This window comes from Dicentrarchus labrax, unplaced genomic scaffold (genome assembly GCF_905237075.1).
Source record: "Dicentrarchus labrax unplaced genomic scaffold, dlabrax2021, whole genome shotgun sequence".
Classification (NCBI taxonomy): domain Eukaryota; kingdom Metazoa; phylum Chordata; class Actinopteri; family Moronidae; genus Dicentrarchus; species Dicentrarchus labrax.
In genome coordinates this window covers 7,521,493-7,593,581 of record NW_026136719.1, presented here as the reverse complement: position 1 = coordinate 7,593,581, position 72,089 = coordinate 7,521,493, and the positions used below count along the sequence as shown (strand labels likewise).

At 38.8% G+C, this 72,089-nt stretch overlaps 1 protein-coding gene across 1 annotated transcript; it reads right to left on the bottom strand.

Annotated features, from left to right (window-relative positions):
• Positions 1-25,387: 25,387 nt before the first annotated feature.
• LOC127351404 (leucine-rich repeat-containing protein 4C-like) lies at positions 25,388-63,988 on the bottom strand. The gene is made up of 2 exons (XM_051378917.1): positions 62,632-63,988; positions 25,388-30,267 (listed from the first exon to the last, which is right to left on the bottom strand). Exon 2 carries the CDS (start codon positions 30,238-30,240, stop codon positions 28,345-28,347), a length of 1,896 nt encoding a protein of 631 aa, XP_051234877.1. The 5' UTR covers positions 30,241-30,267; positions 62,632-63,988; the 3' UTR covers positions 25,388-28,344.
• Between the last annotated feature and the right edge of the window lie 8,101 nt (positions 63,989-72,089).

Genomic DNA, 72,089 nt, shown 5'->3' with positions numbered 1-72,089 from the left:
AAAAAAAAAAAATTTAAACTATAGCCTGGTTTTTTGAGGCCAATATTGATATAGATAATTGGGAGTTTAGAAAAATCTGATAAAGATATATTGGCCATATAGGTATAATCTTAATTAGCTCTGCAATAAGATAATATTAAAATAATATTCTCCATATATGTTGAACATGCTTGCCTGTACACTAATTGTATGTTCAAGTGACTATTACACTAGCACTTCATTGGAATTAATTAATTGAGTGCACCAGTGGAAAATTGTTTAATTTCCGTAAAATGAGTTGATTTTCTTTCTTCCCAGGAAACCTCTTGAAAATAATAAGGGGAATTATGTTTATTTTCTCAAGTTTTTTTGTGGTTAAGTATTAAATGCAGGCATTCAATGTGTGGTCATTGTCAGATGAGTCTTAGTCAGATAGTTCCCAATTTAAATCATAATTATGCCAATTTTACAATAGTTTGTTCAACCAAAATTTATCCTGGAGTGGCTGCTTTTGTTCAGACCAAATTTAAAGGTTCTATATATGACATTCACTGCCACTAGATGTCACATTAGAGCACTAGCACCTCAGACCAATGGGTGCTACAGCCTACCAGACTCCATTGACTAACAGTAATTTTATGTTGCAGATCATCGTAAAGCACACGTCATTCAAACTGGACAGAAACAAAATAAAACTCACCAAAACCGTCTTTGTTAGTCTTTCCACTGTTCCAAGGGCTGCACAATATGTTAAAAATGATCACATTGCTATTATTTTGACAGATATTACGATTGCAATATTGCAATTATAATTCACATTTAGCAGGAATTATCACTTTTGCATCACTATTTTCATTTTCAAGTGACATTTGTTTAGTATTTCGATCAATTTTGCAGCCCTAGTTCCAACAGTTACCGACTCTGGTTTGGTCTAAACAAATCCTTAACTCACTAACACAGCCTATTTGCACATGCACGAACGCGCACACGGCCAGAATGGCAAGCACAGAGAAGCATAGAAAAGCTTGGATTACAAAACACACAAAGGGAGTCCTCTGTTACGATACCATTACTCCACTTTATCTTTAGCAAATAGCTATTTGCTGCTATATTACTGTTCAACATTTAATATATATAACCTTTAACATTTGAAAACCTTGGCTTCTTTGTTAAATAAAAAGGGTTTTGTAGGAAAAAAGTTCATATTCCCTAAAGAAAGGTACTGAAAAAATTGTGGTATACTGTACCCAAATGTCACTTGCAATAGTATCATCCAACAGTTTGAAATGATACCCAGTCCTGCTCATTATGATATTAACTGTCATCTGTCAAGTACAAGCTGGCATTGTCATACAGCTTGTCCTCCTCATTTCTGCAGCTCTACTGGCTCTGCAGCTATGAGTCAGCAGCTCAAACGGGCCACTAGGCTGTCGTATGGTGATGTGGTTTGCTAGTGCTCTTAATTCAGATTGAGGAGAGCAGCTGTGTGTTAGGTACTGTGGTTGACTCATACTTTTCGGGGGTGTAATTGGACATAGATGGTTTAAGTTTTGATTGGTTCCAAAAAATCAGACCTGAACCAGCATGACCTGTTGTGGATTCTGTTTAAACCTGACTCAAGCTTGAGCCAATTTACCATTTGATTTGCTTGAAACTGAACTTGTACCTCCACATATTTGAGTCAGTTCTTGATGTAGAGTCTTCGCACATTTCACTGTAATACCTCAACAATACCTCAAACAGATTTTTTTGCACTGTAACAAAAGCAATGACTATCTTGTCACTGCTGATAATATTGTTGATGGTGTGTCATACCTCAGATCTGTGAGGACAGCCAATTCTCCTGGTGCTAATTTCATCTTCACTTTGTCTGTGTCTGTTTTGCAGTGTTGATATGCATAACCAAGTAGCTGCGAAGCACCTAAATGTCACAGAACGCATTGGCAGAGCTGGAGGTAGAAGACAGATGTGCACATCGCATTGTTCCACGCTCTCTGGTTTGGTAAGAAAACACAATCAGTATAAAATGTGATGCTGAGAAAAGACAGAGAGCTTGACCTGGCATAAACCTGCCGGGTCAGGTCTGGCTGCAATCAGGGTGAGAATCAAATGCTCTGTAAGGGTAAAAAGGCTGGTGAAGTAGAAATGCTGATAAATCTTGGACAAGTGAATCAATAAAAAACTGCACAAAAGGCTTTGAGAACAGCTCTTAGTCCCTAACTGTTACAGAGAAGCAGCTCACTGGCTCAGAGGACAAGGCTATGGCTGTGGTGGAAAGCTACTGGATGTGAGCTCAACATGTCTTCCTTGCATAATAAATGCTTCAAATAAAGTTTCCCTGCACATAGTACAGAGAAACAGCGAAGATTTTTTAATGAAAAAAAAATCAGTCTTTCCTTTTAAGAAAAGATTTCTGAATGTGTTTCTGATATTAAACATGTTGGTGTTCATAACCACCACTTCATGTTCACTTCTTTTGAAACATTTCATGCCTTGAATTTGTGATTAAAGCCGACCTTTGAGACGCTTTGATGGTAACTTCAGTGGGTGGCCACCACTTTAGTGTTTTCGTACATTTCTTAAAAATACATTAAAGTGACATGCTGACAATTATTGTTTTCTCCTAATTCCCTTATGTTTGTACCTCTCCTATTAAGTAAAAAGCCTAGTGTTTATAGTGTCAATTTATTTGTTAGTCTGTTGGTTTTCTTTACCTCCAGACTGTCCTTGACATATTTCAAAAGGGCATTATCTACATGTAAAACCCTACCAGCAGTCTGCATGCTGTGTGTGCTTTGGTAATTGGTCATTGCAAAGCTTTGGGTTTAACATTATATCCAAGGAAATGTGCATGGAAGAGAGCTGAGGTTGCCTGCAGTCAAATCCTACTGTGTTAAGTCTTGCAGTTTGGCAGCTCCAGTGGTTGTGGCATGTAACTGTTCAGTAGTTTCTGCCTCCAATTTCTAGAAAATCCTCTGCTGTCACTGAAGTGATAATGGTGATCTTTTTGTCTTTACAGTATAATGCTACTGTGGCCACAGACAGCCTCTACAGTGCATGGTGTATGTATTTTCACATTCTGGCTGATACATATATTATTTTTAATACATAAAATGCAAAAAGCTTTTACCATTTATGGTTGTTGCCACACATTTGATTTTAGATTGATTTCTGTTAAAGCTCCTATAACCAATGCTTTCTTATATTAACATGGGATCAAATTACTATGTGTAATGTGAAGTGGGTCACTTGTACTGACAAACCCACAGATAATTATCTCCAGCAGCAGCAGGCAGCTGTTTTCAGTGTAAAAGGCTCTGACAAACTCTACCAGCTCAACACCAAACAGCACACAGAAAGAGCTAGCTACTACTTTCCCTCATTTGGTGCAGAGCAATACAGAGCTAAAAGGAGACAGAATATTGTATATAAATTCATCCGATGGCCAGGAACATGATGCTGAATGAATGCTGATGTTGCTCTGTATCCGATGGATTTGTAAATAAATCTGTTTGTTAACAAGTTTGCCAAATAAACTTTGATGATTTTAAGTTCATGCAGGTTTGGAGAGTAATTACTTACTACACTTGCACATTGAAAACACAAAAACATTTTTTAAAGTTGCTTGAATCTCCCAGGTTTTGCAAGAAGACAGAACAATGTATAATCAGTGTAGGAAAAAAAGAGTGAGTGAGTATTCAGAAAAGAAGTCAGCACATACACATACAGTTCAATAGTCCTAAGGAGGTTATAGAATGAATGAGGAAACAGAGGGCAACCTATCTCTGAGATATGAAACATAAACCAATTAACAGCTGTGTCTGCAATTTCCACAAAATCTCTAATACAATTAAGAATTGGCGATAACAATGCCAAAGGCAGCACTCCTGGTGGACTATAACACATATTCACCAGACTCCTCTGCTGAAAGGTCATTTGTGACTAAATAAAAATGAAAAATTAACTCTCTGGAGTGTGTAGAAGTACAGTATTCATCAGCATTAGGAGCTATGAGGCCAGTCAAGTTGAATATTGAAAGTTTTAAGATGTCTTTTGTGATCAAGGAGTAGTACCTGGCAGTGAATGAGACTGACAGTGATACTTATATGAATGTACTGTACAGTCATTCATTCAAATACTTTGTTTGTTCTTGTAATTTCAGGACTTAAGTAGCAGGGGTTGTCATGGCAGTTTTTCTTCCTGCTTTTGAAGAGACTTCATATTCATAAATCTAAGCTGCTCTGTATAAGACTATAGCTTGTGAAATCTGCTTTTAAGTTGTTTTTCTATTTAAACAGCAGCACTGCTAGATATTTTGATAATGGCAGTTTTATGAAAATAATTCATTGTATTACGAAACAATGCTACATGTCTGACACTGAAATAACTGTTGTTTCTTAAGTCCGAGGTTGAAATTGGGTTAACTTCGGCATGCCCACTAAAACAGAATTGAAATGTCATATTGCCATTTGCTAAATGTGCGTATGCAAATGATACTGCCAGTTTGAGTCAGTTAACAATTGTGTACACTTTGCATAACTGGTTGCTGGCTATATGGCCCTTTCTGTTTCAGAGAAACATCTGCAACTAAGAACATAAACCATGCTGGGGTGAAAATGTTTCCCTCTGGTTCCATGATGCCACACCTACAGTCTGTACAGAATATCATCTAATCATCTGCCCAAATTAAGTGTCAGTATATAAAGGCTTCATTTCAATTAGAAGCACATTAAGCAACACAAGCTCATAGAGATGAAACCTGAACAGTGCATGACTACACAAAAATGAATCATGATGACAGCAAATAAGTCAGACTGAAATGACTAACAACACTGCAGACACATTCATCATGACATGTCACGTCGTACACTATATTGCATCTTTATTACCTCTTCCTTTTTGAAATGCATATGTAAAATGTGTGTGCATATGCAATGAGTGAGGGAGAGAGAGACAGAGAGAGAGCAGTGTACAGAAAATAGGGTATCCCCAGGGACAGTGCTTACTCCCGGAGGAGCGACCTGTCTTAAATAAATCATTCCATTTCCATGCCCAACTTCGCTATCTTCCTTTAATCCAGTGTGGGAGAGAGTGGAGAAAGATAGGGGAGTAAGCTGTTTGCCTTCCTCCTCTGCCTGTGTGTCGCTTTAAGCCTTTGGTAACTTGAGTTCCCAAACTTTTTTTTTTTTTTTTGTTGACCCACTTAAATGTAACTGTAAACCCACAAACTGGGTTGTACAGTAGGGGGTAAAAATCAGAATGAATCTTCTGTCAGTAAACAAGGTTATTTTAATTGGTGCATTGGTTCCAACTGCATAAACTGAGCAGGTTGACCACGCATACTTTAGTAATGAGATCTATTTTCAATGCACTTTGAAGGCTGAATTTCCACCATGGTCCATTTCATGAATTCTAAATGACTTTGGTTAAGAAAAAAAGGAAAAGATCAAATGTCAAGCATTAAGATGACAGTAAGTGTTGCCCTGAAAATGTGTTTGTCAGTAATCTCCTGCTTGATTAAAGACTGTAATATTGTTCTTCATCCAAAAACAACTCACTTTTTCCTTACTTCAGCTAAAAACTAAACACCCACCTAGCTGTGTGTATTTGGAGTATATATGAAGTCCTGTAGGAACACCAAAGGAGATTTGGAGGTCATTGGTAGGCCCGCGAACAGTGAGGCTGTTCTTAAGCTACCCTTGGCACATCCCGTGGGTCTGCCTGAAAAGTGCACATACTGCATAACAGATCAGTTGACCCTGTCAGCTGTGCCTCACAATGATTGACACTGCACTCTTCGAAAGCTGCAGACTTTTACTAGTGCTGACAAGACAAGGTTTTCCCCTCACACAAGTTTCTCTACCTCACCGAGCTTGGAGACCCTTCACTCTTTCATGTTGTGATCAAGTGCAGGAGATATTTGTGAACCCTGATGGATAAGCCCTTCATTTCTTGGTGAGCACTGGGCTGGAAAACTGAAGCACTTGCTGTAAACAAAGCACATATGAACCATGGAATAAACAACCATTTTGATTTGTATGTAATAGGAATTTGACTCAACAGAGAGATAGACCACCTACATTTACAAAAAAAAAAACCTGTGACTTTGGCCACTTCATAATGGCTCAATTTGACGCAAGCGTTAAAACAATAGATAATATTAGGCTCCTTTTTTTTTTACGGTGTAGATGACAAACAGTCTAAAGCACACTGTTCAACAGAGACAAATGGTTATGGTACAGACTACAGGCTCCAGGCCAACTGGCGATCAAATGGACTGAAAAGCCAATTGGCAATTGTTTTGTTTCCCATATTGAGGAACCAAAGTGTTGTAGAAAAGAGAAGAGGAGATCTGATTAGAAATCTCTGGTAATAACAATACGACGATTGTCCAACTCTAGTACAAACACAAGCAAGTTGGACTGAGTTATTGTGTTTGGGGGCTGAGTACCTACAAGTCCAGAGAATAGTTTCCTTCTGTGACTCTCCGGAGTCCTTTATAATCTTTCTGCAACATGCCTTTGGGTCCCAGCTGGAAAACACTGCTCACGGGTAAATATCTAATAATGAAAATGTCCAAGGATTCTCAGTAAAGAGAGATGAAATAGAACATGATACATGAACAGCTTTGTACCACAACATGCATCTGCTTTGCCAAAATCAAATCTGTTTTTCCCCAAGAATTTTAATGCCATGCAAATTGTCAAAATGTGTTTGCACCCTAACATGACAAAAAGCATTATTTCCAGTTTCCCTTGCTGTCCTCTGAGTGCAACATTATGAGGCAGCCTTGTGAGTGAGTGACTCCCCGAGTTTCACACTTACCCGTTAAATCACATCTTCTGGCTTGGAGCTTACTTCGCTCATCTCTTGGAAGTCAGCCATTTTCAACATTATATCCTTATCTTAGTTAGTGGAGCCCACCAGGAAAAGCTCAGACTGGCTGTTTTAGGCCATGGAGACTTCTGCAGTCGGATGTAAACTCCTCATTCACAGAGCTAGAACATCTTCTAGCTGAAAAAAGTTTATTTTATCTAATTTTATTTTATTTTGCTATGTTATACAAAATTATTTTTTTTCCAATTTGAGCCTCATGTCCTTTCAGCCCTTTGTTCCCTCAGCTCGGTTCAGTAATAAGCTGTTCCAATATGGTGTCAGTATGAGTCCCTGATGTACATGAAAGGCACAAAAATACTGAATTTGACTGACAAAATGACTATGAGGAGAGAGTCTAAATGCAGTGAAGCTGCAGCCTTATATCATTTATAAATGACAATGCCATAATTGTATTACTTTGATAGAGTAAAGCAGAAGGCAGCAACATTTGCTTTATCCCTCAAGGAATGTCAAATGTAAGATTGTCTATGTGTTGTCATCCCAAATATTAAAATAATTTTCCTCTAGCCACTGTGTATGGTGCTGCAATCGCAGTGTGCTGATAGGATAGACACTATTATCTCAAAGACTCAAGCTCTAAAAAGTTAAGGTTTCTTTTAAGTAACATTCTGGACAAGAGTTTATATTGTTGTCTGTGGAGTTTTTTTATTTATCAAGATTTTCAACTGCACTAAATAAGTTCTTACTAAGTTCTCTAAGCAAACCTTGAAGGTGGGGTCAGTAATTTTGGAGAAAGATAGTTGATTGTTGAGTTTCATTCTCAGTTAGTAAAATACATATGCATTGTCAATCCAAAAGCGTCAGTACTTGACATTCCCGTGAGCATGAAGGCTACCTATTGTATTGTGTGGCTCATTCAGAGACACTGTGTTTGTTTCCTATTTACCGTAATCCAAAGTGTTTGTATTTGATGACTTGGCAATTGTGAGGAAAAAAATCGAAATTGTAAGTCCAATATGTCTACAGACTGCACCAACCTCTGCCTTCGTAGAAGCTTTAGCGTATGTAAGAAGAAGGGCAATGTGAAAGAGTGCAGTCTGTGGAAATATTAGATTTAAGAATTGGTTTCACCTCAAGCTAATATTTTACTATTCTGGGGAGAAAGTAGACTTGTGTAAGATTATGAAAATACCCTTGAATACGCAAACCTCTGCTGGATAGCAGGAAAAAAAACCAGTTCTGCTTCCCCCCTTGTGCTGTTCAACGGAATCACGGAGTAACACATGGAGTGCAGAGGTCACAGATGGGAGTAACTGTTGTTTGCAGAACAAAGGCTGAAGCTGCTGTTCCTAGATTTCAAAGCCATAACACTAGCCAAAAAGAAAATATGATTTTGAAACCTTTAGTTTATTCTCCAACGTAAATCGTGCTGCAAATCTATTTTAAACAGATGTTTTTGTTTTAATGGTGAAGCATTAATAGAGGAACACAGGGAAATTGGCACACAAATAACAGTGTTTGTACTGTTGCGATTCAGTCGGCAACAATGCCAGCATTACTGTAATTAGTCGGCAGCAGCACAGCAGGTATGTCTGACTCTTCAAACCACAGCTGTCCCTTCCGCCTGTCTGCAAATGTGTCTTACATCACAAAGCTGCAGTGTCTAAGTGGCACAGCAAAAAGTGTTAAGAAACATCTACTTGTGGGGTATTTGGAACTGTTAACACCAGTTAATTGTATTGAGATCAAGGTTTCTTTTAGCAAGGACACTAGAGGAAACAAGTGCAGTGAGAATACCAACTTATTCACATTAAAGCACACACAAAAAGCATCAAAAACAATCACAGACGTTTTTAAATAAGTCCAAAGTTCAGTATTTACGCACGGCAAAATATGCATACCCAAAGAGTTGATTTCAACATGGACTATTTTTGGAGTTAAAATGTGACACGAAACAGTGTTAGCTTTTCTCAACAATTGCCTGTAGTGTTAGTCATTAACTCTCTAACCGCAACGTTTAGTAACTGTGCAAGTATAACCTCCATATTACACAGTAAGGTGTAAATATAGTTTTTCTGTGTTACTGAAAATGACGTAAGCTAAAATGAAGAGATCTTGTTTGGTTGAATCACATTTATTTTAAACTTCTTATTAATACGTACAACAATATTAAACAATGCTCTTTCACTCTCATTTGAGTATTGCTCATCAAAGTGTCTAAAGTAAGTGAGCTGGTCAATTCAAATCACAACATGTTCATTATTTATGGACAGTATGTGTGATAATTGGGGGAACCTGCAACATGGATGCAGAAGTTGTTGCCTGATCACTTAAAAATTCTATCTCAAAATTTTTATGGTGCGCTTAACCAACAAAACATGTGAACATACTCAGTTATTTTATCTGTGCTCTGACCTTTATAAACCAGTGACATTTTAATGCTCCCGAAGCAGTTGTGCTCTCAGTTCCTTGACTCGTGGGCTTTCCTTTGCATTTCCAACATCAATGTTGTACATCATGGTTTGAATGAAAGTGTAGAAACTGGAAAGAGCTTCATAAGAGAGGCTGAAGACGTAGCGAGCTTTGAACAGTACATCAAAAGCAGCCTCACACAATGAAGAACCTTTGGATTTTCTTCTTTTTCTCAACAATGCAGAGGAGGAAGGGCTGTCTTACATCAACTTTCTCCAGGAATGTAGTGAGGCTAGCTCCTTCTTGTAGTTTGAATGACACACACAGATTCATATTAGATACTTAGCATAACATAAGCGTTAAGATTTATTCTTGTCCTATATCAGCCTGCAACTCACATTCCTTATAACTGCAGCACACAAAATGTTATGAGGTTGGTAGTACAAAGATCGGATGGTACATACCTTAAACGAACCTTAGAACGTGGTTGACTGCCTGTGCTGAGCTAATCTTGTTAAAGTTGTTTTTTATGGCCTCTTGATGTAGGGGGCAGAAGTGCAACACCAATAGGAGATATCACTACCGCAGACTCGGAGACAAATAATGTTTTTAATTATTGCTTACAGCTGCTATTTAACTAAAAACAATAGCATTGTGATGACTATCTGAAATCAGTACAATTTTGCTAAAACTGTTTTAAATAGTTGTTATTCAATTTACTGGTAATCCTGATGCTGCAGTGAACATCTGAATGTCAATAGACATTTTAGGATCACTAATTAACTTTTAGTTAACTGTTGCATATTGGACTCACTAAAATGGGCAACCAAGTGAGTTTTGGATACAAAAAAACTGTCCATATTTACCATCGTCATTCTCAGCCTTAGAAATAAATAACAAGTATTATCTTTGTAGCCAAAGTCTGATATGGCCTAATCCTCAGTGCCATAGACCTCCACTGTTAACTGAAAACATAAATGAGCCACACAACCACACTGGATGAGATATTTTTTATTATTATGAACATGGGCACTGTAGTTTGTTTCGCTAATACTACATATCCCATCCTTGTGCTCTAAATGCTCAGTAGTGCACCAAATGAGTGTTAATCTGATGCTAAAAATAGCAAATGCAAATGTAGTATTTACTCCTATATGGGGACTATTTGCTAAAAGCTACGATGCCCAACATTTACATATTTAGAGAGAATGCGTTGGGGCTGTGCTCCACACAGAGCGCAGAAAGTGGGAAAATACTGGGAGATGGAATTACACACACACGCACAGCCTCTTTAGTTCCTTTGTTGACAATAAGAAAACTCTAAAATATCCCCAGCATTATTCTTTAAATTTGAGAAGAGACGCATCTTCACAGCGAGACCATTAGGAATGAAAATTATGTGTAATTCTCTTTTTGTTGCTTGTGGGCCAGCCTATCACAATGGTAAACTGCATGAAGTTGTTCAAAGTAGAATGTGCAGCATGTAAGTAGAGGATTACTCCATTGTCCAGAACAGACATGATGAACAACTTCACATTGGTTTCCTTGTCCTCAAGAAACATGCTTCATTACAATAGTAGAGTCAAACGCATATCTAATATTTTGTATTTGGTATGATGCCACATTTCTTGCCACTTTTATACCATACTGCTCAGATTAGATGGTTATTTTCTTGTATAATAATGCCCAATTTGGATATTTATGACAGCTCCTATAGAACTGCATATCCTAAAATGTTATGTAGCTACGTCAAGGTAAAATGACTGAACCCAGTGTTGAATTTGTACCCAGTTTGTGCACAACCTTGTGGGCCACTTGAAAGCAGAAAAAACACACAAAAAAAGGACAAAACATCTCCAAAAGCGCTTTTGAGACTTCTTCAAAGGAATGCGACCAACCTGTGCATGGTCATCTGCCCACCCTGCTTCAAAATAGTTTCTCCTTATATGCTGAATCACAGAAAAAAAGTCCTTGGAGATACTCTAGTTCTATCTTTCACAGTGATAACTCTTCTCCCCGGCTTTACCTTGAAGATTTGAACATGACTGGGACTTTCCGTTTAGAGCAACATGTGTGCGCTTCTACTCACACAAACCTCAATTTAGTTTTCACCTTCAGTTTGAGTCTAGCCACTCGGGAGGACACCGTTCACCTCTAATCACCAAGTGATTTATACCAACAAGTATTATTTTTTATCCTCTTTTCAAGGTTACCATTAACCATACAATATGCCAACTGCTCCCTTTTGCATCTTTAATGAACAATCTGCTTCTAAATTCTCCCCATTTTTTACTTATCTTTGTGCAAACACGAGGTGTTTTTTCCAAGCAAACATCTTGTTAATCATTCCAACAAACTTTTCTCATCCAGACTCAGTGTTCACATCCTCCTACTTAAATGTCAACATCCACAGCCTGCGTTTCTGCTCAGGAAATGCAGAACAGAGCAAAGGTGCAAAACTATAAAAATCTATGTGCATATTTCTATGGATTTTTTTCATTTTCATTTTTCTTGAATTTTGTTATTGATTTATAGGCATATATATATATAGCATCCGATACTGTGCTTATAAAACTATAAAAATAGTTAATAATTTGACAATGAAATTTGACACCTTCATTCTTATTCTTATTGTCTTGTTTCCCAAATAAATTGAAGAGATCAGTGAAGATCTCCCCCGCATGCTCTAAAGTATTGTATATTTTCAGTGGAGAGAAGTCACTCACATTATGATGCACTGCAGTTTGCTCTCGGTTTTGGCAGAAGCAGTGGGGGTATCAGGCAGTTATGAAGTGATTGATTGTATTATATTGGTTGTGTAAAATTACACCACTATAATATCCCTGAAGAGGGTGGACCTCAGCTACTGTAGGAGGAACATACAGTATATCCATTGCAGGATCTCTCCTCCCTCTTGCTTATAGAGGGGATGGTTAAACTCAGAGAGGAAGGAATGAAGGGTATTGCAGAGGTCTAGGACTTTATTACATGTTGGATCTTCTTGCATATAGATGATTGACAACTGCAATTACTAAACAGGAGTGCAGGTCACCTATTCAGCAAGGCATCCATTAACATCTTAAGTCTCTTGGGTTTCCTCTGATGGCCTTCACCACACCATCCCACTTATAGTGCAACACTAGGTTAGTAAAGCAAGGCAAGGCAACTTTATTTGTATAGCACATACGCAGAGTAACAGTAACAGAAACAACAAAAACAGACAGAAGTCAAGAAAAAGAAAATGGAACAAAACATCATAGAGTTAAATATGTTGTTCCAATCTAGACTTAAATTTAAAATAAGCAATCACAAACAAGTTCCTTTTTGGATATTATTGTGGCATTTTTGCCTTAATTCAATATCAAGGACACAGTATATAAACAGAATGGACACGGGGGGAGAGAGATCCAGGGATATGACCTTCAACAAAGGTCCCAGGCTAAAACCGAACAGATGATGTCGCAGTTACATGTGTAAAGGCTGCAAGGACGGCTCCAGACATTCATAACTTTGATTTTAAATTCATAAATGTTAAGGCATATTTTGTCTGTTTGTTCAGATCTGTGCAGCATAGCTAAAAGCAGCTACCGCATGTCAGCGCAGTTCTGTAAGTAATCAGCAGCCCAGTATCATGACCGCTGAAACTCAGCAACTGTGCAGTAGGTAGACAGGCCCTTCCAATTTTGCTATAATATACAGTAAATAGTGACAAATGACTACTGTTGTCATATAAAAGGAGATTAAAACTTTGCACAATAATATCTGACCTTTCTGAAATTCAAGGCTGCGGAGTTAACATTAATATTCCACAACCTTTAGAAAGAAGAATCTATTGTCTCTTTATTATGAAACTCTTCATTGTGGAAGCTTTTATCTTTTGTTATACTTTAAGTCTGCATGGCGGAATACTAATGACCAACTCAAGCAGTGTCTGCACAAGTGTTTTACTTGTTAGTCGCTTGCAGGTGTTACCACTTGAGTAGTCCAGCCTCTTTCAAAACAGGAGCATCTATGATGTACAAAGCTTAATACTTAAATGTTCTTGTGTGTTGCCAGAGTTTGCTTATGTTCTGCATAAAACCAAAATCAAGTTGCTGTTGTTGTTTTTAAGCTTTTAACACTAAAGCTATGTTGATCATTGTTACTTCCCTCTTCAGGTGTTAATTGTGTTCTCACTTCAGGCATACATTGTTGGTTGTAACACTTTCGAGTGAAAATGAGGAGAATTTAAGCCTGAGAGACTGGAGGTGGTGAAGAGTGATGAAGACCTTTATGGCCACTCATGACAGTGTTACAGATGTTGCACCTGTTACAGAGCAGGCTGCACATACAGCACCAAGTCAAGTGAAGCGCTTGTTAACTGGTTCAGACTGGCTGTATTATTTTCTCTGGAAACTGCAACATGACATTTAATTAATCCTATAGAGAAATCTTTCTTACCCTGCTCTTCAAGCCTGTAACTTTCATGTTCCCATATGCATGAGAGAAAAAGAAACTATTATGTTAATATTAAGTGCTGGTCACATACAGTAAAGAAGTAAACTGTAAGGATCGTGACTGAAAACATCATTACTTTTTGTTAGATGTTATTACACAACACTAAACAAATAGCATAAAATATGAAAGATGCATGATGACCAACCACTTAACAGTTCTTTCAGCCAACAATTGAAAATGGAAAACATAATAATTATTGTCTACAGTTTATCATCTCATTGCTTAGCATATCAGCAATAAACACAGCATGTCAGGTTGTTTTAGTTACACTAACTGTGTACCCCCTGATGTGTACACCATGCTATGACACTCAACAACTGGTGAAAGATAATTATCTCACCAACAATTCCTCCCAACCCCACGATTTTCACCATATTTTTAGGAAAATGAAGAAAATAGACAAAGCATTTTAGAAAAAGGTTTAGTGAGCCCCAGGACATAACCAGACTGTCTGCTTCATCCCTGTGCTGATAGCGATATGGATATAAAAGCTCTGTCAAGACCAGCAAAATCTAACCTTTCCAACCATTGAGGAATTATGTATATATGAGTAAATTCTTACCGTGTGCCTGCAGAAACCTGTATGTTACTCATACTGGCTTCTCACAGGCCAAATTTCTCCTCTGTGCACTTCCCACAGATGATGAAAATTGGTTTTCACAAAGATCAGCAGCAGTTGGGGGTAACTCAAAAATCATACAGTTTCAGAAAATGATTGACTTTTTTTTTTATACACATTTTTATGCTCCACTACATGCTAGAGGAAGATTTCATAAATTCTGCTTGTACATTGAGATTATCCATTGCTTTCCATATACACATAATTCTCTCAGTATGCCACTCCAGTAGGAATAGCAATAGCAAATGCTTTTAATTACAGTATTTACAGTATTACAGTTTTCTTGCATGTTCTTGTTTCCACCGTTTAATCCTAATAATCTGAAATCAACTGATCCTAAAATACTGACCTGATCCTGGCCTGATGTGCATGATCCCATCTGCAATCACAGCAACATGGATCACATGGGCTGAGTTTACAGCTTTGTTTGATTGCTTAACATTGTCGCAAAATAATTAACTGATGTACTACCAAACTTACACACTAACACGCACAGAGCAAAGGTCCCAGAAATTACAATGCTTGTGCATGTTTAGACCAGTGGAGATGAACAAAGAACACCTTTGAATTATGCTTTCTCCTCCTCCCTGACCCTGCACACTTATTTATCATGACTCAACAAGAAGTGCCAAAACAGAACTGACAGGCTGTGAGGTATATTTCTCTCACACAGGAGATAATCTCTGCCGGCCACTCATCTGGTTTCTTTCCCTCAGTACTGTGTCATGGTCAAATCTTGGTATTCATGTCTCTTCATTTCATTACACTTGCATCAATTTGATATGGCTGCCAGTTGCATTGGTAACATATGTTTTTTCCCCTCTGACCAAATGGTTATGTGATTACAGTTAGCGTGTGTGTGTGAGCCACACAAAGCATCAGGTATTTAATGTAGATGGTATTTTATCTGAACAGGAGAACTGGTCATGGAATTTGGCTACTGTACGGTACAATAACTAGAATTAGCATAATTTACAGAAATATGTACAATTACTGTCTGTGGTCTTATTCAAATATGTGCTTACTTACTCTATGCCAAATTTAATTAAATTACAAAAGATTTACAAAAAAGTTAGTTTAGTTAAGGAGTTATGAGCCAAAATGCAATGGGCTTTTTTAATGACTATGTACTGGTGATATTCCCCCCCAAAAAACTCTTGTCTCATGGCCAAATTAAAAGAGTTACTGCATAAAAACAGACAAACAAATGGAACTTAAAACATTTTACCGCCCGATGGCAGTAAAAAGAAGCACACCAAACCTGTCAAACTAAAACACTGATGTGGACCCTTAAGAAGAAGGTACAGATGATGATTTTTTCCTGACACACCCAAAACATAGGGCCAATTAAGCATTGCAGTACATTTTTTTCTCAAGGTAATAAAGCTCTGCTCTGCATGGGCACTTGGCAAGAAACAAAATCACTAAGAAAGAAAGGGAGATGTAATTTGTATGTATACAAATGTCAAAATGTCAAGGCATGTAATCCTTTCAAGAGGTGACGAGGTCTTTGGTTAGAGCTTGGCGCGACTCCAGACTTCAACACAAGAAAAGTGCTTACTCCAAGTTCTGGAGGTGAACGCTGACTTCTGATCTCACTTTCCTCTTCTCTCACTCTTCAGTGCACTCACTCTCCTTCTCTCTCACTCGCTTTGAATGGATTATTTTGGTATCAGTACATATGGATTTACAGTAGTGGTGCACAGTATATCCTGAGTGGCATGTTCCATTTTATTTAATGCCAGCATACTTTAAAGCAGGTTATCCAAGGATGTATGGGGACTGGGATGGTGCATGTAAAAAATGTTATTAAACCATTCAGTTAAAAGTCATACCACTACAAATCCTCAACCCATATCCCTAATAATGCATTCCCTTCTTGATAAGAGCATCATTTACATGAAAATGTCAAAACATCTTAAAAGCATGGGGTTGTACGAGAAAGACACAACATCAGGGTAGGAGTATCTAAGAGAGTGCTTGTGCAGTATACAGCAGTGGTTTATAAACAGGGTTCTGGACACTCCCAGGAGTCCCTGAGGTGGTTCCAGGAGGTCCCCAGAAAAGGAATATTTTAATTTCACTATTATTTCATTGGCTAGAAATTACCCAGTGAGAGAATGTTTAAGAATGACAGTTCTGTTCGTAGGTTTCACACCCTTCACTGATCCCTGACTGTAATGATTAAATCCAGTCAGGGATTCCTGAGACTACATCTGTTCAAATACAAGTCTGCGGCCTGATGTGTATCAATTTAGGGGTCCTTGACAACAAAAAGGTTGACAGCCACTATACATTATGTATTTGTGTGGTGTTTACTCTGAAAACATAAATAATTAGTAATTATTTGCTCTAAATTATAATGGAACTATTTAAATAATGTTAAAAATACATTTAAAGGTCCAATGTGTAACATTTAGGAGGATTTACTGGCGGAAATTGAATATAATATTCATAGGTTTTCATTAGTGTATAATGACCTGAAAATAAGAATTGATGCATTTTCATTAGCTTAGAATGAGCCATTTTTATCTGCAGAGGGAGCAGGTCCTCTTCTACAGAGTCTGCCACGTTGAAATGCTATGTTTCTAACGGTAGGCGAAGCAGAGGTATTGCAGCTACCTCGCGCTTGGAAGGCGAGAGGTGTTCAGTTAGTTGCCCATGCTCATACTGCAAGCTTTATAGAAAAAATAAGTTTGTATCTCATGACCCCAAATATTTGTGAATGAGGTCAAAATTTTCATTTCCCATGTAATCTTAACATGCTGTGATTTTTATGTTATTAGTTGTTGGCAGTTTAGTTTCTTTTTCATAGATTTAAAAAAGCATTTTCCTTGTGTTTGTAAAGAGTTTCAAAATACACCCCAATGATATCCTTTGGGTTTTTACCCCCACTTGGGCTTCCTTGGTAGAATATTCTTGATTGATATTCCATGTATTCCTCCACTACTTTTTTAAAATTCTGTCCAACGTCTGTCCTCCCACCACTCGTCTGTCTTTTTCCACTTACACCAGCTGTTGCTAAGCAACAGCTCACGGCTGCATTAGAATATTAATATTTACATAAAAACAATATTCAGTAGTCGGTGAATAGACTATTAGATATAAGTTGCAATGGAGTAATTCAGTTGCATTTTAATGTATAGTGCAGACGAGGACATTTTCACCAGTTCAGTAACTGTAATGTTACCTAAACCTAAACCGTAATCTGTTACACTGCATTTACTGTGAAGTATAGTCTGATTACAGTTACATATTCTAGTAATATGTTACTTTGTTACTCTGAACACCGGTCATAAAAAAGTGATTACTATGTAAGATTACAGCACTAAGCTTTCAAATTCAACCATCTTGAATATGATTCTTAGCTTCTAAAATAATAAAAAAAACTAAATAAAATGGACAAAACTGAGGTCAGGTCCAGTTAATATCCCCAAGCATTCATATATGGTTCAGATTCAGTTGTCGCTATAGGCCCTTTAAGGCAGTAGACTTCAGGGTTGTGTTTAAGTTTAATGTCAGTAAAGATTAAGTTAAGGATTAAAGTCCCCCTACAGTCAAAAATATGTTTTTCTACTTGTTCTTTCAACTGTATGTTAGAACACCACTGTGCACAACGATGTTTGTGTAGAGTTTGACACTCAAAGGATGTTTTCACATTCATTTACTGAAAGTTGGACGTTTTTCTGTGCTTATTAATAATCAGATTTTTGAAGTGCTCTGCCAACAAGCATGATTCGTGACATCACAAATAGTCAACCCTGGTCCAGTATGCAACTTATACAAGTGTGACGTAGAAACTTGAAGCCAGCCACCAGTGCACATACACTGAGAATGGACTTTACAGTGAAGTAGGAGACATCTTGCGTCCAACAGGAAATCTTTAGAAATGAACAACATTTGCATAACCATAGATTCAGGAATTTGTAATGAGCTAGAAGGAGCAGATGTCTTTTCAAGGATTTGAATTCTGAAATTATACTTATATTTGTATATATGTAAATACATGTCTAGAGGGGATCTTTAAAATGTAAAGCCAGATTGACCTGCTATAAAGGTGATTTCTTTCAGCATCCCTTTTTATCACTGCAGTGTTTGACATCAAATAAGGCTTGACATGTATATTGTCTTGTCTTTACTTCTGTAATCCTCTGTTCTCCATCCCACCTGCTGTGGTAGCTGTAGATTGTGCAGCATGCACATCACAGCACCATATTACCCCTACACTAGCTGCCTGTCAGGTTTTGAATTGATTTGGGGGATTTTATAGATTCCTTTTAAGTCTCGACATGGCCAGGCCATTTCTCAAATGTTTTAATTACCTTAAAAGACAGACTGTGTTCTGAGATTCTCAGGCAGGGCCCTCCTGGCACGAGTCCATATACAGTATAGGTGATTGGGCTTCAGCCATCATGGCACGACTCAGGAATGTCCTGCCAGAGGGGCTGCGAAAACAAGCTCTCACATTTGAACAGATATGCATTAGAGAATGTATTTTAATCTTTTCCTTTCCTTCCATTCCCTTTGAGTTTTTTTAGTTTTAGTTATTTCTGCATTTAATTTGAATGTTATTACTTTATATATGGAAATTTGGTTCCTCTTATATGATTTTGTGTTGTTTCCTGTGAATCTTTAATATTCTAATGCAATGCATTACTTCTAATAGTTGGCCCATAGCATGCATAATATTAATAATATCAATATCGAATAGTAACTTCAACAAGTAGACTCCTGCTTTAAACACTGAAGCTACTGCAGACCTTGTCTGTGGTAAGGGAGGACTGTGAGTCAGTGTTTCCATTATTCTGTTGGTAACCCAGCAAGTGACCTATTGGTATACAGTTTACTGAACCAATAATCTGGCATTTCCCAAGTATGTGAGAGCAGGAGTGCTGATCGATAATTCATTTTGGTTTTGCCATCATAACGACATAAACAATCCGGAGGATCTGGTGGTCGTTCCTGCTAGATTAGCGCCCTTACATTAGAGGCACCAGAGTGAAACAGCAGCCTGTCAATTGAACAGCTGAACAGTCAGGTAGTAGGCTGCCAGCTCATCAAAGCATGGAAAAGGGCAGAGAATATTGCTGCCGCAGCCGTCTCTGCCAACGCAGGTAACCACATGTTTTGCATAAGACACTTGTGGTGCATCTGAGCTCACAGCGGCAGCCATTGCAGCAGCGGTCACACCGACTGTGTAAGACTGATAAAACCACAACCATACAGTCCCAAGTGTTTGCCCAAATAGACGCCTAAGGCTGCAAATAACAATTATGGTTATCATTGATGGATGTGTCAATTAATTCCTTAATAATCCTTAGTAAATAATTGTCATGATTAGTAAATTAAATGTCAGACATGGACATTAATTCCCATCCCAATTCATCAGAGCCCAAAGCAATGTCCTGCAATTGCATGTTTTGTCCAAAACTTGAGAACAGTTTACACTGATAAAACAGAGAAAAGCTATTATTTTTTTTGGCTGATATGGTAACAATTAATCAGCAATATACCTACATACACCTACAAACTGTTAAATCAGCTCATAGTGCTCTCTTCCTCTGCAGCTTTTCAACCTAGATGCACAGTGCACTTTTATGACTGTGCCAGTACTGCTTGAAACTATGCCAGAGCTGCAACACCAGCACAGTGAGACTTACTTCAGTCTTAAATACATAGGTACTTGATGCATTTAATCTGCTACTTCACAGTCTGACTTGTCTGCACAAAATATGAAGTCCTGTTACAGTTTGTCATCCACCAAATGTGTCAATCTTGTCTTGCAAAGTCATTTATAATTTGTCAGCACCAATCAGCCAGGTCACATTCTTTCTGCTCCCTTGCACTTTGTGAAATAAGGCAATTTTTATTTCAATACAAGCCTGGAAAATAATTACCATAGTGTGCTCTATAGGCCATTTAAAATGATGCATTGTTTGCTTTGTTGGTTTGCATATAAAGACAACTAGCTGAGGAACAGCTTAGTGTCAAATCTTGAAATTATTTGTAGAATCAATTAAAACACTGTTAAATTAGAAAGAATGTATGTGGAGAAAATAGTAGCACAATATCTCTAGAATAAAATATTGGAATAGAATATAATAATAATAGTTTAATTTCCCTCGCTTTGGAATTCACTTTGTGCTTATCACTTGAAAAGTCCTAAATAAATAAAATGATTATTTTTTCATCAGATGATGCTCGGCTTGTCAGATTTTGCCTGCTAGTGGTTTTTGTAGTTACAACCACACACAGACTACTACAGATTAAGGAAAGCAGATGTCTTCTTCCACCCCAAAGGGCAACATTGGCTGACATCAGCATGTCGTCTTTAAGCTCTCTCTCTCAAGGAGAGCTAATTTCTGGAGCTGCAACACATATTTTAGATTTTCAACCCACATGAGTCTAACAGGCATGTTGAGCGTGTATCACTTTCAGGCAGCAACCACATGCCTCTGCAGCTGCTGCCAGTTTGCTCAAATCTACTGTTGGATCATTTGTCGCAACACTGGTTGTCTTGCAGTAGGTGGAACTGAGCAACGTGCAGCCATTTCTTTTGCTTCATATTGTTATTGCAGTGTCATAGTCATGCCACTGTTTATCTGCCATTATAGACCACATATGTTCCAATACCGAGGAGTTATTTGTACTCTATCACTCAGCAGTCTGTGATTACAGAAAACAATCCAGCTCCTATTCAGTTGTAACCGAGCAAAACTATTAAATGCTGCATAAAAACTCTACAACTCAAAATCTCTGCTGTCACATAAGCCTTTGAAGTTGGAATGCTGTTACCCTCTAATCTGTTTTTGCTCACAGTTTTTCAGCTGTTTGCTTCTCTCGGATATTGTAATAAATTATCCATTAACTAGCATATTAATCAAACCAAATAAAAAAGCATCTGGTACCTTACACACACAAACTACAGAACACACACACATGCACGTGCAGAGTGAGCATTGAGGCCACATGAATGTTTTCCTCTTCTCCATAAAATCATAAGACACTTGGCTCCTTCTCTTATCCAGTCTGTGCAGACAAATGTCTGTAGCTACTTGGCATAAAAGCTGCCAAAACTGTGAGAGATGCCAAACTATACTAAGAGGCAACATCAACGCCTGGAAACACAGTTTTAGGCCTTGGCCTACATCTGTTTCACATTGACTCTCAGAATGGTGAAAACTTCACTTTTACAGAATACAAGAGTAGATATTTTGTAAATAATCCAGTAATAATATCCAGAGAAAATAATAATAAGATTCCACTTCTTTTTGTCAGGAAAGTTGATGAACTTCTTATTGCATTTTATTTTATATCTTTTTTACTGGACCATATATTAATCCCAGTGAGAGGGCAGTATATAGCATTTTGTCACATACAACTGGATACACATGCCACAGTAAAAAAGAAAACTAAAAAACAGAGCATTTTAAAGAATGCTTTTAAAAATAACTCACTGGGAGAGCCTCATGCCCCCTGATTCCATAATGTTTCTTTCAAGCAATATTTGTTGAACATTTCTACTTTATTGGATAATTTATTTTGAAAAGAGAGAAGGGACGCAACAAGCAACCTAGCTAACAAGCCAGATTACAACCAAGATGAGGCAGTTAGATGTTTATGCCTTAGGCAACAGAGCGACCAGCACAGTCCAGAAGTTACCCTTTTAGAAGTTTTTTTTTCTACCCCAAACCTTCCGGTCTGTGCATGCTACTGGTTGGCAAACTCACCTTCTCCCTCTCTGTTCACCTTTCATATGTGTAGCAGGTGTTATTAGATGCTTGATTATAGACAACAGCAGTCAAGAGGGAAACCATCTGTTTCACAGCTTGCTGGTGGTCCGTTTAACCTGGCTGTCTTCTCTTAGAACTAGACTCCCTGAACAGAGCTTTTCTTAAAGGGGACATTTGCACTAAACTCAACAGGCCTGCAAATCAGGTATCTGATTTGGGTATCATGTCTGTTTTAAACACAGCCTAGTCTGCTTATGCGTGTGCAGTGTTGGTTACTGTATTTACCTATGCTGTCTTTAAGGTGCCAGGGGAGCCTGATTGCAGTGCCCAGCCAGATCTGGAACACCTGTACTCCACAGGATATAAAAGTCTCAGCTTCCAACACAGATCTCTCTCCCCTGGCAGTACCTGCAACCCATTTTGCTTTGCTTAGCTCTCTGTTTTATTTTTTACTTCACAACAGATCACACTATACTACACACACATCCACATTTGCACTACTGATGTTGCTGACCTCACATCCAAATTTACAAGTACTAGTAAAATATTACTACTAACACTTTACTACAATAAGTAACTTAACTCGGTTTACATTTGCATATCCATGTTTCCATGTCTATCAACTAAAGAGTAAGTAGCGGCAAATCTGATAGTATGAATAAATATTTATATTTACTTATTTTGGCTAGTGTACAGTAATCTTCCATTCTCCCATTCTTCTTCATGGAACTTTTAGCGCAAAGTTCAAACAACATAATTGTGTTTGCTTAAGGGGCTTTAACACTGACAACATGACAAGGTAACGTACGTGCAAGTTTGATAAACATTCAAACTGGACCTTTGTATTTTATATTCTTTACCTGAACTATGCAGGGACAAACCCAAATTAATGCAGCAGTTGTTTTGTCGTACTACCTGGTCTGTTTGACAGTGGCCTAACGACACATTCCCTTAAGCAACATGCTCCAGAGAAAATAATTGATTTGAAACCAGAACGTATTAGTTTTCTTCCAGAAGTAAGAAAATCTCTTTCAAGCTCACTATCACTTGTAAAAATATGTTGTATAGTGTGGTTTACTCCCTTTGTCTCAACAAGGAGAGTCATTTTTCAAACTAAATACTATTATAGTTTATTCAGTGTCTGCTGTCTTTCCCACAAGCCAAAGTTTATCAGGTTAAACATCATCAGCTCAACAGAACAGACCAGTCAAGTGGTGAATCTAGTAGAATGAACAAGGAGGACTGAAGGTGTGGATGTTTATTGGACAACAGAGATTAACAGTTGGAAATATGGCATTATAAGATTCTAAGATTATTCAGTGTGAAGGTTTCAAATATCAATAAGAAGTGCGGAGATACTATTTTATCATATTTATAACACATTTCAGTTTTTTAGAAAGACAGATTTGAAGATCCAGTGTGTAACATTTAGGAGGATCTATTTTAAGAAATGGAATATAATATTTATAGGTATGGTTTTATGTGTGTATAATCACCTGAATATAGGAATCATTGTGTTACCTTAAAATGAGCTGTTTTCATCTGGCTGCCGGCCGCCTTCCATGGAGTCCGCCAACCAAACGCTAGCTCTCACGAGTTTCGTGGTCACTGTAGTTTCTCCTACACACTTCACAGTCCATTTTAATTCCCAGGTTGTCAAATACGGCCGCAATCTGTGTTCAGTTAGTTATCTGCAATCTGCAACTTCACGGCTAGATACCACTAAATCCTACACACTGGTCCTTTAGGAAACCCTTAATTAGAGATTGTATTGAAAGGTTAGTGGATACGTGACAGCTCTTGGTGTGATGACTTTGTGTACACCCCTGTACAGTATATTGGTATTTAATGAACTTTAAGTGGACTTGCTGTCTTATATTTCAGATTTTCTTGTTTACCTGTTTCTGGTAGCAATACGTTCACACAAATGCAGGCTCTTGTGTTGTTTTGTTGTATCTGATTGAAAAAGTCTACGGCAGGCTCTGTGGTGCTGAAACTGTTGTTGTGCATTTATCTGCCACAGGAACCTCCAACATCCAAGACTTGACTATCGACCGTTGAACAGCAGTCTTTTTTAGTCCTTGAAGCAAATGACAATACTTTTTGATTTCCAGGATTTGTATTTTGTGAATGCAGTGTAGTTCTGCAGCAGATTGTCAAGTTTTAGATGACCAGTGCTTCACACAAGCATATGAATGCACCACACACAGCCTCACAGGCACATATGGGCAGCCTGGCTTCTTTATTTTTTCCTTTCTTTCATGCTTGTCGGATTATACTCACAATCACTGGGACTTGCCTTCTTTGGATACTGAGCTGAATCCTAGTAGGATGTACTAACACTGTCCCACAGAAATTAAATAAATGTGTGATTCACTGCTTGCGAAAATACTTCCATCTCCCACATATACTTTACATACTATAAACTGCCTGGGAATTAATGAGATTACTGCTCAGTTTCTGAATGTGATCCGGCATCATTTCATTGAGGCTGAGTGTGTCAGCTCCTGAATAAATTGATCATTTAGCGAATGAATTAATGATCCCTTTGTTGGAATAGACATTCTAGCATTTAAGACTGACCATACATACCAATAAGTGTCTGAATGAAGCCTGCACCAATTGCTTCACAACATTTTGCTGGGCAGCCATAAAGATCTTTGTGAATGAAATGGAGCAATCCCAAAGGCAATTGTGACTCTGAGCCATTTTGTGCTATTAGGGCAGTGGAGATGGTATAATGAAAAGCAGTCTCTTCACTGAATTGTTGTAATATTTTACACGAATCACGATTGTTTTGCAGTGGAGATTCAGTTTAATTGATTCAATATTAAATACATTTTGAAATGCCAGTGAGGGTAGTGTAGGCTATTAGACTTATTTTTTTGACTGTGACAATGTTCTCCAAGGTTCTGCAAGGTTCTTTGTTCATCATATTGAGTCAGCGAAGAGAGCAGGAATAGGCTATTGTGCTATTGGTTAGGAAATTCTCAAATTTGTCTGCATGAATCAAATGATTCTGTCAGACAGATGGAGTGATTCAGATTAGATAAAAGAACCCAACTTTCCATGTATAATACAGAAAGATCACTTCCTTTTCGCCTTAGAGAGATCCACTTCCCTCCTCTGACCTCATAAAATAAGCTACAGTGCATTTATTCACTGCATTTCTTCTCAGTTCAGCATTCTGGGAGCTGCTTAGTAATCCTTTTTGTTTGAATATTTCTATACAAGTGTTCATGTGCAAATGGGACAAAGACGGCAAAATGGTGACAACGTGTCTGTGAATAATACATTCTATGAAATCTAATGGAAAAAAAGAATTGCAATTTTTATTTGTATTCATGTACAGTATGAACTACAATCTCAGGTATCAATAATTGAACATCATCCTCAGAGAAATTAGTTGGACTCCTTACAAGCACGTTCTCTTGTTTTTTTTTTCTTGTTTTTGTTTTGCTTTTTTGTCTTTTTTTAACAATTGAAGCACATGTAAAATTATGATCTGAATATTTTTTTTTTTTGCATTATGTTTTTGAAAATATTTTTTTGTAGAAATTTAACCATTTGATGATCATTCTCTCCAAAAATGAGAGAGAATATTCCCACATACAGTAACCCTCCCCCTACATAGACAGTTGGCAGAATAACACACAAGAATTTGATCACCTTGGCTTAGGATTTTGCACAAAAATCAAGCTCACTCTGCTGGTATTTCAAGTCCAATATTCTGCAGCTCAGTCTTAATTTCATTCTGGCATTCAAATATCTCTCCACATAACAGCATCCTGCTCATGTAAATACCAATACAGAGATATTCCATTCATTCTGAATAACTCACAACCCTCATCCCCAAATATATATATAAAAAATCTCAACCTTTTTTTTTTCACTGTAGCCAGCATCAACATTGAATCATTAAGCCACCAAAAGCATTGAAAAGGAATTGAGCATTGAAAAAGAAAACAGTGGAAAGGGAAAGAATGGTTTACTCATTAACGCTACCATTAACTGTACTATTCTCGTCATTCATAACACTCAATGAAAGGCTGACAAGAATAGGTTCCTGGTTCGATTCATCCTGCTCCATTTATAGTTTCATCTGTCTCTACTTCACCAGACCTTACCAGATGAATAATACATTTATATTTTGCTTCCACCATCTTTGTTCATCGTTCCACCAATATTGTACAAGATGAAAAAAATAAATTTAGGAGACTGATCAAAGGTGTATGACTTTGTGCGTGACAGTACTTTATTATGCTCATACTATAAGCTGTGGTAGCCGTCTTCAAAGAGATGAAAATCTATAAGGCGAGTAGAACTGCTGGACAGTTAAATCGTACATTTTTCACATAAAGCGGTGATTTGAATAACTGAAGCGATGTGATGCTCTGCAAATGTAACGTCATGTGCTGGTCAAATCCCATCCAAACCATTAGTATTAGTAATATACATTCCATTATGCCAGTTTTGTCGATAATCAGTCGCATTTTTTGAATCGCCACTGGGAAATTAAAATATGCTTGTTGCACAGAGACCAAAGTGAAAGGCATATCTACCTCTTCTTACTTTCTGCACAAGGTCACTGTTTCCATGGCGACAGTCTGATGGCTAGTTTTGCCTCCTTATTCCTTATCTTTTTTTCACTCCTCTCCCTTCATATCTGCAATATCTCTGTTTGAAGACCCTTCATGACCGTTGTGGAGTCTGGCTCCCCCCTCCCCGCCCACTATTCTTCACTTTTCATCCCTACCTCCCCCTTCCTTAAGCCTTCCTCTTTGAAAGACTAAATGAAAAAGCAAAGCGTAAACAGACTACAGGAGAGACAATTTTTTGATGGTCTATAAATGATGCAACATCAAAGTGTGTGTGTTTTTCTCTGACAAAAATGAGACTGAGCAGGGGTCGCTTCAATATCAAAGGCCTCTATCCCCTGTTAGATGTTGGGCACACAGAGAGTGGAAAAGTCTCACGCTGTTTTGTTATCAGCTTTTCTCTGTTAGTCTGCAAATGAACTGCTGATACAGATTAATGAGCTATAACCCATGTCCCCTTATTTTGTTGCAGGTTCCTAGCTGCTTCACTGACTATGTTAGCCCTGTCTGTGTTTGTCTGACAGGGTCACACTACATTACAAAGCAGCCTCATTTGCCTCTTTATCTGTATAACAGATGGACTATCAGCGCCCAAGCTCGTGTGACCCTGGGGTGATGGCAAGGTAACGCGACACTGAGTGGACGTAGATCATTACTAGGTTAACAGGGAGGCTACACACCGCAGCCTTATGCTCCCCTTCATTTTCCCAAGCAATATTCTGCCGTCGTGCGGCACATGCCGGCGGATAAAGCGAGACAAATGAGACATGGCGAGGGGTGAGGAACGTGCCTGAGCTAAGTGACAGAGAGACAATCAAAGAAGGACACGGTGGAAAGGAGAGTCGGGAGAGAGCAGAGAGAGGATAGACAGGCAAGATGGATAATTTAGAGATAGAAGAGAGGAGGAGTCGAAGGAAAGAAGTAGTAAAGGTAGAAGTGTAAAGAAAAGGTAGGAAGAGGAGTGGGAGCAAGAACTTAACCTTAATTAAAGTGAAGGATGTATGGCTGTTGTTTAGGAGCCACAGGGGAAATGCACATTTACTCATTTGGCTGTTTTGCTCCTCAGGCATGCTGGCTTCACAATGATATCATCCAGAGCTGTGTCATTAAAAGATCTCATTTCTGGTTGAGTGACAGCTAGAATATGATGACAATGAAAATACACCCATTTTATGTTTTGGTATGCTAAACAACTAGCAAATAAATGCTTATGAATACTAGTAACGCCCTTCAACAAAAAGTGTTATTATCAGGTAAAATCAAAGAATTAAATTAATGGCATTGCATTCTTTTTTAGTGAAAAGCCAATTTATAAAGTGGTTTCACATGAGATTAATTTTAGACATTCTATATTCACTTTTAGTAAACCATTCTTTCCCTTGTGCAGTATTACACAGAGAGATAGAGAAATAAAATGAGCTAAAAAGCTATCACAAATTGTTTTTCTTCATTTAGCCACTAGACATACTTTTAATAAATAATCTTTGTTTTTGTAAAGACACTTGTTAAAGTATCATATGTCGTCCCTTTGCCAAATGCTGATTTATCGCCATTATCGACATCAACTCTGTCAAGTCAATGTCATTTTGATTTCTTTTATCTTCATGTTTTGGTCCATAGTACTCCAAGTATGAAACTGCTGATACTGGATATTTAGTCAGATTCAAGATCAGATTTGGGTCTCTTGTACATTGTCTTTTGAGCAGGCTTGAATCAGTAAAGGTTCCTGTGTAGCTGAGCTGTGTATGGTACTGAGCATAGGAGGGTGGTGGTAAGTGCTCTTGTAGGTGTTGTAGTGGTTGTAGTGCTCCAGAGGGGGAAGCGATAGGTGTCTCTCCATGGCAGCAACTCCTGCAAGCTCTTCTTCGACTGTAATGACCTCCATGGAGGAGGCAGGGCCATCAGGATCCTGCTGGTTATGCTGCTTCCTCATCTTGTAGAAAATAACCAGCAGAACAGCAGCCATAAGCGTGATGGCCACAAAGCAGCCAATGATAATCTTGGTGGTTTTCATTACCTCATCCAGGCCATTGATGTCTCCCTCTCCATCCAGATCAAGAACTGGAATGGTGTAAGTCCGCTCTGTGGTCCTTGTTAAAACAGGAGTACCTTTTGTAGTTGAGGATGACACCCAGCCAAATGGCGGAAGTGGCGTTTGGCTATCATCCCCCGGGGTCTCAATGGTCTCCACGGTGACTGTGGTAAAATAGGTCACCCCGCTGTTTTCCACAGAAGTGACATTAAGCACAGCAGAGGCAGAAATGTTGCCTGCTGTGTTGCTAACCATACAGGTGTAAGTCCCAGTGTCCTGCATTGTAACGGTAGTAAAGTTCAGTGTCCCATCATTGAGTACAGACAAACGCACCTTATAAGCCCCATGTGTCACCAACGAGCCATTTGGTGTAAGCCAGCTGATGGATGTCAACGAGCTTGTACGACATTTAAGCTCTGCACCCATGCCTTCTGTCACATTCAAGTCACTGGGTGGCTCCACAATGACAGGAACATCACACTGGAAGTAGCTGTGGTCTAATTCCCCGATGTAGCGACCTTTAAAGACTGTAGGAGTATGGCAACGGGCGCAGCAGCTGGTATTGGCAGGTACTGCCTCTTTCAGCCACCAGCTGAGCCACAAGATATCACAGTTGCAGTTCCAAGGATTGTGATGGAGGTGGACCCGCTCCAGACGATGCAACGGTGTGAAGAGGTCATGTGGTAGAAAGGTAAGGTTGTTGTGAGCCAGGTTGAGCTCCACCAGTGACTGAAGGTCATCAAAGGAATTCCTCTCAATAGTTTGGATCTGGGCATGCATCATCCACAGCTTCTGGAGGTTCACTAATCCTGTAAATGAGCTGGGCTTAATAACAGAGATCTGGTTTCCTGACATTTCTAGCTCTTCAAGCCTGATCAAAGGTAAGATGTTGGGAATCTCCTTGAGGTTGCACATTCCCAGATTCAGGTAGCGCAGGTTGCTCAAGTCCTTAAAGGCTCCATCAGAAATGTAGGAGAGACGTTTGAGCTCACCTAGATCCAGCCTTCGAAGCGAGGGGACCCGGTTGAAGGCATAAGATGGTATACTTTCGATGGGGTTGTTCCGTAGCCACAATTCCTTTAGCTTGGACAAATACTCAAATGCTCCATTGGGGATTGTCGTGAGCCGATTATCAAAGAGCTCCAAGGTGTTGAGACTGGCCAGCCCATTGAACGCCCCAATTTCAATGCTGCGGATGTGGTTCTTACTGAGCTGCAGGATCTCCAGATGGCGCAGATGTTTGAAACTGTCCACCTTGATGACCTGAATGAGGTTGTCCTGGAGGTTCAGGTAGCGAGTGTTGGTGGAAATGCCATCTGGGACGTCCCGTAGACTGCGGCGGGTGCATATAACTTTGCTGAACTGGTTACTGCATGAACAGACAGAAGGACAGGTCTGAGCACGAACAAGCCCAGCCACCACCAGGATCTGAAGGGCCAAAAGCAGCACAAAGAGGGGGTTGGACAGCGCCCCCTTCAGCCTACGACCTCTCATTGTCTGGCGCTGGAGGGAGGAGATCATTGTGTTCAGCATTCATAGTTCATCTGCTGTTTGTGTTCTCTGCAACAAGAAGAAAAAGAAAGAACAATATTTACTAACCACATAAAATAGTGAGGAGTACATTGTTGATGTTGCTGTAGTGAGTTATAGGTAACAGTGGCTCGATACAAGATCTTTTTTCACGCTGAACTGATCAGTTGATCCACAGAAAAATAACTGACAAAAAAAAACAAGACAAAAAATGATTTGGTAGTCTCAGTACTTGTAGACCAAACAATTCATCAAAACATTATCAACAGATAAATTGAGTAATAAATAATAATTACTTACAGCCCTAATCTATTTATATAGTACAATGTGCATAGAATGATGAAAGAACAAGAGCAAGATGAATTAACAACTTCAATTAATTCACAACACTGCCCATCTGTGGAATATAACAAGCTTTTTGTTAGCTCCCTAACCCTGGATTGTCCCAGATTTCCAGACTTCACAAAAGCTGATGCATCGACACTGGAGACTGAAAATGACAAATGAGTAGGACCATTCCGGTAGGACCTGGGAATTTCTTGTAAGCCCCTTTACTCATTGAAATCCTGAGCTTGGAATTATGTAATGTACAAAGCCTTATAGTCATGAAAGTCTTAAAGGAAATAGTGCAATATGTTGATGTCATTGGGACTCATTCTTCACAAGACAGTACAAGTCACTGACACCAAGCATTAAACTCAATGAATGTGGTCTTGAAACGTCACAAAGACATAATGCATGCAAATGAGAAATGCATGCTGAAAAAAACAAAGCAAAAAGCAATATAACCTTTGAAATGGCATACACTGGCAAACAAAGACAATATAACACTATTCTTGCCTGAAATTGTGCTATGGCTTATATCTCGATGTAAAACACAACAATATATTAACAAAGTCACTGATAAAGGTTATCAAGTGAGGGTTATTTTTCACTATCTCGACTTTTTACTAAGATTTTCTATAGCCTGTTTATTGGCTTTGAACATTTTTATCTGTGATTCATTTCCTGGGATTTCAAAAACAGCATTTTCAATGATTCATGATTAATGCTTATTCAAAACAGTATTGTAGTGGTGTTTACTTTTCATTGCAATCCAATTTATTGTCACACCAAAAACCCATACAAATAGTGTGATTCAAGAGTGTGAAGAGGTCTAGTATTGTCCCTGCATAATTATAGCAGAATTTATTATCTCCCAAACCAAGTGACTAACAAGAAACTCGTTACTCCGTATCTTAGATTAGATTAAATTAGATTAGATTAGTTCATTCAGCCAAAGTGTCTAGGGATGTGAGTGTTCTCAAGATAAAAATAGACATTCATACACATACAACATAGCCTGTACCTCCCACTTCCACACAGTAGTGTTGATGTGTTCCTATCACCCCTTATTGTCTACTGCCCACAAAGATGGTAACCTACAAATAAATCGATACATATAATACATGCTGGGAAATTGTAAAGTGTGACAGTATTGTGTCAAGCTGTGTTTTTAGTGATGCAGACACTATTCTTCAGTGCAGTTAATGCCTTTGCCAAGAGCAAAGCACTCTTGCCTAGTGCAAAAAATTAGCCTTCCCTACTATGTCCTTAGATTTAAGTATTGTTATTAAGCATTTTTAACTAGTCCCTTTCCGTCTCTTATAACTCAAGTTATCTATTAATCGTTCCTCTCAGTCAACTCATGAGCAAGAAGAAACAAGTATACTGTATTATGACAGGTGTTTTCTAAACTGTAAAAATTGTTAACTGAGGTGGAAATGTTCTCCAGTGAGGATGAGTGGCTGACTTAATCAGTAGAAATGAGTCTACATGTGGCTTGTTTTTGCACCAGCCATGCTGCCACCCCAGCCGTGATGAAGAAAGGCTGCGGAGAGATGAGCCTCTGCTGGGGAATCAGATCGAATGAGGCATCCCACTGGCAAGAGCTCATTTTATCTGGCTGGAATTACAACAACCCTGCGCTACAACCTAAGAGAAGAAAATGTCAGACATGACAAACACACTAATAGAGATTATCAGCTGTCAATAAAACATCTCAGTTTGCATTTCCACTGGAATGCAAAATGAAAAATTCATAATTCAGCAACAAGCATGTTGATGTACCACTCATAGAGCCAAAACTTTGGTCACATGCACTCTTCATAAAACATTTATTTGAATGCATTTTATCATCACAGATAGCCTCATTACATAAAGGGATGGGACATATATTGCAGAAAAAAATAGCTTTAGGAATCCTTCCTCCCTTTGTTGGTGCAACACTGTGTGGATTAATTCCATCTAGGCACGCTCAACATGTATTCATAGCCACTGAAAGCAATAGCTGCTTACATCTAAAATCCTGCCAGCAACATAAAAACACACCCACCCTTACTTTTCTGCTTCTGCACCAGCAGGCACTGGAATTATGTTCGACACCACTGAGATTTGCCAAATTCATTTGTAATAATGAGTTTGTTGGAAAATTTAAGGTAATATATAGCAAGGACACTACAATATAACGCAGAGTATTGCAGAGCACTTACATTACAATGTCTGCTGATTAGAGACTTGGAATTGTACTTCAACTAACAGAATGTGTTAGTTTGGACATTCCCACACACAAGCTTGGCAGTCTACGATGCAAAGACCTAAATAACCATAGCGTCTACCAATCAAAAGGTTAAGTAACACCTCCAAAAAAAGAATGTCTGTTTCATAGTCTCATGGTATGAATATGAGAAGAAATATGTTAACACTGCTCCACACAACTCAAATGAAGGAAGATAATACATCAATGAGGATGAAATTTACAAGAAATGTTGCATTATTGAACATTTTGCTTTGCAGTCATATTCTGATTCAGATTTTCTTCTTAGCTTGTTGGCATATTTAGCATTTCCCCTCAGAGTTCTAAGGGAGGATTTGCACTGTTTTATGTAGAATAGGATTATTCCAACAAAGTGACAACAAAATAAACATCTCAATTTGCTCTTCCACTATCAGACAAAAAAGTCACATGTTCAGCATTAAGCACGTCAATCTGTTGTGTGACACACAATTCTAACACTGTTATTATCACTTAACACCTGACGTCATTAACGTTCTGTTACCTAATATGCCCAATCAGGAGTTTTTCATGTTCCTAAATGTAATAATATAATAACTAAAAATAATATTTGTGGGCAGAAAAAAACAACAAAACAAAAGTAACAGTACAGACAATACAGTAACAGTATTAGACATTACTGGTCACAGCCATTTGCAGTTGATACACTGAGTGTGAAAAAGATAGAGTGGGTAAAATATGAAGTGATATGAAATCTGGCAAGTATCTCATCATAATGTAGAAAAAAGCCTGTGGCCACTAAGAGAGCTGTCTGCTGAACTGAATGTCATCTTGCTAATTCATTCAATGCATTACTGATTCATTACATTTGCATACGTTTTTTGCATGTCTTGTGTTTAACCTTATTTGTGCCGATGTTGTAACCTCACTGGCCATCTGTCTCACAAGACCTGTGTAGACAAACTGTGCCTTAGCGATACAGATGGATACCAGGTTTATTGTGTCATTGTTTAAAATGATGACAAATCTTCAGTGCTAATGAATATATTAGCATATACTACATTATATACAGTAAATAAGGAACTAAGCCTACTACATCCTTTAACATACAGCAAGACTGTCTGTTAAAGCATAAGAAATTTTAAATTTTTGTTACTGTGAACTTATCCCAGCAAAAGACCAAAACCATCACTGAGTTAGTCCATGTATTGTCAGACTTTCCTACTGTCTGTGACACTAAAGGCATTTTGTTACTATTGAACAAGTAAATCTTACAAAAACAGGTCATAAATGTACAGTTCCCTTTTTATAAAAAAAAGGCTCAGTACGATCCCGAACAGCTGGGAAATGTAATTAACTCAAACAGGATTAAATAGGGCATTTGTGCATTTTTTTTCCCCCTTTACATTTAGTGCACTTGTGAGTACAAAGAACTGACTCAAAATAAAGTAGCCATTGTAATGAAGAAACATGTAAACCAGTGTCTCATTCATGTTTTTTAAGTTTTTGGACAATAGTGGAGCTCTTGTTTCAAATATGTTTCAAAACATGACCTTGAGCTCTAATGGTAATTTTTCATGATGTTCATGTTATAGACAAATTAGTATTGATTAATTTAGAAAACAATTGGTAGATTAAGTAATAAATAAAAATGTCATAAGAGACGCAGAAGATTTAACTAACAAGTGTTTCATTCTTCACTTAAGTGAACAACTGTTTAGAACTGTTGATGGACCTTAATGTTTCTTTATCCATGACAAATTTATACAGAATAATTATATGATTAAGTACAGACAGTAATAACAAGGTCAATAAAATATGACAGCAGGATTGCTGAAAGTTTGTGCCGTGGTTTCTGCAATTGTGTGCAGCTTTGTTGTTCGTTGTTGTGCTGTTCAGTTATTACAGCATTAGTAGCTGCTACATGTATGTAAACATCTGAACAATTATTACTTGATTTGCTAAGTGGGTAATTTGATTTCATGACTATGGCCATCTGTTTGTGTTGCTCTGTGGTGTTAAAGTGAAGACAAGACTTCCAACACTTTGAAAAAAATAAAAGATAAACCTCTTTCTTGCAGGGTGTTTGCATGTTTCATGCTTGTTTGCATTTGTCTCAGGGGATATTGGATGTGGCGGTTTGCAAATCTTTCGCTGGGGCCTTGATAACTAGAGGCCACCACTGCTGCTGTCTCATTCTGACATGCAGACTGAGAGTGCTTCACCCACCTCAGCTCCACCTGAAAAAAAATGAAAAAAACGCAATTCCCCTCCCCCATCTTGCCCTCAGTACGCAGAGTGCTGGTGTTAGGGAAATAAATCCAGGAGGCTGTTGGGTGCTGCTGACTTATCAGCCAAAGTCTATTCTTTTAACAGCAAAAGAAATGATGGCCCTTTCGTTGACCGGATGAGTCTCAGAACAGCAAAAATAAAGTGTATTTCCTTGAACATTTTTCACTCTCTTGGGATGGTGTTATCCAACAAATATTTTTTTAGTATTGTCACTGGCTTGCTTGCTGCAGCCAATTTTAAACTGTGTCTATGCCTGTAACTAGGGTAAGCTCAGGCTGTGTAGACTACAGGCCTTACTGCAGATGTGATATGCGTCATAATGCTTGGTATATTGTCATGATTACCATGGTTATGGTATAATCACATCTGTCATTTCCTCGAGCTGTTAACGCCTGATATGCATTTTTTATTTGCCTTGTCTTTATCATCCGGTTTGGTCGGGCCAGTTGTTGCAGTGATGCCTTAAAACAAAAGACTTTTAGCACTAGTCACATTAAGTGAGTGTTTTAAACAAGAGTGTTGGCAGTGCAGCCTCTCTTTGATCTGATCTCTTCTGTGAGAAGAATTATAGGCCACTGCTGCAATGCACTGTCACCAAAAACAAGAATGGTATGAACTATGTTTTGGTGTTTATTTCCTCAGCTACACCCTGTGTGGAATATTACTTTACTTAGTGGGATGCCCAAAGAGGAATGAGAAATCATTATTTGAGCTGTGAATGAAACCAAATTAAAACAATTTATTTGCCTTCAATCGGATCGTTTAAAGCAACAACTGACAGCAGCCAGAATATTTTCAATATTATCATTTTCAAGGTAATGAAAAGTACCACGAGCATCTTGGCAAAATTGCTGAAATACAACTGTCTGGAGCCACAATATTTAATTTTCAGTGTATTCACGGTAACGTCATACTGATTGCATGCAAATACAGTCCATGAAACATTCTATAATGTGTTGTTGAAAGATTGCTGCAGATATGGAAGAGAGAAACAAACATATAAGCAAGGTCATACTAGTGGGTTATGCTGAAGTGTTTTTTCTCATCGCAGTGAAGATAGAGTGCTTCATGAATGGATGGCTGCCAGGGCAGAATGGATTTCAGCTATAGGGTTAAGTATATGACGACTGCAGGGATTTATGTATGTCTATGTTTAATAAACCTGCTTATACTTGAACACAAGAGCCAAGAGAGTGTTTAAATTCCCTATACTACATTTTAAGTAATTCTTAGTCATTTTGGACTGTTTAATAGAGCATTATAATAGAACAATGTAATTTGATTTTCTGAATGCTTTCACATAAAAGCTCCATCGCTTTCTTTAATTTTAAAGCTGCATTAATCGATTTTCGGAAACTAGGGGGCACAACAACAGGAAACCAAGCTGACTGATATATTGACTCAAACATACACTAACTACTGTATACAGGATACAATTCTAAACGATGAGCTACAAGCTACAGCACCTTATGGAACTATATAGTTGGCAGACACCATAAATGATTTTGGTGCTATGAGCAACAACTCTCATTTTACAGAGTAATTTGATTTAATCTTCATCTGAAAAAATATGAATTAAGCTTTTGGGTGACATGTTTGCGTTTATGCCCAAAAAGTTCAAAGCCCAATAAAAGAATATGAATCAGAAATATAGTATATATAGAAAACCCATCAATCCATCCAATTGTCACGTGTATCCAGCTCAATATATTAATGCTGTTTTTTTTTTTTTTTTTTGGGGGGGGGGTTCTGTTTTGCTTAATTTGAAGTAAAAAAAATGAAAGCCTATAACTAGCCAAACAAGCTTTGTTTTTGCTGATCAACAAAGGAGAAGGGACTGTAATCTAGGTGTCTTCACCACGAATTAATGAAAGAGGTGGTACGGATGACCCTCTGACCTGAGCTTAACCTCCACCATCCTCTAAGGCCAGCAGTGCTCCCAGATGGCACAATCATATTATTGAAAAATCATCACAATTTTAGTCGACCAGGCTCATTTTCTCCAGTCTGTGATGAAATGAGATTAAATTAAAAGAATGGCAAAATTGAGAGCAATCAAACTGCCATCTGGAATTATGGTCAGACAGACAATCACTACGAGGACAAAAACCTTTTAGACACATTTTAATCTGCTATCAGGCAATATGCTATGGTATTATGTCTGAGAACAGTACAAAAGACATTAATCAATCTCTTGTTTCTGATGAGAAATGTAATATTATCAGCCATCCAGCCATTCGCCTTATAGACCGATGATTGCAGTCTTGGCTATTGAATTGTGACGACCCTATTTTGTTTGCGTGGATTTATTAAATGGCTTTGAAATTGCACTGACTGAATTGTTCTGACTTAAGAGTGGTTTAAAAGTATCAAACTACTATGTAAAAAGTTCTATAAAGTTTTCAACAGGAGACAGACATTCTTTAAATGGGTGATTTACTAAGTCAAATTGAGAAGGTATACAGATAGTGCTAATGTATACCTGGGTGCAAGTATTTTTTAGGGAAATTACCTTTTGGTGTTATCTTGTTAAACAGCATCAGAGTATAGGATGTAGAGTTATTGTATGCTATTTCAGATTGCCTTAATTTCCAGGTAAGTAGATGAAGGTTGCTATCTTGCACCTATATTGGAAAGAGGAAGAGTGAGAAGGTGAAGAGACACCTTTCAAGAGATAATTCAATTCCTATTCACGTATTACCGTATGCTGCCTCCATTATGATAATTGCATGGGCTAAATAATCTGCAGGGACCTCCATGTTCAAATGCACTCTGCCAAGGCTCTGTCTGGTCTCTGCAAAGGGATTAAGACAGGATGCCCTGGGTGTCAGACTGACTGAATGCGAGGGCACTCTTAGTATTCGTGTCACTTATCTAGCCCACCAATCTGCTCCCACGACTGCGTTCCTAAAAAGAGATCTGCAGGATCGGCCAATTGAAGGTTGAAGGGCATTGCGGCAGACTCAAGCCTTATTGGACTAAATGAAAACATGGCACAGTGAAGTCTGTTAGCATGACTCAAGCAGTGGGGGCAATCTTGGTAATTGGTTACACAGATATGGACTAACACTCCGACTGCAAAACATTTTGGTGATCAGAAAACTGTGGAAACACATTCAGTCCACATGCAGTGCAAAATAGCAGGTGGCAGTCTGGGTTTAGGTAGGTGAGTACACACAACCAGCAGCAGTGACAGAATAATGAGCTGCACAGACCCTATAAGCTGCCTTCTTAAAGTAGTAAAACAGATCACTGCTTTAGCAGCGGATTTTGTGTGTCCAGTGAAGTAGGTGAAAATGCAGCTGTGGACCAATGCTGGACTGCCAGCAAACGAATTGTGAATGAACTTTTGACACTCATTTTGTTTGAAAGATGAATTATTAAATATTTAATTTAAAAAGGTTCCACATCACAGTGATGCCCTTGTTACATTTTATGCTTCATCAGAGGCACTTGGCTCTTTCCAAATGTGTTAATAACATATTGAATGTGATTTCTTTCAGGTTCAGAAGCTGTAGAAAGTGGGCCAGGAGTTAAGTTTTAATGATATAACACGTACATTTCAAATTTTCATAGGCAGGGATACAAACTATTTTAGTTTGCAATTTGTAGCACCCATTTATATTTCTGCCTTCCTTTGGCCTATCACTCGTATAGTGGTAATACTTCCAAAAGGCCAAAATGCCATCATTCATTGCCAGTATTGAGAAAGACAACAGTGTTGCATTAAAAATGACACAATAGCAATGTAGCTTCAATGGCCACTGTCTTGGCAGGTTGCCGCTCCCTACAAAAATGCAGAGTGCTCGAAGGGATTAGTTCACTGGAGTGTCCCCTGTTCAGTCACAGCTATTTGACAATGAATTCCGGCCATTCTAGTTTGCAAATTGACTGAATAGGAGAAGTTGGAGGCAGTTCTCTCTGGAGCTTTTGTGTTCACATTGGGGTGACAGGATACTGACAACAGATGGCACCATACGTGGTGCAGTCTTTTGTTCTTTTGTTTAAGACTGCTGCCCACCAGTGTGCCACTGTCTCTCATTGTAAATCCTTTGTCTGGATTCTGCCCTATGTCTGTCAGTATGTGAGAAGTCATTAACGTGTTTCTAATACAGCATGTGCAATGCTAATGTTTGTAGTCACCTATCCATATGGTGACACACAGTTGGAATGTAGACTGGTGTCGACACAGTCTCATAAAGTTTTACACAGATTGACAGATTACATGTGTGAAGCTACACTATATTAGGGTTACATTTATGATGTATAATGACATGCATTTTGTTTGCCTTGTAAAAAAGGTAGTTGGTTAATTTTTGCAAAGTAAAACAGCTTTGGCTTGGTGTAGCATTAAGATACTATAAAGATTTGTAAAGTTTGTTTGGCATTAAAAAAAAATCCGCCTGTAAGGTCGATTAAATTAAATATTGATTATAAAAAGTCTAAACTTACACACCCACACCTCAAATCAATAGATCCAAACAGTTATAGCAAGACTGTAAAGATGTAGGCTGAAGGCATTAAATATTATGCCAACCATAGATTTTTCCAGAAAAAAAAATCATGATAAAGCTCCAAATTCCAATTTTAAGCACTTTTCATATGTCTCTCTTGAAACTATAATGTAGATGCTGGAAGCATCTCGCTTTGGTTTGTCTGTTGGCTTGATTTGACTTGACCAAATGTTACAACATGCTGTGTTAGAGACAAACAGAAGCAAGCCACTCCTCCTGACTCACCTAAGCTGACACAGTACTCCTGACTGTAAGCATAAATATGTAATACTGAGCAGAACTTCCATCAAATTCTTAAAGTGGATCTTACTGTTCTGATGCAACAGTGATGGATTACAAGGGCTGAGACGTCTAGTTGGGCTCAGATCTGTATCCACTTTGAGGCCAGGCTCCAGTTCTCATTATCATGTTTGGAGTCTAAAAAAATGCCCAAGATGAAAGCTGTAAGGAGGAAACAGCTTCTGTATAGTTAATGGGCTTCACCGTATGAATTGACCTATATAGTCTAAAAAGCACACAGCATCCAATCATCTAGTTATGCTTCCATAAAGAGCATACAGCGTGCACCTGTGAGACTGTAAGTAGGCTGTTTATGCATAATTACCTTTATGCAAACATCAACAAAAAGCATTAAATATTGCACTGGAAAACTACAATGCAGTGAGAAAAATGATTATGCCATTAAACTTTGTCATAGAGCATAAGGACATATATTCTTTAATATTATGCAAAAACGCACATGTCTGGTTCTGTTGGTACTGTGCAGTGAGATCAGGACTATGTCAAAGATGGAAGTGATAATAACTACATACAGTACGTTCATTTTATGATCACATTTAATCCTGCAATAGCTACACACACACATATGCACAGTGTAAGAACCACACATACGCACAGCAGAAATCTGCATATCTTGGTTAAGAATTAAACACATGCTAAACCCTTCTTTCCCAAACTGCTTAACTGACTTGAATAAAGTGATAACGATGTGATGCTTCTATTGATCCCCGCAGTGAAACTCTCTTTTCACTTTGCTCCCTCCAGGGAGGTCAGAGTGTAGGGTCATCTTCACAAAGAGCGCCCCTGGAGATGTGCAGCGAGTCAGTGGGGAATCACTGCTCAAGGGCAGGACAAGAACGGCATGTACATTACAAGCTCTTTCCTGTCTGGCTACAATGGGAGGATCTTAAATCTCTCCTACTCAGAATATCTTCAAAAGAAATTTTCAACATAAGACACAAAGCTTCTAGAAGTAGAGGCTAGATTTTCATTTGAAGTGAATATTAGGAGAGCGCCATTAGGTTGTCCTACTTCGACGGCAATCTATTCACCTAGTCCTCCATATAGAACAAAAAGAACAATGGGTACTACTCAACTGCTCTTCTAAAAGTATATCTCAGCCATGTGTCATGTTGTATTATATGGGTATCTGGCGCCATTAGAGCTTATTAGTATCTCAAAATTGCAAAAGTGGATCCTAAGAAGTGTTCCATGTCACATATGTGTTGGCATGTAACTGTCAGAATTGCAGGGCACTATAAATTCCTTTCATAAAGCAACTAGTCCATCCCACTGCAACGATTCACAGCTAGGAAATTAAATTCCCTTCGACCAGATTACTATAATTATCTACCTCAGGATGAAGGGTGAGCAGAGGATTAAGGTCTGTTTAAAAATAACCACCATCAAATATATTTGGACTCAATAAATGAAAGCTGTAGAGCAGACATTTTCTCAGTGGTGTGATTTTGATTTTTTCTCTCTTCCCTTCTCCCTCCTCCTTTCTTTTCTCTCTGTTAATCTGCTTTGATACTTTTGCAGCGAATGCATGACGCTCGGTGGGAGACCGTCTTAAAGTCAGTCAGAAATCAAAGCATGGGAAAATGCAATTATTCAAGTGGCAGTCAACAATTTTGTAAAAGATGGATGTACACTGTGCACGCAGTCTCTCACAAAGGCTCAGATCTACCAAGAGGATCACAAATCATCATCGCCATGAGCCCCATTATTGTTCTGCTTTTGCAAGGTCATTCAGTAGGCCTGGGACTTGTTGTATTGTTGCAACACAAACATTATGTGCCTTTTTAACTTTTGTATTGTACACTGATGGTGATGATCATGGTGTTACTATGTTTTATTATCTACCAAGCCAGCGGCTGAACAGACTAGCTGCAGTTGGTAAGGTGAGAGATTGTGTTAAGTTTCTCACTACTAATGGCTGATTGATTGTGTGTAGCCAGTGTTGACAGCATACAGTAGGTAGTCCATCTTGTTATTCTTTCATTATTTGTTCATGGTGAGAAGTCTCAGCTGGCATGCTAATAAGTTGTTAAGGATTGGTGTTGTGCCAAAATGTTTATCCCCCCAAAAATGTGTTTCCCCGTTGGTCTGTCCTTGTTTGTCCTCGGTGTTTGTCGTTTCTATTTTGTTTGTATTTTTTTTATTTCTTGACATTTCATCACAAATGATCGCATATGACAACTAAAGTAAGTACTCAGTATGACATTCAATAGGCCACATCCAATCCCTGAAATCATAGATAATAATATGTAATGACCATTTAATCCACAAATATGTAAATTTCTGATGTAATTGTTGCATTTTTACTACAACTCCTGCAGCAGCCTCTTGTAATGCAAATGGGGGTTTTCCTGCTACCTTTTTAAATTGTGCATGCCTTCGCAATACCTTAGTTTTGTGATGTATTATAGTCATACTGTAAAGTTAATATACGTAACTCTGGGCCTGCTACTTGGCCTGATGATGTAGATGATGATGTGTGAAATACATCTATATATAATAAATTAAGACACTAATAGTATCTTTGAGAGTCATTTTAATTTTGTGAATTGCCCTTCAGTTGTTAATCGACATAAATCCAGTCAGTCCAGACATGATGTTACAGTACGTGTATCTTTTAACCTGTTAACCTTGGGGTTTAATCCCGTGTTTACATTACCCTGGGTTATCTTTACATGTTTGACAATGTTTATATTTAGCCATGGTTAGCCTGAGGCAGAGCTGTCCAGCTGCTGTTAATCTGAGGTAGCTTGTTTTTCTACCCTTTCACGTATAATTGTTTGAGTCAAGCATGCAGCTTGCTTGACACTAAACCATGTGTTTGTATGTTAAAGGCTAACCATATTGTAAGAGAAAGCAGTTATTCTTAAAGTGGTAGCTTCGTGTTAAATAATGTTTTTTATGCTCTATTGAATGAGATAAGATGCAGCTTGGTTTCACTCCTTTACTTCAGGAACGCCAGAATAAAGTCGAAAAACTGATTCAGTAGTTTGGAAAAATCCCTTTTGATCAGACCAATTTCAATTCTAGATCTATGTTGTTACAAATATATTGCTGTCCAGGGACAGAGGTTTCCAAAATGTCTAACTTAGTTAAGAGGCTTTTTTAATTATTCTATAGCGGTAGAATTTAACTCATAACAGGGTATGTAATCTTACAACTTATCTGAGAATCACCAAATTTAAATTTTGGCAATAACATGTGGGCAGCAACAAGCACTGACTTTTAATTTGGAGAATTTAGTTAGAAAACAGCTGTTTATTTGTACATCCAGCAGATATGGGGTCATCTTAGCATTAATTTACAGTCCTGTTTCTGGACACCTGATGAATATACTCAGCTCTGTTTTTGGTCTTATCTGTCTCAAAGCTGTTAAATGTTTCACAATGTTCACCAGCTAGTCACTAACTGTCTGTCTGTTTTGTGCTGGGCAGGTAGTGTACAGTGGGTTTTTGGAGCTATTTTGCTGAAAAACAGCTGCTGGCTGTGACTCAAAACAACATGGTGGTTAGAATGAACTAAGACAGTAAAGCCATAAACATCAAAACAATGAGCTGAAAGACATTGAAACTTTCTGCAGAGGAACTGCAGTCAGGTGATATTTCATTATATGACCTTTTACATTACAGTTATTTGAGTCATTGTTAATATATATTAAAAAAAAATATATATATGGTAGCTTTAAATATTTGAAAATGCTTGAAAATGTATCAATTATAGTTATACTGTCAGCAAATCTTTACATACATTCTCTATATCACTTGTTGCATTCAAGTACCTTAGGGGACCACAACCTATCCTGTAATGCACTGGGTGAGAACCACCCTGGACAGGTCACCAGTCTATGGCGCTAACACATATAGACAGACAGGCACATTTACACCCACAGGCACTTCAGAGTCTCCACTTCAGCGAACCTGCGTGTCTCTGGGCTGTGGGAGGCAACTGGAGCACGTGGAAGAAATCGATGCAGAGATAGCGATAAATAATGTACAAAAAATCCACACAGAACCTATGTTTCTGCAGTTTACATGTTCTCCCTAGCTGGCTAGCAGGATAAAACACAACCGTCTGTTTGTATAATTCAGTATTTTCCTATATTTGTAGATGAATATTTTTTTTTAATCCCGACTCCATGGAATGTAAAGTTCTGCACACTGAGCACACAGAGTACATTGTCTTTCTCTGTCTCTCTCTGCATGTCTGCAGCTCCACTGCACCTTAATCCTCCAGCTTCTTCACTCTCTTTCCTCGAAGCACCTTTCTCCTTCTCCCTCACTCCCCTGAGAACCACTATCTGTCTCCCTCTATCCCGGAGCCTTTCTCTGTCTCAGTCTCATTCTCTACTCTCATCACTAAATAATGCCTAACAGAAGAAAATCTAATCAAATCTCAGAGAGAGTGAGAAAAGCAGAGGTGGGAAGAAATTGTGTGTTTGAATCTGAGTTGGAGAGGGGGGCTAAAAAAAGACAGAATCAGAAAGCAACATTGGCAGTGTGTGAGGGGGTTCTAGAGTGAGAGAGAATTGCAAGTGCATTAGCAGTCAGAGCACTTAGTGTGAGGAATCCATTCATTATTCATTAGCTAATTCACCATGTATAGTAATTAAAATCAGGGCCTGCTCCAAAATGGAAAGCGCTATGATAGACTGCTTTTCTATGTACAATATTTAAGAGGGCTGTTTTTCAGTACTCATGCTTCAAGGTTTTTTAAATCATGTTTACGTGTTTAAAGTGTTCAACTTGCTGTCAGGACTCTTCTAGTGCAGTAAGTACACAGGGTGAGATCTTTCTGACACCAGAATGAATCCAAAATAGAAATATGCAAATGTGCGACATGACCTATAAATAACAAACAAACCATTGCTTATTTATTATACAATATATGTGAGAAAATCGCTAATTAAAAACAATCAGCATTGTCAGTGTCATGATATACATTTGATGATCAAAGCACCTGTAACTTAGGTTGCATATTTAGTTCAAATACTGTTGTATTGCGTTTGATTTATAAATTCAGACAGCGTGTGCATACAAGCTTTACAGTGCACAAATATATGTCATGCCCCATTAAAAAAACAAACACACACATATTTATTCTATTCTGAAAACACTACGAGACCAAAATAATGTCATGTCAATTACTAGCAAACTAAAATAGGGCGTGCTGATCATCCCCCTGTTGAGTCTGTGGGGGGGGGGAAGAGTTGCTTGTTTGAGCTATATTTGAACAACAAAGTTGCTTGTTTTGGCCTTGTTCTGACAGCAGTGGTAAAGGTTGGAGTCAAAATAATCCTGCAACGTTTGTGTGTGTCTGTTTAGTGCCTGTTTACTCCAACCAATAGACTAATAGACTAATTGTCTCTCTGGCAGGTGGCTCAGATCAATGGCTATAACCTCCAGCTTCTTTTTTATTATTATCTGGTAAAAATCTTTCTCTGGATAGCGTGTGTGTGCGTGCTTCTGATTTATGAAACATGACTGATGGTGTATGAGAATCAATCAAGAATCCTAGCAGAATACAGATGTGCAACGATCATTTGAAGCATCTACACATATGCATGTTAATCTATAACTTAATCACCTTTTAACACAAACCAGTCTACAATAAAATAAATAACAGCCTCTAATTACCAGCTTAGAACACATAAAAACCTAAAGCATAACAATTAGCAATGTCTTTGTTTGTTCTCTATTGACAATTTCTACCATTTAGCTGTGATTCAACATATATCCAGGTCATGGAAACTTTTACATTTGCTGTTCTAAGCACTCAGTATCTCGTAAGTCTTGTAGAAACAAAACCTCCTGTTCAGCACAGAAAATGATGCTTCTGCTGTTCTTGGAGCAGCAACAGCAGCGTGTTCGCAAAAAGCAGAGGAATACCTGTGCAGTTAGCATGGGCACCAACAGCCACATGACTGAACAAACACAAGAAGTGATGACACCTAAATCAAATTACACCAATAGAAAATAAGGAAAAGGATACATAAATTGTATAAATAACTGCAAGCCATAACTAGGGTGAAGATTGATATTGCCTTCCAAAGATGAAAAGCACTTAAGAATGAAGGTGGACAATGAGGAACAAAGCAGGCTGGTCCCTTTTTTGGACATAGCAGTGATAATTTATCACCAAAGCCGCCCAAAAAAAATCTCATCACATTTGGGCACAAAGTGTCTCCTAACAGTGGCCGGTGGCTGCTGCATCAACAGAAAGCCGTATTTTACAGCTTTACATCTTCTGCCTCTTTTGCGCATTTAGCATGGATAACAGACATCCTGATAAACAATTCATTTATATTTGAACAAGTAACAGTAGTTTGTGCATGGCAGCATCATGCCGATCTGCATAATGGACCGTTTACTATTTTGGTGATGGCAGGTGTCACATCTTTCACAACTCTTGAACAGTTTCCAGCCTTCACCCCTGTTATTAATGCCATCGCCACCACCACTCCACCTGAAGAGCAGTTTTATTTGCTTGTTCTGGGGGTCTGGGTGTGTGTCTACATGCACTTTCCTTAAATGGGCAATTCTCTTCTTTACAAATTGTTCTGGAGCAAAGATCTGACTGTCAGACAGAGTGTCCTCCTCTTGTGTCTGATGACGTGATAATAGAGAAGGTCAAGACGAAATCAAACAAGAGGGAAGAATCTCTGCTGGTAAACATGTTACAAATCTAATGATCAGAGCCTTTTAGTCACATGATATAGCACTTCCAATGAGTTGTCTATAAAACCTCAACAGTGTCAATGCTGTTCATTGCTCTTCTGTTGCCCATGTTATTATTGTGTCAATATTCTTAGAATAAAGCTGCACATTATGCAGTTTTATAGCCACTCCAATAGCAAGTACCACTATGCTGCAGACAACCCTGTGCCTCTTCTGGTGGTTCTGCATTTTAAGGAACACAAATATGTTTTCATCCAAAGATATTGAAAATGTCATATAAAATGGCCTGCACATTTATTATCATTTAATATATATGATATATTTTTTAGATTAATCAATTGTTTGGTTATCATCACAATCTTTCTTGTTTTGTCTGACCAATTATCCAAAAGATGGTCACTATCATAACACCAAAAAAGCAACAAAATCCTCACATTTGAGTATAGCTGAATGAGAAAAATGTTCTTTAAAATGTATTATTCAGTTATCAAAATAGTTTATAATAGTATTATTTTTATGTCACTTGACTCATAATTTGGACTCTAGTTTGCACCACCTACTGGAACCTCTAAAGTTAGATTTCCAGCTTTTTGATTTAATAGTTAAACCTTTATTTCTATGTTTGGAATATTGCATGTGTAGATTTTGTATGCAACAGAGCTGACTGCATAAATAAAGAGGAACATATTATTTACTGTGTGTTTTATATCAACAGCCAATCATTGTTCCGTTTTGTCGCAGTTCAGGTTCCATGTTCACAAACGCTTTTATCATTCATATTCATTCTGAAGAGTGAGCTGTTTCTTCAATTAACATATCCGGTCTTGTGTCATGATTTTAAGTGGATGAAAGCGACTAGCGGATGAGTGAATGGAAGATAGAGGGAAAGCGACAGATGTTGGCTGAAGTCACTGTTGCTCCTCTCTCTCTGCCCTGGTGTAAAAGTGGGTGTTCATCCCCTGAATACAGATGGCATTACACAAGCAATCCTCTAAACGGCTGAGACACGCTAACATGCTGGTGTCTGGAATGGCCTGTGTCTATCTCCAGCGCCTGTGCAATGCCAAACACCTTTGTTAATCTCATAGCCAGGAGTATTAGTTTAGGATGTGGTTCAGAGGACATTTCATATAACCTTTTACTTAGTTCTCCCGTAAATGTGTTACATTGCCTTTTATATTTTCAGTGATGTCAGTGAGGAGGGGACCAGCAGAAAGTTGTGTAGAAAATTGGAGCAACTGTTTGAAGCTGTCCGACGGTAGTCTCCACAGAAGAATCAATGCGTAATGGAAAATATTGCTTGAATGCACAATCATCTTAATAAAATTGAATTTTGGCGTGGTGTCTCTTCTCTTGTCCCCTCCCTCATGTCTTGGTGGTAGATTGGCCTTGAACTTATGACAATTAACCTTGAATACCGCAGGGGGAAGCAGAGGAAGGAGCCCACAAGATTTTCAATAATTAAATTATCTCTCCTGTTGCACATCTTAAAGTCCACTGACACATTTGCTGCCTCCTTAGTTACTGGTAGATCAGGTCTTTGTTGTGCAAATTCCTTTTTATCCAATCTTACATCACAATTCAGACAGTTACTGTACAGAGAGATTAATGAATGATGAATATGCAACTGCTTTATAATTTCAGAAATGTGACATGCTAAGTGAAGTCCTCTATTATGAAAATCCAGCAAACTGCACAGACAAATTACATGTTTCTATGATACCATGATATCTGTGTAACTTGACATGTAAAATGAGGTGCAAAAATTGCATATTTCCTGCCCAAGTCCTTACATTTAGTTCCTTTTATTAAGATTTACACATTTATTGTACTTGCCAGTAGGTGGCTGAGTCAGCTCTCTGTGGCACATTGCTGCACGCCACATAGAAGATGACCAGTTGCAGCTGATAGTCTGAGCATGAGGTCTGTCATGCCACCACCCTCTCTCCCTCTCTCTCTCTCTCTAACCCCAACCAGTCGAGGCAGACACCCACCCACCTAGAGCAAGGGTCTGCCTGAGGTTTCTGCCTTTTAAAAGGAAGTTCAACAAGTGCTTGCGCTTGGTACAGTACAGTCTAGACCTGTCGTTGCAGTCTGACTGGTGTACTAACTTAAATAGATGTATGAAAGAAAATCAATTCAGCTTCAGGTGTATTTGCAACATGAATTGGGATTACAACCAAATATCTTGTTATTGAGAGCCAGTGTTTGGATCTAGGTATACAAAGCCAGATCACATCTTGTAGTCAAAATTTTTGCTGCAAGATTTTAGTCTGAAAATCACCCACTGAGACCTGAATCAGGCTGAACAAACACAGGATGGCCCTTCAGAGGAGAGAAAAAGACTGGACTCAAGCCTGTTTTAGTTGCGCAAACAGACGTTAAAATCTGTCAAAATAGACAAAGGGAATGAGCAAATGAATATGTATTGAGCCCAGATTAGGTGCATATTGTCACTGAATTAATTAGCTGAGCATACACGTCAGACCAATCAGCAAATTCTGCTTTTACATAATGATGGAAAATGTATGTATGTCTCAAACTGGGCGGTGCTGGGTTCCATTAGAGAGCTTGGATCATCCTGATTGGCAAAATATCTGGATTTGTTCAGCCTAGAATCTCTTACTGAACCTTTTTTTTTTTTCCTTGGGCTTTTTATTAACACAAAACTCATTTTCAGACGGTGCTGATCGTTGCTGCCACTGGTTAAAATGACAAACCACTTACAGCAGATTATATCACCAGGATCTAATAGCTGTCACAGTAATATTTTGGCTGTTGACTGGTTAATTGTGCTTCAGAAAATGGTGTCAGTAGGCTATAGATAAAGATATATAGACAGAAGATAGACAGTCACTTAGTGTTGGCCACAAATGGACAACTAGAACAACAGAGAAATGACCCAGCTGTTCACGTCATGTTTCTGGAGAATCTCCATTTCTTTCTGAATATTACATTAACATCTTAAGCTGAACTTTTAATTATGAATCAGGGCCTCCAGTATGATAAAGTAGCTCTGGGAAAATAAGGTACAAGTAGGTTACACATATGTTCAATACCTATTTATCATTTCATATATTCTGTTGCTTATCTCATTTTCAGGTTGGAGCTGCAGCTTGTGGATTCAGATTCAATAAAATTGATCAAACCCCCACCCTGCTCTTTAAAATCCTAAACTTTGTGAAGCACTATTTTACAGTAGGTTTTACATGTTCAAAGTGAAGTTAAACTTTATAAATCCCAGTGGAAAATTCGTAGCTTGACTATGAGCAGCGTCCAATCAGGAACCAGTGCCAGTGTTTAGTGGCTTGGTTAAGGGCAACGGCAGGAATTCTAGTGACATAACTTTTGGTTTGGGAGGAAACCTGGGTGAATACAACGACAACATACAAGCATGCAAGGTTTAATCCCAGGAACTGTGATTGTAGTGAGGTGACAGTGGAGCCATTTTTTTCCACCTCAGATTGATGATTTTTTCAGAGCTCCAGAATAGCTGCAAGGCATTTTTTAATTTGAAAATAAGCACAGAGCAATGGCAACCCAGTGTGCATTCTCATTCAGGTTGAGAAGTGTGTTCGCTCAGTCAGGTTTGGAAGGGTTCATGTTAATGTCTGAGTGAAGCAGAGAGCTGCCAATCATTCACTGAACAACCTACTTGACAAAACACTTGTCTCAAGCTAATGCCTATTGATCACCATGAGTGAGGCAAAATTGTGGGCCATGCTGGCATGGATCCACTCTGAGGAAAACAAACCATTACAATACAACACAAAAAAACAGTGGAGGTGGCTGACTCAAAGTCTGCATCCAGCTAACATTCCTGTTGTGATCGGTGCAATTTTGGCTTCGTGTAGGGCTGTTTGACGAGTAGAATCTTGAAGAATTGGAAAGATGTATGATGAATTTTGGGATGTAGAATGAGTACTTAAATAAAAAAATTTAGTACTTAAGGTACGGAACCATATTGAGCAAGTTATCATACTCACCAGAAATGTCATATTTCGGTCAGTAACCTCAAGTGACCTATTTAATTTACAGTCAATTTTAGACAAAGGGTCTGTTCAAATAGATTTCAGGCACACAAAGTCATTGAATTGTGATTGTGACCTTCAGTTTAGGGATCAGCTCTGAAATAGATAAGACTCACTGCGGTGTAAATCACTCTGTTCACCTAATGGGAAAAATGTGCTATAAATCCACACCATTACAGTAATTGACCAACTGCATTGTGATCACAAAAATTACTGTAGATTCCCATTTGGCTTATGTAAATGGGGTGCTTTGTAATTTTATTGTTAACTGAAGTCAATGGTAATTTATAGCAAAACTGAGCAGACTGTATTTATTATGGCTGAGAGTGACAGCATAGTGTATTTATATGGGATGTAAAAGTTTTTTCTTTCTACACACCTCATAGAATCTCTCTTGTTCAGAAATAAGTAGAGATACTATTCAGACTGTGCACCTTCTCTTGTCAGTACATCTAATATGATTTCATGGTTATTGCTATGTCTCCACCCATTTCTCCACTTAAAAAAAAAAAAATCATTGCAGGTTTGAAGGTTAACAAGGTTTTCTTTCATCCTACACGCTGTTTACACACACACACACACACACACACACACACACACACACACACACACACACACAGTCAGTTACACATGTACAGGTGTCTCATGTGGCCTCCTTGCAATGCTGCACTTTCCTCTGGATATGCTCAAACAGAATATACGAGCTTGAGGGCTTGGAAGAGGGCCAGGCTCGTCGCCTCGATTTTGGGTCATAAACGCGGCCTCTGCCCGAGGACTGCAGGGCCTTTTAAAACAGGGCTCAGCTTGATTGGACGCACTTCTGTTGCTCTGTCCCGACTGCTAGCAAGCCAGCTGATCAGAGAGGCAGAACAAAGCCGGTCTCTTACAAGCCAGTCGGCTCTCAACCTCTCGTACAGTAAACAGGATATTTTTTTAATAAAAAGACTCTTCACTTCACCACTGCTTGCAGATAGTGGAAACTGCTGTAAGGACAGCAGCCCAGAATGATACCTCCCAAAAAATAAAAAATACAGGGCATATATTCAGCTTAAGCAGCTAATTTCAACAGGGAACACAACATCAAGATCAGTGATGGAAAGTAACACAATTTAAATTTGTGCAAGGAAAAGGTGGAGTTTCAAGTGAAAGTTAGTCCCTGTGCATTCTGCATACGGCCTCACTCACACTGGTGTTTTGAACGTCTAATTTGTTCATGAATAATACAACGTGAACCATTTGGCTCATGAATATGAAATAGATGGAACCACAGGCTCTCCCCATAATCAACAGTCGACACACACAGTCCGTCGTCAGCTCTCTAGCTCTGCAGCAGCATTTCCTCTAGTGTATTTAACCAATCACAGCCGATCATAGCCTTAGCAGAATGTTAGTGTTGGTACAAACTGTCCGTGAATAATGTGTGAATACAGTGTCTTTCGTCGCCAAGGAAATTTTAGTGGATCACAAGCGCTCTCCCTCTCCTTCTGTCTCTCTCATCTTCATGCACAGAGAAACTGTATTTACAGTGTGACAGATCTAATTCCCTAGAACACCAACTTTCTCTAACATGGAGCAAAAATATGATTGTAATGTTTTATTTACTGTTGTTGGATAAACAGTGCGCTCACTGTAGAAACAACAGTGAAACATGATGTGGAGCCGAACAGCTAATGCACCAACAATCTCTGCCCATCCGTTTACCCCGCCTTAAGCCGCATGGCTCTGCTCCAGCATGGCCATATGCCCCTTAGCCTAGCTGCTCTACGCTATATTAAATGACTCATCTTACATTGTCTACATATCATCACTAACCAAGAATGAGAAAACACGACTGGGGGATACTGGTGGACAATGTAGTGAATAGAGATACTGATGCTGGCTCAAGTCATAGTTTCAGTGAAATAAGATGTCAATTGCACAACAGTAATTTTAGGGCTGTCATTATCAATTGATCTGTTGACTATCGACTACACAGAAAATTGTGAAAAATGGCCGCCACAATTTTCAGAGCCAGGGTGACATCTTCAAATTGCTTATTTTGTCCCGTTAACATTTTAAAACCCAAAGACTCAATTTACATTCATATTAAAAAATTGAGACCAGAGAATGTTTGACATTTTTGCTCACACGGGGGCTTAGACAAAATGATCGATTTGTTGAGAAAATAATAAACACATAAAGTGAAATTCTTTAGTTGCAGCCCTCACTGACCTATGGTCAGAACGCATCATTAAAACATCACGCGAGAAGGTACACATGCTCCTCTTTCGGTTGGGATGAACCAAAACTTTTTTAAGCCCTTTTTTTAAACAATACATGATCTTTAAACTAAAAACAAGGCTCTCTTCTTTGCCTGAAACATTGACATTTAGGAGATAAAGTGTTTTAAACAAAAAGCAATGTCACATTTTATTCTTAGCATCAGGTATAATGAAACTGTACTTTGTATGAGCTGCCTGGCACTCTTGTTCATACTCTGTCAGTGAGAAAAGAAAAATGACCCAGACCGACTGTGGCTTGATTGGACCCAGAAACAATGCATGTATTTCTGTATCCAGGACAGTGATGCATCCTTATCCAATCAGATGACAGGACTTGCTAATTAAAAACACTGCACTACAAGTGGTAGGTAGGTTAGTCAAGCAGTGCTACTGTCTCTGACACTATTAACTGGCCCTTATTGTTAGTCATTTTCATCACCAAGGTGTGAATGAGATAAAGACTAGGGAGTCTCCCTCAGTTTGTGTCCATATTCCCCGCCTGGATAATTAAGTCCAAGCAGCAGGTGCTAGTTAGACGAGTTTGCAAAATGTAGCTTCAGCTGTGTATTCTCAAAGACATAACAGGGAACTGCATAATGCTTTCTGAGCTTCAAGTGTTACAAAGAGAGAAGCTTTTGCCACTTTTGATGATTGAAGAGCCTATAAGACTGCAACTAATGATCATTTTCTTTATAGATTAATCTGCTGATTACTTTCTTGATATATTAATTCAGTGTTCTGTTTTGATGATGAAAAAGGTGAAGTCTATGAAGAGCTAACATATTTACAAGTTTTCAATGATATAAACACAGCCTGTAATTTGCGTGATTACGATACAGTACCTTTAGTACAGTATTGAGACACCTTTTGTTTTAGAATATGTATTATATAAAATACATCAAATGACAAAACTGTATCTAGTGTAGTCTTTTCCGACCCTGATCCAACAGATCGGCTGATGACAAAGAAAACGTGGTATTGGCAGAGACTCAAAGGAGTACTCTGATTGGAATTAGCTCCGGAAATTGTGACATCCCTATCTCTACTCACTGAACAGTTACAGGAGGAAACAAGTAAAAGATGAAACAATGTTGAAACTGTCCTTTAAGTACTCCAGCTGCACTGGATACTTAGCTTCACAACAAATGAAATGGACTTTGTGTTATTATTGGGGATACAAGACACAAATAATTATACAAGAGCTTTTCTCTTTCTTTTCCTTTGAATTTGAAGGACAAAATGCTCTTGTGGCAAACAATGACGTTCACCAATAATGTATTAGTGCATGGCAACATGGGAACGAGATGTTCTAACGGCATTGTTGAAGCCCAGAAAACACTGTGGGTGAAGAAGTGTTGTCATAAAAGGGGGAAAATGTAGCAGAGGCGACTTTGAGCCACACACTAAGGAGACAATCTTGTCAGCTTTACAAGATTCCTTTTTCGGTTTAGTAGTGTTTGACTTGGCGCCAGTTATTGGGGTTTCATCTTTGCCAATTAAGCCAATCTAGTGTATTCCAGAAACTAGAATCTACACTGATTGCCAAAGCATTAATGAACTTGACATTGATTTTATTCTTACACTGATTTGGTAACTCCCTTCATTGTATCATGAATCACTATCTATTCCTGGTGAGTTACAACATGAAAGTCCATGCGTGCATTCCTTTTAGTAATGTTAAGATATTCTCATCAAAGACATCTGAGCTAAATGAACTGGCAGTAGATAAAATGTATATTAATATGTGGGGAATTAGATAAATAGGGGAAAGTTAGAGAGAGGGAGACGGAGAGAGAGGGGGGGGGCGCTGAACATGAGAGAGATAGAGAGTCATCATGACAGTCATCACTTCAGCTATTATCCCTAATTCTCTAAGGGAATATCTCTGTAAGGCGGAGTAAATTTGAGGCTGATAAGCAGACAATGAGATTTGCCCAAGCTTTGAGGCAAAGCTCTTCCAAGGGCTTGCTTTCACCTACACTAGGTTTGAACTTGATGCATCAAATGGTAGAAATGTCACACGGCTGTCTTTGGTGTAGGTTGGATTCAGCTGTGTAGTTGCATTTTGAAGTGACGTTTGCCAGTGCTGTACAAACTCGTTGGTGGGAGGCTTACAATATAGATTCATCGTGTTGCACATATAAGCTGTCTATGGTCTTTGCAGGGTACAGATTTGATTCTCTTTTCTCTGCCGTTTGTGAGTCTCTAATTAGCACAATGAGTCAAACCACAAAAAGTCGAACGGAGAAGAGCAACTTCTCACATGGACATCCTCCAGGAAATTCCTTATGGTATAAAGCTGTGGGCTGGGAGTGCAGGCAGAGCAGTGAAGGGTTTTGTTTCACAGAGAAAGAAGCAAAATAATGAAAGGCAGCTGAAAGGGGAACAATTGCCAACGCTAGCAGCATGGCTGCACACAGATGCTAATGTCTCTCGGTCAGTCAGTCGGTCGGTCCACCACTTTTGCACAGACTGAAACATTTAAATAACCATTGGTTGGATCATGATGAAATTTTGTGTTGACATTTTTGGCTTTTTAATAAAATATATAACCATTGCCAGGAAATGTACATATCTCCATTGTGCCGTGAAGACAAACACTTGCAAGCCAAAGTTTTCACTTTCAGTTTTTTCTCTACATCATGGTGGTGAATCCTCCTGAGTTTGGTGATCATCTGACTTTTCCTCTAGTGCCACCGAGATATTGATTGTGGTTTTGAGTGAAATGTCTTAACAACTATTGAGTGAACTGACATGAAATGCAGACATTCATGTTCGCCTCAGGAAGAATTATAATAACTCTTTTAAACCTTTATGTTTTCATCTAAAGCCAACATTTGAATTTGTCCAATACTGTAGATGTTAACCAAACACCTGCAAATCTTCAGCCCCAGCTGTGCTTTGTGTTCAGTGCTAATTAGCAAATGTTACCACAGTAACATGCTGAATTAAGATGTCGAACATGGTAAGCATTGTACCTGCTAAATATCTGAATGTGCATTGTCACTGTAAGAATGTTGGCATGCTGACTTTAGCATTTAGCACAAAGCACCACTGTGCCTATAAGTAGAGCCTCACAGAGCTGCTAGCATGGCTGTAGACTCTTAATCCTGTTAGTGTTTAAATACACAAAATGACTCCATTGTATCAGTGTAGGCTGGTAGGGTTGTTGATACAGCTGTGCACTTATTATCTTGACATATACCGCTATATGTCTGGTTTGAAAAAGTAATATCTCTTCATTTTATACCACAGGCCAGAAGAAGTGAAGGAATACTCATCAATACTATAACAAATCCCCAAATATTAGGCTTTTACAACCAGACTCTCACTCCCTGTAGGGCTTTTTTTAAGGTTGGTAGTTTACTCCTTTGTGGAGGACAATAGCTTTGATTTGTAGCAACATGGATCCAAACAGCTAGTCCAGTTAATGGTTAAAACATATCAAATTGCCCACAGAAAACAGACAGAGATGGAAAACTCTATCCTGCAGCATAATGTACTTCTCCACTGTCCATCCATATTTTAGTATGTTCCAAACTTTCACTAGCTTCATATTTTGGCAAAAATGTGACTGTTTGGAACATACTGACCATACAGATGGACAGAGGACAAACGGATTGGGCTGCAAGAGTTTAGAATTTTCTATAGACATGTTAATGTACTGGTTTTTCAAATTCCTTGTAACAGCTGTGAATCCAAGCTGCTGTCCTCCATGAAAGGAACAAGAGCCACCTTTCAAGCCTACACTGAGAGACTGTTTGATATTCTAAGGTTTACGATTTAATTATGCTATAGATTACTTAATGCACAAAGTAGCACCTTAGTGGTTTTAAAACAAAAATTAAAATCTAACAAGTGAGTCACACTTTGTAATATATCTGGTCTCAGAACAGCTATACATAGACATTTTAGGCTAATTAACATAATTTGAGATCATTGTATGTCATGCAATTGGTAGTATCAGGCTTAGTTCATTGCACATTCCTCACCTTTGGATTCAAAAGCATTTTTCTGAATCTGGATCCAGATTGAATCCCATTATGAAACCAGAATCCCATTTAAAGGATCTGGCATCTAGCAGTGTATTTGCAGATTGCAACTCACTCGCTTCGCCCTTCCCTTTCAAGTGTCAGGGAAAAAGTATGGTGGCCGCGAAAGGCGCAAAAATCATGAACGCCTCTATCTAGAGCCAGTATTTGGTTTGTTCGTTCTAGGCTACTGTAGAAACAAGGCAGTTCAACATGGTGGCCTACATGGAAAGCGAGAAGCGGTATATGTACATATAAACGACTCATTCTAAGGTAACAAAAACAAAAGGGCTCCTATTTTCAGGTGATTAAACACTAATGAAAACATACCTATGGATAGTATATTCCATTTCTGCCAATAGATTCCCCAATAAACCCTTTTTTAGGTTTTATAATCAGAAAGTTTTAGTAACAGACATTTTTAATATAAAACCTAAAACAAATAGAATAGATATTAAATATAAAAACCCCTAACATTTCAATATCTAATCCTCTGGTTGACTGGTGATTTGCAGGTCAAAAGACGTCTAGACATTAAAACTGGGTCAAATTTGAGTTTTCTTAGATGTCTGGGTCACCTGCAGCTATTGTTTACACTATTTTTCAGTGACTATATTTGAATTTGTGGTTCAGACCTGCTTTACACTTATCATGAACCGGCTCGAACTTCATACAAACCAAGGGAGACCACACAGATAATTAAGGTGTTTAAGACAAATTAAATGTATTTAACCAATAGTTACTCAAACAAAGTATGAAAAATATATATGACCATCAGTGTTATCAGTAGTGTAGTGAGTGTGTGTGTGGATATGGGCAGAGTGTCGTGTATGTAAAGGTAAAGGGACTTAGCAAACCCAAAACACCAACAAACCTAGAACCTGCTGGCTCGAAGGAGCGAGAGAGAAAACTGAAATATAGACAGTGACATGCTGTTAAACAGTATATGTAAAGTCAAATTTAGCCCCAGCTTTAACCTGTATGTCTAGACAACTTTTGATATAGTTTTCTTTTTAGCTAAATGATTACCTGAATTTGTTCACTGTTTTTACTAATAAGATAGAAGGAGGAGATAAAAGTTATACAAGTTTTTAAGTCTGAACTTAACAAATGAGAGTTCTTTACCAACTTGGGATCAGATCCAAAATGAAACGAGGTATCAAAACACAGCTCAACACATTCCCAGTAATAACTCCCATGATGCACAGCTTCCTGTGCTTTCCTGTGATTAGGATGTATCAACTGTTGTGATACATCCTAATCTTATTCATATTTCTACACTCTGAAGAAAAAACATTTAAAAATGGTAAAGCAGTGAAACTGTTGTATAAAAGCCATAATTGCCTTTAGGACATTGTTTACTGTGATTATGCATCTTCAGAGCAGTGGGCGGTACTCAGCTGTGCCTCACATCACAGGACCACTGTATCTATAATCACAGAAAATAATGTTGACTTGAGCGTTATTGCTAAACTGTATATGTGTAGGTTGTTGGGAATCTGTAGAGGAATCTATAAAGGGCATTATGGCATTTGCGGAAAGTGGCTGATTGCTGAAGAGGCAGAAACGTGGTACTCGTAGCCTGAACATGCTCTTTCTATCAGAGGCTCTCACTGGAGTTGATGGCTGGTTCCTGCTGCAGGCCACTACAGACACATGGTACACAACACAGATGGTGAAATAAGGCACCAACGGCTGCAGTCAAAACACTGAATGTGTCATAATGACATTTGTGCCATAAGTTATGATTTTTTGCAGGCATCAAAGCTGTCACTCTACATAAGACACACTTAGTGGTAATGAACAGTAGTGGGTCTACAGGCACACAGAGGCAGATACAGCCTCTTCATACATCACCACATTAATATTTGTTGATTTAGAAATGCAGAGTCGTGAATGACACAGAGCAGGATTCGCTGAATAATCCCCTTTCTGGTGCACAAAGGCATAACTTAAGCTGCTACAGTGAATACTAAGTCTCTACAGCCTGGCATGCATTGGACTCTTTCACACCCGAGCAGTTCAACTCGTTCAGATTGGCCTGTCTCTTGACTCGACACAAACACATGTTTTTTGGAGGTACTACTGGAAAGATACAGAGCGCTATCTATCAAAATGGAGCCGGCTGGAAGTCAGTCTAATCTCAAGCTGCATCCCATTCGCTTATTTATGTCACACAGACTCATACTGTACATATACATACAGAAATGGACACAAACTGTCTGTATTAGTGAAGATAAAAGGCACAGGTCTGGAGGGACTGTGCTGTTTTTCACTTTATCCAGACAGAACCTCAACCATAATTTATCGCCACTCCCAACACCAATCCTCATATCACACCGAGAAGTATGCAGAAGGCCAACACGACAATATAAATTGATGAAACGACAAAACAGTGCCTCCATATAGTAAAGCATAGCCCTCAAAAACACTGACTGCCCCCATCAATCGCCAATAGCATAAGTGCAATGGAGAAGATAGTAATTTGAAAATGAATCTACATTTTTGCTGACGACAGGTTGAATCCAGAGGCTTTCAAAAATGTCCATTAATCTTCCCCAGTTCATCATTTCAGCAAAGAAAGATCTGTTGTAGTTTAACAAACACCATCATTATACGAAGAGGGGGTTTAGGCTAGTCAGAAGGCTACTCAGTCATTTACTAAATAAAAGGGAGAAGCTACACCCACTGTGCAGAATATCTTGGTCCTAACATCTGAGATGTCGGAACTAGATAATATTTGCTATTTTGCTTGATAAATGACTTGCTTATTTTCTGTCTATTAATCATTTATCGACTAATTTATTTCAGCACTAAATTAATCTTGTCTTCAGTTAATTTCAGTACCATCACAGCCTGACACAGAACATACTGGAACTCAAGTACAACAAGCTTTTCTTTGTCTTGAAAGTGTCACACTGAAACTGAGACTTGGCTGCAGCACCACTGAACTGTGTTTTTGTGGCTGACCCATAACCCGAGGAGTTTAAGAAATTAATTATGAATCCCAGTTTGACAGAGAAAGGTCATTTGACATCTGAAAAAGGGACAGAAACATGCAGTTAATTCCACACAGGTGTGCAGCTGGTCCTTAAAATTACTCAGTGATTAACATCCCACCATGCTTAGTGTTGTGTGTAAAAACCCTGGGCAGACCCAGTTGCTCATTATTTTGCTTCCTGTGGCTCAAAGAAGACATTTGTGACTTTTAGAGAGGACTGATGGTTGGAGTATATATTTGCTGGAGCTTTTGTGATGTTCATTGTTTGATATTATGATGTTTGATGAATGGAAAATGAGGCTAAGGCAGTGATGACATGAAAATATGTTGAAACGACATAACCACCTGGAAAGAACAGGTGCATATAGTCCCCGGCTGTGATGTTTGTGCATTATTTCCAGATGTAAGTCAAAAATAGACAAAGCACTATAAATCACCTCACCAAAAATGTCTATTTAAGTGTAAGAAGGCAGCTTGTCAAATGAAATTTAGGACGCAATATTACAGTGGAATTGCAACGCGTAATGCCCTTATTATGCGTAAATTACCTCTTTTACGCAGCAGGTTGTGCAACAACAAAAGCAACGGTTTACTGAGGAGGAAAAAACCTGGATGGTTAGATGAGTCATCGTTCACCCTGTTCTGAACCAGTGGTTGACTACATGTGTGTCAGGCATGAAAAGAAATCTATTCACCCAAGTGCTTATTTCCCACAGTGAAGGCTTCTGTCAGAGCTGTTCTGGTGAGTGGTACTGGCATGGTTTACATCCATTCTGTCCCTTAGCAGGCAGGTAAATGCCAAAACCAACAGCGGCTGTCAGGGTGATCACATATCTTATGCTCTGGTGTTTCTGTCCTGAAGACTGAGGAATATTACAAGGTGACAAATCAACAGGCCATAACAGGACCCTGTGTTGTTTGATAAGCAAGGAAATCAAGTTTACCAGCCTGGCAGTAATGGTCACTAGTTCTCAACCAAGCAGACTACTACAGTTATTTTAGAAACACTTCTGACCACCTTTAAAGTTCAAATGGTCTTGTGAAAAACAGTCATATTTCTCCAGTTGAGTTTTCAGAATCCCAAAGCTCAGTGTAGCAGCTCAGGTGGCTCATGGTGACCCAATGCCCTATTGAGACACTTATTGGTGTGTGGCCTTAATTTTAGCACTCACCAGCCGATTACAGTGCACTGAAATAATCCAGCCCTGCACTGACTGTACTGCCAATTTAAAATGAAACTATAAATCTAACTGCAGCTGAAAATAAACTGTGAAGCAATTAGTTGGAGGATGCAATATTGCACTACAAACTATATCATATGCTGGTAACTGGATTTAAGACACTTTCATACCTCAAATTACCATTTTTCTCTGAGTTTTCACACATTTAATCAACCCACTGAGACTAAGGAATAAATGGTCTAATGTGCAAAAGGGACTAACCTTCCTACAATTAACAGAACCCTTTGCTTGAATGTCAATGCAGTAGTTAGAAATTCATCATATAATCATCAAACTCACAACTCAATTAAGCAGGCTATGGGGGGATATTAAGGTTAGGCAATGCTTATATGCAAATATTGTGGTAACCAACCCTAAAAGATCTTAAGCACTCCGACTGTGTCCTTCATTTTACAGGCAGGTTGTAAATCCGGCAGATGTGAATATGAAAGCGTACACTTGAGGACAAACCGGTTCAGGTTTAAGTGGAATGCTTTTGGCTGCAGCAGCACCAGCAATTTCAGATGTGATGTCTGTTCCAAATGCAGCTCCCTCTACCCATTTCAGCCAACACGCAAGTATTTTCAGCATCAGGGCATTTCAGCACCTCCCACTGATGGACAGCTCCTATTCACATTTAAAGAAAAAAGGCTGCATTGCCAAAGCAACAACTCTAGGACTTGGCAGTTTAATTTTTCAAATTCACCCCATACTTCTGGTTAACCTGCTCAGGCTTTGGTGCTGTGGTAGGGAGTAATGACAACCGCATTTGTGTATATCACCCATGGGTGGCTTTGCTGGGGTTTTAGCAGACATACTGGGTCAACACGCAGAGGCACAGAGAGTGAGAGAGAGAGAGAGAGAGAGAGAGAGAGAGAGAGAGGGGGAAAACGTGTATGAGGTGTGTGCATGAGCAAGTGCTGTAAAATAAAGCTCGACCTCAGGCTTTTGCTTTGCCACATTCCAACTCAAAGCGCCCTTCCTGTGGCTCAGCCTGCCCACCTGGCCAATCCGGCGCTCTTTTTACTGCAAACGTGTATGCTGAGAATACCTGAACTGAATTTGAATTACCATATGACGTAGGCCTTTTTCTAGCAGCAATGTCCTGCTGGCAACAGGGACTACCACAGACCATACAGTCTCTACCAAGCGCTCAAACACACAATTTGTTGCACCAGCTACCCCCCACACCTCCTCAACCCCCTTTCTGTTCCCATCTATCTTTATCCCTATCCATATCTCTCTCTAGCTATATCTCACACACACATTCAGAAACACACAAAGGCGCTCACACACGAAATGGGATGCGACAGCTATCCACCTACAGAGGTGGAAAAGGCACATATCAGAAAATTAAAAAAAAAAAAAAAAAAAAAGTATCTTTCTTTACATTGAAGTCTGTGAGCCAACCACAAATCACGGTTAAACGGCGATGAATAATCGGTCTACATGGAAATGTATAAGAGCAAATGACGCCGAATAGGTTCAATTGGACTGAGTTCAATAAAATACTTACGCATTTTCTCGAATAAATGAAACCGGGGTTGAGAGCAGTGAAGGAAAAATCAGCAGGGCCCCGGTCCCCGTTTTCAAGATTTGCAGTACGACCGAGGCACAAATCTCCATGTGAAAGGGATTGGAGGGTGCTGCAGTCCGCGTCTCTCTCGATCACAAGTCAAGATGCTCGCCTGCGAAAAATGCCAAACATTCAGAAAGAGTTGCGCGGATCTGCGGCGCGGCCACCATTCCCTCGGATGTAATGAGCGCCGATGAAACCCCTCAGAGGAGCAGCAGTGTAACCCCCTGGACTTGAAGATATTCCTCTGGACTGAGGAGGAGGAAATCCTGCAGAGTTTTTGATGGGGGGATCAAGTCTGTATAGGCCCTTCTTTCCCCCAAAGCAGTCACAGTCCAGAATTGACTCCCACCGGTGGTTTCCTCTTGGAGAAAAGAAAAATCGCAAAATCAAATTCGACCAAAAACACAAAACCAAAGTGGACTAATTCTTTTGGATTCAGCAGTCAGGGTGTTTTTTTCGCGTGGGTCATTTTCTTAAAACAAATGAACAAGCTCAGACGGACGGACATCACAATTAACAATTACCTATTTAAAGCATTGTTGATAAGGTCAGTGCAGAAAGGGGTGCAGAAGCGTCCTACAAAAAACCCTGAGAACGCCTATTGGATAAAATTAAGGATATCCGTCCCACTGCAACCATCACACGCGTCGCATCAGGACAAATGGGTTGCCATAGGCTGCTCTAAAAATCGCAGAGCATATGGCATACAGTATTTTCTATCAAGTAGAACCGCAAGAATCCACAGGATGCTATTTTCTTCCCCCAAAGCAATCCGGTGTATTGATTACATAAGCGCAGCTATTAGTAATAATTCCGCTTGTCACGGAGAGTGTGTCCGATCCGGGTGGTGTGGCAGCAGCAGCATCATCCGTGTGTTGCAAATAAAGCGCTTTTTTTTTTTTTTACCACCGGCTCCTAATGGTTCCCTCGCTCGCTGCAGTCCATGACTTGAATAGCGAGCACGCTGAAATCACGGTCTCCAGGCACAGATCTACGGCGCGCGTGTATGCGAATCACGCGTGTTGTGTAGGTAGGTGCGCGCGTGTGTGTAGGCGTGAGCGTGTTCCTGTATTGCCCAGGGACCACTTTAACTTTGACCACTTTGCCTGCGCGTCCATCTGCCCATTTAAATCACCCAGCGGTCGTTAATTATCAGGGATCAATAGCATTAACGCATAAAGCCCAGATCTGATGTGTCTGAGCGCGTGTTTGTGTGTGTGTGTGTGTGCGTGTGTGCGAGCGCGTGCGTGCATGATTCAATTGTTGATGAGGTATGGTTGCCACCTACAGGCGTTAGTCTCTATCCAGTCATCCAAAACCGACCATTTCCACAGTCTGCAGCCACAAATAAATTCACATTCAACATGTAGAGGTCTCATCAGTTCCCCTCCACAGTAAAACGTTTTATGCGCATGTGTCCGCCATGTTAAAGTCAGCAATAAGAAATTGTGATTCATGCTTTGGACTTACTCGAACCTCACATTATTTTCCCACCTGCTATTTGAAATGCATGTTTATGTGCAACCGATTTATTCCTTTTACAAATGCTGCCAGTAGCAGATAAAAGTAACCTAGGCAACCTCTGAATGACTGAAACCTGTTCACTGATTGCCTTCACTAGCAATGGTCATATAAAGGGGAAACTTCAGGTTGGTACTACGAAGTTTAGTGACTTGAAGACCTTCAGATAGACAAGTGAGTGTGCATTCATTGGATCTGAGATGGACAGCGTGTCTCATTAGATGACATAATGGACCGCAAGTCTGCTACGTGACAGAGTGGCTCCTGGTCACTGACGCCGCACTGCTTTATGAGATTGAGGAGGACAGAGAGAGAACAAGGATGAATATAAATCAGTCATAATGGCATTGTATTAGATGTGTTTTTGATCACACAAAAAAAAAAAAAAAAAAAACAATTGAGAGCCTATTAAGTACCTTAAGTAAGTGATTACAGATGGGTGATAGGAAAATGAACGTGAACCTGAATAGATTATTGGAGAAACATGAGCAGATGCTTCCATACTGGGCAGGAGGGGTCGTTGAATGCTTTGACATGATGTGTATCATATGCTGTGACCTTTACAGTTGCCAGATCCCAACCCAGTTGATTAACTACGGGAGACTTTGGAGTGATATATTAGACAGTGTCTCCCACTACCATCACCAATCACCAAATAAAGGAATTGAAACCGCAGCTATTATTCTCATTGTCTTCTAAACAAAATAGAGAAGAATTTCACAATTAAGTCGATGTCATCAAATGCTTGTTTTGTCTGGCCAACATTCCAGAACCCAACTGGATCCAGAAAACCAGTGTGACCAGTATTATCTTGGCACTTTGGCAATACTCATGCCACACTGTAATGAAGAAACAGATAACCCAAAGTATTTTGACCTTATGGTAGCGGCAAGATGGTTGGTCAGGAGACCAAGACATTTCAGAAAGAGCGTAAATGCCGGCCCCAAATTGGATGGCAATCCATCCCACAGTTGCTGAGATGTTTCACTCAAATCCACAAATGTCAGATGGTACCAGGGAACCAGCAGTAGGTGCGAAGATCTGTCTGCACCAAAATGTTTCCTAATCCATCTAATAGTTGTTGAGATATTTCAGTATGGACCACGGTGGTAGATCTATCTGTCTGTCTGTCTGTCTGTCTGTCTGTCTATCTATCTATCTATCTATCTATCTATCTATCTATCAATCTATCAATCTATCATATCAACACACATGAGTCTGTGATTTGTAATGTAAACCAAGAGAGTAATCGTTAATGATACAAAGTTTGAAGCTATTATGCAATGTCTTTATTCACTGTATAAAGAACTTTTAACTGAGTTGAAGAAGTGTGTGTAGGAGGATAATAAGAAGAAATAAAGCCTTAAAAGTTAGATATCTGACCTAATCAAAGTCAGAGTCTCAACCTTAACACTTAAGCTCGACTCTGTGCTTGTGCTTCTATTTCTTATTGTTAAAACTCTACCTCTAAATCTCCTTTTTAAAAGTAACAACATCAATAAACAGTAAAAAAAACAACAAAAAAAAACAACACACACTATCATGAACTGACTTGCCATGACATCGCAAAATGAGTAATAAGACCCAATGAACCAATGTCAGATTTTGTATTAGCCACCAAATTAAGACCTCTTTTTGCTCAGTTAACATTCATACCATATTGGACTGAAAACAGTTCCTACACTCCCATAAAACATTTGAGTGCTTTTTCCACATCTGTGAAAGTCTGAACTTTCCTCCTCATGCATAACTAAAAGGGTAGCTTGTCAAAACACAAGCCAATTTCACATAGATTAAATATAATCCTGGTCTAAGAAGCTCATCAGTGAAAATCTTAACTGAGAGAATGTTCATTGCTTTGGATGAAGTCAGATCCAGGTGCATAAAACTGGACCTTTGTGGGTTTCACATTACTTATACTGGGGCATAATTGGACTTCAATATACATTTTCATATGCTGCACTAATATTAATGCAGTAACAGTTACATAACTGTAAGACACTTTCACAGTCTTCCCTACAAACACTAGATATGCATTTGATATATTTTCTGTTATCAGCATTTTATTCACGCTTTGATGAAATATGAATTAATTCCTGGAGATCTCCTGAGCAGAAAAATTAAAAATAAAAGCCCATGGAACAAGGGGAGGGTTGCACAGCCTGTGTTGCTGTAAATGAAAGCCTCAGCAGATCTGCACAATCAAATCAATGTCAGCCACATGCTGCTATAACAATGTACTCCCTCATTACAATGTTTTTCATACAAGGACAATATAAATATACTGTATGTCCTATTTAGCCCCATTGAATCTATACAACAGCAATAATCAGTGTCAGAGCCATAACACAAATGACTTCTGGGCGGTAAATCAACACAAGCTTCAAACCTATTTGACAGCTTGACAGCTTCTATTACTTCTATTTTCGGTGCAAAAAAGCAAAGTTGGAAATGATTTGTACCAGGCTTCTATTCCTATGCATTTTTATAAAGGATTATATTAGCTGTGCTTGCTTGAAAGTTGTATAATTAGCTAAGTCTTGATGCAAGTTTTTGAATCAAGAAAGACATTTACTTTCAACCTTTATTCAGATGGGCAAATGAGCATAGAACAGCTTAAATACTGGATAAAAAAAAATGTCAACCTATGTTTACCTTCGCTTTGGTCTTCTAAATGCAAAGGCACATAGATAGATTTTGACTTGCAACTATTCTTAACAAAGGGCACTTGCATGATTAGCAAAGCCACAATGCGCATCGCTTTTTATCATCTTGATTGAACTTCAAATCGTTTTCAAATAACTGCTTGAGATGTGAAAAAATGAGGAAAAATAATTGGAAATTTAACTGCTTTATGCTTCGTTCAATCTTTTGGGAAAAAAATATTCTTCCCACTGACTTATTTAAACATTCTGGCTTTAAAGTCTGTCAAACAAATTGAAGGACACAGATGGGAGAAGTGATGTGAAAGTGTTTAACAAATTATGGGCAGAGATGGCTTTAGTTGATTCTTTTTATCCCTCATTTTGGTCCGTAGCCATTTTTCTGTCAAAATAGATTTAGCCTCTTTATTCATTTCTCTCTGTGAGATATCTCTTTTCCTTCTTCCTTCTTTCTATCTTCTTCCATCAGCCTATTGGGATTGTTGGATTGGCTGCTGTGGTAGCGCATGTCCCAGACTGCTTTCTGGGACAAACTTCAAGAAGCCGAGCTGGAGAAAAAAAAGATGGAAGGGAAAATATGGTGGAGAGATAGAGGGAGAAAGAGAGAGAGGATCCTCTAGCACTACGGAGCCTCTTCAATTATTCAAATGGCCGCTGTCCCTCTGCACTTGTTCTCTCTGCTTGGTTTGAATATTAAAATGGCCGCCCCCAAAGAGACAGAAATCCAGAAGATGAAGCCCACGCAGAGAGCAAAGGCTGAGTGTACTTGACTCCTTGCATCCCCACCACAGCAGTCGATGAACAGGAGACTATCTATGCAACTGACTGCTTGACTTTGAAGAGGGAAGTATTCCTGTCACGTTTGGCCTAAATTCCATGAAAGACAGGCTGAGGGACTGCGTTATTAGCATCAAGTGAGCATGCTACCTGTATCCCAACAGACAGGAAATGCCTTCTCTTCTCTGAAGTGCACAGCAAAGTAACCGAGGGCTTGATCCTTTCTTTGGGGGCTCAGCATGGTTACCGTAGTCTGATGAGAATTAGTGACATGATCATGAACTTGTTTACAGTTTGGTAGTTGCTGTCTTGAGATATAACGAATTGAACCCAGACAGTCAGGCTTCAGCTGAAGGAGGCAGGTTTTAGAGTGGTTTGCACTTTAATGGTGGGGGTAGGGCAGTGGAAGAAGTTTTCAGATCTTTTACTTAAGTAAAGTACCCATACAACAATGTAAAAAATATTCTGTAATAAAGCAGCAATAAAAATCCTGCATTCAAAATATTAAAGGTCCACTATATAACATATAGAAGATCTATTAGCAGAAATGTGATACAGTATTCATGTTTTCATTAGTGTATAATCACCTGGAAATAATAATTGTGTTTTCGTTACCTTAGAATTGAGCCATTTAAAATTTTTATTTTTGGCTTTTATTGCTTTTGATTGATAGTGACAGCTGAAGAGAGAGAGAGAGGGGATGACACGCAGCAAGGGGCCACAGAACTGTTCACAAACAGAAACTAATACTCATTCAAACACCAATGCCAAACATTAGGCGCAATTTGGGCTTCGGTATCTTGCTGAAGGACACTTCAACATGTAGTGGGAGAAGCCAGGGATCGAACCGCCAATCTTCTCCCACTCTACCTCCTGAGCCACAGCCGCAGGGCCGTTTTGTGTTGTTGAGTTTTACTGCCACTGTAGTTTCTCCTTTGTGCTGGAAAGGAGAGGTTGAGGGCGAGTTATAACGATATCTGTCAAATAAATGTAGTGAACTAAAAAGCACAATTTACCTCTAAACTGTAGTTGAGTAGAAGTATAATTTAGGGAAAAAAAGAACAGTTTATATCTTGCCTCTACCTGCCATAGTGGCAAAGTGACCTTGAGCTGTCACTCACTACAGATACAATGGACCCCAGATGTACAAAATTAATGTTAAAGAGTAATGGAATGGATTACATGAAACTATGCAATTGAGAGACACAAAAGAGTGACCACTGAAACCAAAGTGTATTAGTAATTAGCTGTTGGACTGCAACAAGAAACCAAAACAGTTTGAGTGCAACTTGACATAGATAAGTATCTGGAACTGAACACCATTTGTCAAGAAGATATTCTCTCATTTGGTGTTTTGATGATGGTGGTGCAGTGCCCTGTCTAATGCTGGGTGCAGACAACATGATATCTGCCTGATAATAGCCCAACCATACAGACTTTAAGTGGCGAAAATGGGCATCGGGTGACAAGTTTTATCCCATGTAGTTTATCATAGTGGACGTCGATTGATGCTGCATCTGGGGAATGCCTCACGATGTCCTCACAGTAAGCGAGTGAGTCAGATTTTTTTTTTTCTTTTGTCTTGAGTATGATAAATTCCACAGTGTGTTCCAAGCATTGACCAATAGGAGCACAGAGGAATTATGTTGTTGGTGCTGCGAGGTGGAACTGTGAAACAGAGAAATGTTACAGACAGCCATTGTTTGTTTACGTCCTTGATCCCGGATATTGCCTCGTAGTTGCTCCTTCCTGATGACATCCTGCAGGTCGCGAAAGACAGCAAGCTATGATTGGTCGGGAACCAACAAGTCTGTCATGTCTCTCGGTCAAGTCATGGCAAAGATTTGATTCATTTTAATAAACCTAAAACTATTGTGAAGTCTGAACCCTGCATAAAACCAGGCAGACACTATGATTTGAGCTAGAGCCATATAGGCTATCATGTGACATGTAGTTTAAGGAGGGTCACAACGATCAAAAATCGGGTTCTAGGATGATCGCTTTGTTTTTTTGGTCTTGCAGTTTGAGCAGTTTAACAGTCCAAATTCCCACATATAAATACACTGTAGGGAGCTTGTTTTAAAGATTACTGCAGCAGCATGTTATGGCTAAAACTGTAGTCTTGACAGAAAATGCTGTGATATAAACTTCACTGCAGAACCAACACCATATTGTCTTCATCTTCCAGCCATCTGCAACTCCATATTTTTCTTTTTTTTTTTTTCTTACTTTCCATTCATAGCAGAATTGCACCGAGTAAAGCTGTTTTTCTCTCTTTTGGTCAGCATTGAAACAATAGCGTGTTTGAATAAACTTAATTGGAACATTCAGTGTGCACCTTGTGGGCTCTGGTCAGCTGATCCATATGCATAAAAGTAGCAGGTTCTGGCCGTGCAAAAAGGTCGATTAAAATGTGTAGTGCGGGTTAACACAATGTACAGGATTAATAAAAAAAAACACAATGTGCACGCCACATCACTCGAAAATGTCCCTTTGGGGTTCAACTAGGTTGAAATTTGGTGACTGTGAATGCCATATGATTCATATAATTCTCATAGTTAGCAGACCATTCGGTGTCCCCTCATTCCCTGTGTAGAAGTATTGCATTTTTTATGTTTCTCTACTTATTTATTCATGTCACCTGTCTATATATGAAGGCTGAAACTACTGGAGAGAGGGAAAATGTATACCTTACCACCTTCAATTTATTAGTGCATTCAATAGAAACTACGCCCAAAGAGAACCCAAGGCATTTTATATTGTATTTTTATGTTTTATTTAATTTATTTTGTTAGTATTCAGTGATCACAGTATGCGGCGTAGGAGGATGAACCTTAATGGACCGTGTTTCCTCTCATTACAGCAGTTCCAGATAATTGAAGTGGCATTTGTGTGTATGCATATTACACTAAAGCCCCTTTGTGGATTAAAGAAAAAATAACTCAGCTGGTGAAATGGCTGTGAAGGCAGTAAGTGTTTCCACTTTGGAGTGAATGGAAAGGGGCCAGTTTAAGATGCACCTGAGGGCAGCAAGACCACTTCTCATTTTAAAGTGAAGCCAAACAATCCTGAGAAAGGTTTAAAAATATTTATAGCCAAAAAATATTTTGTAGATATGTTTGTGTTTCACTGGTCTCAAATGAGGCTATCTGGGACATAATGTGCCATTTACAAGTGCATGATAATTGTATCTAGTATGCCACTGCAGTACTCTAAGTCTTATATCTTTTATGGCTTATTATCTGTATGTAGGTCAAAGGGCAACATCTATTCTTTGTGGGACACGACTTCCATATTGACTTTTTAACCTCCGTATTCTTGGCCACGAAAGCTTTATTTCTTATAGGCCTTTGTGACTAAAAAAAAAAAGTGCAGATAATTTCTTTTAAAAAATAGAATAATTTGAAGGAAAGATAAGTGGAAACCAGAGTGAAAAATATATCTGTATCTCACTTCTTAACAGCCTTTTATTTTTATTTTATATTTGCACTTTGTACTGCATCTGCTGCACAACAATTTCCCCCGGGGTAAATAAAGTCTTCTTATCTTATCTCATCCTACCTTATCTTATCTTCAGTCTGTTTGTCAATTCCTTTCACAGCACCTATGTACTATAAATGAATTATATTTTTGATACGTGTAATAAATGTAGCAATATCTGCAGAGACAGTCAGACTTTGAAGTCTTTCTGGTGGATGCTTTACGAGGAGCTACAGGCCTATAATTCAAACTGTTTTGTGACAAATTTTGCAAAAGAAAGCAAAAAAAGAAAAAAGAAAAGTAAAAAAGAATCTTGTAGCACTTCTCATAGGTTCTAGGATAGATAGTTTAGGTGCAGTAAAACAATGAAGAATTATTTAAAGCTGCTTCCACTTTCTGCTATGCCAATATGGATACGTTGGCACACATTCAAATACGCTCTGTGTTCCCGTCGTTGTTAAACACCACTGTCCAACAGGCCTTGTTTCTCCAGAATACATTATTTTGATTAATTACACCAGGTCCTCATTGAATTTGAATGACCTCCAAAAGAGTGTACCAAGTCTTGGTCATGTGACTTCCTGTACGGGCCTAGATTTCTATAAAGCATTATAATGAGCCTTATTAGCATAAACATGAAGACAGAGGGAGACTTCTAAAATTGGCTGGGTTGTTATATCTTTCATCTTGTAACTTTTCTCGACAGTTTTACCGCATCACTTGAACCTATAGTATAGATCAGAAAGACTAAATGCGTGAGCATAGTGATTCATGCAAATGCTTTAGGCACTGAGGAGTGCACAGGAACTGGAGTTAAGGGACATTTAATGTATCCTGTTATTTTGCCAAAAACGCTGTGGCGTGTCACAATAAAGCAAACTACAACCCAGTGAGTTATGATGCTTCCTTGTGTGTTCAGCCCATGCAACGGTGGGAAATTACAAAGTCAGCTCA

Bases quoted from the DNA above. Each gene is read 5' to 3' on its own strand.
- LOC127351404 (XM_051378917.1), bottom strand. From the start codon at position 30,240: ATGCTGAACACAATGATCTCCTCCCTCCAGCGCCAGACAATGAGAGGT.